Source organism: Balaenoptera physalus, assembly GCF_965194825.1.
Source record: "Balaenoptera physalus genome assembly, contig: SUPER_1_unloc_18, whole genome shotgun sequence".
Lineage (NCBI taxonomy): Eukaryota > Metazoa > Chordata > Mammalia > Artiodactyla > Balaenopteridae > Balaenoptera > Balaenoptera physalus.
Genome location: NW_028126581.1, coordinates 472,937 through 545,025, shown reverse-complemented (window position 1 = coordinate 545,025; position 72,089 = coordinate 472,937). Strand labels below are relative to the sequence as shown.

At 41.3% G+C, this 72,089-nt stretch overlaps 1 long non-coding RNA gene and 1 pseudogene across 2 annotated transcripts; both read left to right on the top strand.

The window, feature by feature from the left end:
* The first annotated feature begins 17,670 nt into the window (after positions 1-17,670).
* On the top strand, positions 17,671-60,572 carry LOC309650461 (annotated as a pseudogene). Its single transcript has 3 exons — positions 17,671-18,215; positions 25,184-25,548; positions 59,623-60,572. The product of its transcript is annotated as an uncharacterized misc_RNA (transcript).
* A 181-nt stretch (positions 60,573-60,753) lies between these two features.
* Positions 60,754-64,258, top strand: LOC309650453. The gene is made up of 2 exons (XR_014257579.1): positions 60,754-61,317; positions 64,091-64,258. It is a non-coding gene; the product is annotated as an uncharacterized lncRNA (long non-coding RNA).
* The last annotated feature ends 7,831 nt before the right edge of the window (positions 64,259-72,089 follow it).

Sequence of the window (72,089 nt, the reverse complement as noted above, 5' to 3'; positions counted from 1 at the left end):
CTAATTTGTTATTTTCTTCTTTATTTATTTATTTAGTCTTATTTCTATTTATTTATGTAGTCTTCTTATCTGTAGCAGAACACATTATTTATTCTAAACCACAAATATGTTTTCGTTTCTTTAATAAATCTAATTATTAAGCTTTAAAATTAAGTTAACTTTCTAAACTAAATATGTTGTATCATAGTGAGTATTAATTTTTCTATGACAGCTGAAATGTTACATTTATTCAGAAAATGTTGTATTCAGTTTTCTTTTCATTTGCTCCTACTTCTCATTGATTCACAGTGGTAAACATCACTTCATCCATGGATCTGACTTTTCTCTGATTTCTCATGGTCATTCTCACTAATTCGTCTTGCCTCCTGAAATATTTAGCAATCCCATTATTCCACAGAAGCAAAAACCTTCCTTGGGCCTTTTTCCTCAGAAGATTGATTATTCCCACATTTTAAATGGGAGATTGCAATAAGTTAGGAGAAAATGCCACAAGGGTCTCTCATTTTTTTTTCACATCTTGTATCAGCCTCTGCTTGCACTCTCTGTTCAAAGATTTTTGTACAACACATTGATGGAAGATGCCAGTTGTTTCTCTCCTTGGGGAAAAGACAGATTAATTACCTGACAAATAAAATAAAGAGAGTGTCTTGCTCTGTTCAAATGCTGGACAGGATTGCTTGCATCCTAATTTAAATGTTTCAGGTGACTGAAGCTTAAGATTCCTAAGCTTTAATCCATACTTGCACCATGCACAGCACCCAACAGGAGTGCTTTACATAACCCCATGAGACACTTGTGTGCAAGTGGAACAGATAAAAATATAAAACTATTGCTGTCTTTTTGTGCCATAAAAATGATTTTTTGTCTCATTTAAAATATTTTTTTCTAAAATCCAAAAACGTGTCAGGCTAAAATATTGTTATTTCAAATATGGTAAAATCGAAGACCCTTCAAATTTCTTTCCAGTTTTGTTGATGATGGAATGTTGTCAGAGATATGACTTCATTAAACACAATAGGTAAGATTCCTTCATAGGCCTGATTGGGGAATATGAAAATAATCCCCAGAAAAATCTGGACATTTTCTAGTTCTCAAATATTGGTTAAGATGGTAGAAAGGGCCCTTCATTGTCCTATATGTTAATGCAGATCAATTGTGAGAGGTGGGAATAAAACAAGCAGCCTAAATATCCTTTATGTTTGTTGTACTACTAGTAGAAAGAGGAAGGGTCAACATGTCACCATGGTTGATATAGCAAATAAGCTGCTTGAAACTACACAGAAATGTATCTGCTTGTGTTTTCTGTGCAGTTACCCTCTCTTTTGGTGTGCCCTGATACCTCCCTCAACTTATGTACCAACTCCAGCAGCATTAAGCAGAAATCCAAAGAAATCTATTCTTTGGAATTATGAGGAAGGGAAGAGTCGAAAATTTTATAGCATACTCTGTACAAGGATACACGTCACCATTCTTATCTATGTCATGCCATTCATGGAGGGTCAGTAGGTTCAGGGGATTCTGGAAGCACCAAGTTCTGTGGGGTTAATCACAGCTGCGTTCATGGGCAGTAAAAGAGAAGGGCCTTATCTTGGTCACTTTCTCAATGCTAGTAGCTACAAAAAGAAGAGGACAGCAGACATCTTAGGGAGAAGAGCCAACATTAAATGAAATGTCCTAATTACTCTAGGCAACTTCTCATGATGGACTCACATAGCTCCTCAAATCCCTACATACTTGCACAAGGGATAGTGTAATATTACTGGAGTGTCTGACTGCAGATTAACATTATTTTTGTTGAAAAAAATAAAAATAGGTTCAAGTGATAGGGTCTGAAAAGGGTTCACAGTGCGAGGGAAGCTATTGTAACAATGTGGACAGAACTCTTTGGATGGATTCATCATGTTTTGTTTTGTTTTTTTGCTGCTTCAGAATCTGTAGTAGAGATTGGTGTGTTCCATGATGCATTCCCGTTTCTTATAAGTTTTACATGGAATACCCCATTAGGAAGAAGTGCACGTAAGGAAGATTAGTGAATCAAACTCCTCTGCCCTCTGTCAGCAGTGGGTGCAAAGGGATTTAGACCAAGTGCTTTCATCCTTTTATGTGCAAAGTTTTCACTATATGAATGATGTTTTGTTTGTTTGCAGGTCAGGAGCCTTGGTCTCAATATCCCTGTTTAAAGTGTTATCACGTGTCTGCCAGAAAGAATTGCTGATGATACTGGAAAAAATTGAGAGTTATCCTTAACAATTAAGGGTTTTGTAACAACATGGATGGACCTAGAGATTGTTATACTGAGTGAAGCAACTCAGACACACAAAGACAGATATCATATGATACTGCTTATATGAGGAATCTAAAAAAAAAAAGGTACAAATGAACTTATTTACACAACAGAAATAGAGTCATGGATATAGAAAACAAACTTATGGTTACCAGGGGATAAGTGGGGAAGGGATAAATTGGGAGATTGGGACTGACATATACACACTACTATATATAAAATAGATAAGTATTGATAAAGACCTGCTTTATAGCACAGGGAACTCTACTCAATGGTCTGTACTGGCATATACAGAAAAAGAATCTTAAAAAAAAACAAGGGTTTGGGGATTATATAATAAATATAAATGTACAAACCTTTAACATGAAAGGAAAAGTCAGTTAACTCTGTGGTCCCTGTTATGGTGTAAACAATTTGTACCTCTAATTTTAAAATTTTGAAACCTAGCTCCCATGTTGATGGTATTAGGAGGAGGAGTTTTTGGGAGGTGATTAGGTCATGAGGCCAGAGACCTCAAACATGGGCTTAGTGACCTAATAAATGTAGCACACAGAATATCTTATGCCCATTCCATGATTTCATTGCCGAGCGAGAAGACCCATATTATGAACCAGAAATTGGTCGCTCGCCACACACTAAGTCAGCTGGCAAATTGTTCTTTTTTTAAAAAATTAATTAGAAAATTAATTAATTAATTTTTGGGCTGTGTTGGGTCTTTGTTGCAGTGTGCGGGCTTCTCATTGGGTGGCTTCTCTTGTTGCGGAGCACAGGCTCTAGGCGTACGGGTTTCAGTGGTTGTGGCTCACGGGCTCAGTAGTTGTGGCCTGTGGGCTCTAGAGCACAGGCTCAGTATTTGTGGTGCGTGGGCTTAGTTGTTCCATGGCATGTGGGATCTCCCCGGACCATGGCTCGAACTCTTGTCCCCTTTATTGGTAGGCAGATTCTTAACCACTGCACCACCAGGGAAGCCCCTGGTAATTTGTTCTTGAACTTTTCAGCCTCAGCAATTATGAGAAAACAAAAATATTCTGTTGTTTATAAAATACCAAGTCTCTCATATTTTGTTTTAGCAGTCAAAGAGCTGGCTGAGGAGAAATATCTGTGAGCTTGAAGAAACATCAAGAGAAACCTTTAAATCTCAAAAGAAAAGAGAAAATGGGCAGGAAAGAAATCAACAGAACAGAGTAATCAATAATTGTGGAACAATGAAAAATGCTGCGACCTATACATAATGGGTATAGCAGGAGGAGAATAAAGATAACAAAGAACAGAAAATATTTTCTAAAAATGACTGAGAATCTCCCCAAATGAATGTCTGACACTAAATCCACAACATCCAAACTTAGAGGAACATCCGAATAGTAAAGAAAACTGACCAATATCTCTCAGGAACATCAGTGCAAAAATCCTCAACAAAATATTACCAAATCGAATCCAACAATATTTTGAGAGAATTTTATATCATGAATGAGAGGGAATAATCCCAGGTATGCAAGCCTGGTTCAACATTCTAAAATCAAATAATTATAGCCATCATATCAACACCCTAAAGACAATCATTAGCATATCAATAGATTCAGAAGCCCTTTGAAAAAATCTAACACCCATTCTTCATAAAAACTCTCAGTTAAAGAAATAGACTGGAGCTTTCTCAAGTTGATAACAAAGATTTACAGGAAACTTTTATCTTACATCATGATTAATGGTCAAAAACATGAAGCTTTTCCACTAAGTTCAGGTAAAAGCAAGGATGTCCTCTTTCATGGCTCCTTTTCCATATTTTACTTCAAGTCCTTGCTAATGCAATAAGGCACAAAAATAAATAAAACAAATACAGATTGGGTAGAAAAAAATGAAAGCAACCTAAATAAAATGTGGACCAATATACTTTATGGACACCTCACCAAAGAAAATAGACACTATGCATATAAGTATACAGAAGAATAATCCAGATTACATGCTGCCATGAAAAAGCAAATTAAAAATACAATTACATACCACCATGTAACACTTAGAATGGCTAAAATGTGAACAATGACAAGAACAAATTCTGTAGGAGATGTGGAACAATAGGAAATGTCATTTGTTATTGGTGGAAATGAAAAATAATACAGCTACTTTGGTAGTCTGATTGACACTTGCTATAATATTGAACATTCCCTTACTGTACAATCCGGCAAGTGTTCTCATGGATATTTACTGAAAGTAGTTTAAAACATACTTCCAGACGAAAACCTGCATATGGATATTTATAGCACCTAATTCAATATTGCCAAAATGTGAATGAAACTAAGGTGTCCTCCAGTAGGTGAATGAAATGATATAGTATTAATATATTCTGGGAATGGGATAATATTGAGCACTAAAAAAGTAAACTATCAAGCCATAAAAATAGATGGGGATTCTTATTTTCTTTTGAAATATAGGTGATTTTCTTTATCTTGTAATTTAAATTTTATTGGAGTATAGTTGATTTACAATGTTGTGTTCATTTCAGCTGCACAGCAAGTGATTCAGTTACACATATGCATATATTCATTCTTTTTCAGATTCTTTTCTGATAAAGGTATTCTCAGAATATTGAGTAGAGTTCCCTGTGCTATACAGTAGGTCCTTGTTGCTTATCTATGTTATATATAGTAGTATTCGTATGTTTACCCCAAGTTCCTGATTTATCCCTACCCCCCACCTTTCCCCTTTGGTAACCATAAGTTTGTTTTCCAAGTCTGTGAGTCTGCCTCTGTTTTGCAAGTTAGTTCATTTGTATCAATTTCTAGGTTCCACCTAGAAGTGATATCATACAATATTTGTCTTACTCTGTCTGACTTACTTCACTTAGTACAATCATCTCTAGGTCCATCCAAGTGACTGCAATTGGCATTATTTTCTTCTATTTTATGGCTGAGTCATATTCCATTGTATATATGTATCACATATTCTTTACCTATATTCATATGTTGATGGACATTTTGGTTGCTTCCATGTCTTCGCTATTGTAAAGAGTGTTGCAGTGAACATTGGGGAAGATGTGTCTTTTCGATTTATGCTTTCCTCCAGATATGCGCACAGGAGTGAACTTGCTGGATCATCTGGTAGCTCTATTTTATTTTATTTCATTTCATTTCATTTCAATTTCAATTTTTTTGGAGAAGAGTTGATTTACAATGTTGTGTTACTTTCTGCTGTGCAGCACAGTGAAGCAGTTATACATATATCCAATCCTTTTTGGATTCCTTTCCCATACAGGTCATTACAGAGTATTGAGTAGAGTTCCCTGTGCTATACAGTAAGCCCTTATTTGTTTTCTCTTTTATATATAGTGGTGTGTATATGTCAATCCCAATTTCCAGTTTATCCCTGCCGCCTCCCCTCACTCTGGTAACCTCCATTCTGTGCTCCATAGTGGCTATTACCAATTGACATTGCCACTGATAGCGTAGTATTGGTGGCACAGTGGTTAAGAATCTGCCTGCCATTTCAGGGGTCACAGGTTCGAGCCCTGGCCCGGGAAGACCTCACATGTCACAGAACAAGTAAGCCCGTGCACCACAACTACTGAGTCTGCACTCTAGAGCCCACGAGCCACAACTACTGAAGCCTGTGTGCCTAGAGCCTGTGCTCCACAAGAGAAGCCACCGAAAAGAGAAGGCTTTGTACCACAACGATGAGTAGCCCCCGCTTGCTGCAGCTAGAGAAAAGCCACATGCAGCAATGAAGACCCAATGCAGATTAAAAAAAATAATAATAAGTAGTAGGTTTCTCTTTTTCCCACACCATCTGAAGCATTTCGTGTTTGTAGACATTGTGATGATGGCTATTCTGAGTGGTTCCAGGTGATACTTCTTTGTACATCTGATTTGCATTTGTCTAACATAAAGCAATGGTGAGCATCTTCATATGTGCTTTTCTTTTTGAACAGTGTGAGTAAAATTTACCCCTTGAAAAAGGGTTATTGAAAGGTTGCCTTGTTTTGAAGTCTATTTCGATTACCTACCCTAAGACATTTTTTGAGGGCTGTTGTCATTTACAGCTCCCCAGGCATTTTGAATATGAAGTGCCTATAAGGTCCAGTTTTTAGAGTTGTTGTTATGGGAAACAGAAGGCGGCAGGATTTCTACTGTCCCTGTCTGGTTGCTGACACAACCTTAGATGTAGGGAAAGTCCTATTCCTGGGTTTTAAATTAGAGTGGAATGTGCCTGACCAAACATGTAAGGGCTTCTGTCCCATTCCTTCTTCCCCCTTACCCTTCATCCCCCGAACAAATACAAACCCCTGCAAAATCACCTGTTGAGGGTGCTGTCTTGCAGAGTGGGATGACCCTAACGAAGAAGTCTGGAGGTCGGAACCCAAACACCAGGATATGTTGAGACCAGGTGATTTTCCAAGTGTCATCCAGCCCAGAGAGTCCACCATCCTTTGGGTGTCAGAGGGTTGATTTAGTAGTATGAGGGCACACTTAGATCTGGAGATTGTGATCCCATGCAGAGGGGACCAGGTACTACATGTTCAAGGGGGGTGAATTAGCTGGCATATCCTCCCGAGGTCCTCAGGCCCACAACAGTCCAGTCTTGGGACCAAATTGGGTCTGTGTCCAGGGATGTGACACTAGCACGTTCACCGCGACTAAACGAATTTAGTGATCATTTTTCATTTCTGTAATTTAATTTTAAATTTATAATGGAGTATAGTTGATTTACCATATTGTGTTCATTTTTGACATACACCAACATGATGCATTTATACAGAGATGACTATATATTCTTTTTAGAATTATTTTCCCATTGAGGTTACTAAAGGGTGTTGAGAAGAGTTCCAAGTGCTCTACAGCGGGTCCATGTTGATTACAAGTTTTCTCTCTGTAAATATGTATATACTAACTCCAACCTCATGATTTATGCCTCCAACACACCTTTCCAGTTTGGTAACCATAAGTTTGTGTTCTAAGTCTGGGACTCTGTTTCTGTGTTGTAAGATAGTACCTTTCTATCAATTTTTAGATTCCCCTGATAAGTAATATCATATGATATTTTTCATTGTCTGATTTATGACACTTAGTATGAATGTATCTAGGTCCTTCCGAGTGGCTGCAAATGGCCTTATTTCATTCATTTCATGGCTGAGTAATATTCCATTGTACATATCTACCATAATTTCTTTATCCATTCTTCCTTCCAAGGACTTTTAGGTAGCTTCCAAGTAGAGGCTCTTGTAAACAGGGCTGCATAAATTTTGGAATGCCTGGGTCCTGTCAATTTACGTTTTTTCCAAGATACAGGCCCAGGAGTGGTATCGCCATATGCTCTGAAGCTCTGGTTTTTAGATTTTTAAGGAATCACCACCCACTTCTCCAGAGTGGCTGTTAGCAATTTACATTCCCACCATCAGCTTGTCAGGGTTCCCTTTTCTGCACACCCTGTCCTGCATTTCAGGTTTTACACTTTGTGAGGTTGGCCATTCTGACTGGTGCGAAGTGATATCTCTTTGTAGTATTAATTTACATTGCCCACCTGTTCTGTTGGTCAAAAATGGAGTAAGAGTTTTTCCTGAATATATTAAGGAATAACGCATACGGCCTTTTTGGCAAACTGCATCATTGGCGATGTTCAGCAGCTTTGCATGTGCTTTAATGGCGAGTGCAAACTACCTCTTGAAATTCCTTTCCTGCAATTCTGCCTTGCTTACAAGGCCTTTAGGAATACTTGGCTGAAGAAATGGCTCCATTAGAGGTGTCAATTACAACCCTGCATGTTTGTGAATTGCAGTGCCCCTGAGCACCGGTTTTCAACTTGTTGTTTAGGGAAGCAGACACAAAGGGGCTGGATTTCTACAGACCCATTCCGGTTACTGGGGCACCTGAAGGCTAGGGAAATTCTTCTTCCAGATTAGGAAACTAGAGTGGCATATGCCTGTCCAAACATCTAAGGCTCGTGTCTCATTCCATCCCCCCATTCCCCTTCTTCACCGGAAAATTCCAAGCCGTGAAAAACTGGCTGTTGAGTGTGCTGCCTTCCCAAAGTGGGGAGACTCTAAGGAAAGGAGCTGGGGAACCCGAATACCAGGAGAAGTGGAGATGGGGTGACTTTTCCAAACTCTTCCCGATCAGACGGTGTACCATCCTCTGGATGTCCCATGAATGTTTTAGCTGTAGGAAGGGTCCCCTGCATCTGGAGATATGGGACCCATGGAATGGGGGCCAGGCAGTATTACTCTAAAAGTGTTGCATTTGCTGTCCCATCCTCACGAAGCCTCTTAGACCAACGAGTGTAGAGCCTTAGGTCCCATCCAGCTCTGTGTCTAGATGTGGTCAGTCCAGGTTGCATCACAGCCCTTGAACAAATTTTGTAAGAATTTCTCTCTCTCTCACTGTCTTTTTTTTTGTTCTTGTTATTTAATTTTATAATGGGGTATAGCTGATTTTCAATACTGTGTTTCTTCCTACTCTGCATCTATCCACTTGATTCACTTAAAGAGAGACATCAATAAATTGTTTTACAGATTCTTACCAGTCTTATATATCCTTTTCCGGTGACAACAGTGTGCTGAGTCCAGCTCGTTGAGCTATACAGTAGGTCCTGTCGAATACCTATTTTGTTTATGGAACTGTATCTATGCTAATTTCAACCTCCTGGTTTATGCATCACCCCACCCCACCTTTCTTCTTTAGCAGCCATAAGTGTGTTTTCTAAATGTGTGACTGTTTCTGTTTTGTAATTGAGTTCATGTGTAGCCATTTTTAGATACTATCTATAAGTGATACCTTATGGTAAGTCTCCTTTTATGTCTGACTTAGGTCACTTAGAATGATCATACCTCAGTCTCCACGAGTTGCTGCAATTGGCCTTATTTCATTGATTTAATTGCAGAGTAATGTTCCATTGTACAGAAGTACCACATCTTCGTTATCCATTTATTGCTTCCAAGGACATGTAAGTTGTACCCAAATCGAGGCATTTCTAAACAGAGCAGCACTAAACGTATGGGGTGCCTGTGTCCTGTCGATTTTTGGTTTTCCCAAGATATGCGGCAAAGAGTGGAAGAGATGTATGCTCTGTAGCTCTGTATTTTAGACGTTTTAGGGAACACCATAGACTTCTCCAGAGTGGCCGTTGGCTATTTACATCCCCGTCATCAGTGAAACAAAGCTCCCTCTTCTCCATGGCCTGTCCAGCATTTTTGCTGTCTACACTTTTCCAGGATGGCCTTTTGATGAATGCGAAGTGATACTTCTTTGTAGTATGGATTTGCATTGCCCGCTTGTTTGATTGGCCAAAAAGGGCGTATGCGTTTTTTTCTGAATATATTTATTTTTATAATGGGGTTTAGCTGATTTTCACTGCTGTGTTTATGCCACTTTACACCCACTTGATTCATTTACAGAGAGAAGTCAATACATAGGTTTTAAGATTCTTACTAGTCAGATATATTCTTGTGCGATGAATAGGGGGAGTTGAGTCCAGTTCACTGAGCAAGGAGTAGGTCTTGTCTATTACACATTTGGTTTATGGAACGGTATCTGTGCTAATTTCAAACCCTTGTTTTATGCATCACCCCACCTCACCTTTCCCGTTAAGCAGCCATAGTGTGTTTTCTAAATGTGTGACTCTCTTCTGTTTTGTAATACAGTTAATGTGTAGCGATTTTTACATGCCCTCTATAAGTGATATCTTATGATGTGTCTTTTTCTGTGTGACTTATTTCACTTAGAATCATCGTACTTAAATCCACTCATCATGCTGCTACTAGCCTTATGACATTGATTTCATGGCTGAGTGATATTCCATTGTACATAAGTAGCACAACTTGTTTATTACATTTTTCTCTTTCCTGGGATATTTAAGGTGTACCGAAGTGGAGGTTCTTGTAAACAAAGCAGCCCTAAACTTTGGGGTGCCTGTGTCTTGTTGATATTTAGCTTTCCCTATTTATACGCCCATGAGTGGAAGTGCCCTATGCTCTCTAGCTGTGTTTTTTAGATGTTTTGGGAAACACCATACACTTCTCCAGAGTGGCCGTTGGCAATTAACATCCCGCCCATCAGCGTAACAAGGCTCCCATTTCTCCCTGGCCTGTCCTGCATTTCTCGTTTTTACACTTTTTTAGGATGGCCATTTTGACCGCTGGGAAGTGAGACTTCTTTGTAGCGCTGATTTGCATTTCCTGCTTGCTTGGTTGGCCCAAAAGCACGTATGCGTTTTTTTCTGAATATATTCGGGAAAAAACGCATACGCCCTTTTTGGCTAAGGGCATCATTGTCAACGTTTTGCCGCTTTTCATGTGCTTTTAAAGCGATTCGAATCTACCTCCTGAAATCTGTTTCCTGCAATTCTGCCTTACTTTCAAATCCTCTTCGTTGCCTTCCTTCAATATATTTTTGGATGATAGTTATCATTTATAACTCTGCAGGTTTGTGAATTACAGTGCCCCTGAGCTCCATTTTTCAACTCGCTTTTTTGGGAGCTGGCTGCAAAACCACAGGATTGCTTCAGGCCCTATTCTTGTTCTGGGGGCAGACTGAGCCTGTGGTTAATTCTTCTTCCTGATGGCAAATTAGAGTGACCTGTGCCTGTCCGAAGAGCTAGAGCTAGTCTCTCATTGGTTGTCCCTCTTCCCATTCATCCTCAGGACAAATTGCAAACTGTACGAAAGAGGAGGTTAAAGGTGCTGATTCTCCAAGTGGGGAGATTGTTAGGAAAGCGGCTGGAATGGCGAACCCGAGCACCAGGAGATGAGAAATGAGGTGCGTTTTAGAAACCTTTCCCGATCACACGGTGTCCCATCCTCTGGGTTTCCCATGCATGTTTTCGATGTAGAAAGATTCCCTTGAACCTGGAGATTTGGGACCCATGGAATGGGTCCCACGCAGTATTACTTTAAAGGGTCTGCATTTGCTCACCCAACCTCACCAAACCTCGCAGCCCCAAGAGTGTCCAGCCTTATGTCTCATTCAGTTGAGGGTCTAGATATGGTCAATCCAGGTTGCATCACAGTCCCTGAAAGAATTTTGTAAGAATTTCTCTGACTTTCACTGTCTTTGTATTTTTTTTGTAATTTATTTTTATAATGGGGATTAGCTGATTTTCACTGCTGTGTTTATGGCACTTTACACCCGCTTGATTCACTTACAGAGAGATATCAATACATAAGGTTTCAGATGCTTACTAGTCAGATATATACTTGTGCAGTGAATAGGGGGTGTTGAGTCCAGTTCACTGAGCAAGGAGTAGGTCTTGTCTATTACGTATTGGGTTTATGGAACGGTATCTGAGCTAATTTCAAACCCTTGTTTTATGCATCACCCCACCTACCTTTCCCGTTAAGCAGCCATAGTATGTTTTCTAAATGTGTGATTCTGTTCTGTTTTGTGATTCAGTCCATGAGTAGCGATTTTTACATTCCCTCTATAAGTGATATCTTATGATAATTGTCTTTTTCTGTGTGACTTATTTCACTTAGACTCATCGTACCTAAATCCACTGATCATGCTGCTGCTAGCCTTATGACATTGATTTCATGGCTGAGTGACATTCCATTGTACATAAGTACCACAACTTCTTTATCCATTTTTCTCTTTCCTGGGATATTTAAAGTGTACCGAAGTGGAGGTTCTTGTAAACAGAGCAGCCGTAAACATTGTGGTGCCTGTGTCTTGTTGATTTTTAGCTTTCCCTATTTATACGCCCATGAGTGGAAGTGCCCTATGCTCTCTAGCTGTGTTTTTCAGATGTTTTGGGAAACACCATACACTTCTCCAGAGTGGCCGTTGGCAATTTACATCCCGCCCATCAGCGTAACAAGGCTCCCATTTCGCCCTGGCCTGTCCTGCACTTCTGGGTTTTACACTTTTTTAGGATGGCCCTTTTGACCGCTGGGAAGTGAGACTTCTTTGTAGTGCTGATTTCCATTTCCCGCTTGCTTGGTTGGCCAAAAAGGGCGTATGCGTTTTTTCCTGAATATATTCAGGAAAAAACGCATACGCCCTTTTTGGCCAAGTGCATCATTGTGAACGTTTTGCCGCTTTTCAGGTGCTTTAAAGGCGATTCGAATCTACCTCCTGAAATCTGTTTCCTGCAATTCTGCCTTACTTTCAAATCCTCTTCGTTTCCTTCCCTCAATATATTTTTGGACGATAGTTATCATTTATAACTCTGCAGGTTTGTGAATTGCAGTGCCCCTGAGCTCCATTATTCAACTCGCTTTTGGCGAACTGGCTGCAAAAACGGAGGATTGCTTCAGGCCCTATTTTGGTTCCGTGGAGCAGGCTGAGCCTGTGGTTAATTCTTCTTCCTGATGGGAAATTAGAATGACAAGTGCCTGTCCGAAGAGCTAGAGCTAGTCTCTCATTGGTTGCCCCTCTTCCCATTCATCCTCAGGACAAATTGCAACCTGTACGAAACAGGAGCTTAAAGGTGCTGATTCTCCAACTGGGGAGATTGTTAGGAAAGCAGCTGGAATGGCGAACCCGAGCACCAGGAGATAAGAAATGAGGTGCTTTTGAGAAAGCTTTCCCGATCACATGGTGTACCATTCTCTGGGTTTCCTATGCATGTTTTCGATGTAGGAAGATTCCCTTGAACCCGGAGATTTGGGACGCATGGAATGGGTACCACGCAGTATTACTTTAAAGGGTCTGCATTTGCTCACCCAACCTCACCAAACCTCGCAGCCCCAAGAGTGTCCAGCCTTATGTCTCATTCAGCTGTGAACCTCGATATGGTCAATCCAGTTTGCATCACAGCCCCTGAAAGAATTTTGTAAGAATTTCTCTCTCTTTCACTGTCGTTGTTTCTTTCTTTGTAATTTATTTTTATAATGGGGATTAGCTGATTTTCACTGCTATGTTTATGGCACTTTACACCCACTGGATTCACTTACAGAGAGATATCAATATATAGGTTTTCAGATGCTTACTAGTCAGATATATTCTTGTGTGGTGAATATGGGGTGGTGAGTCCAGTTCACTGAGCAAGGAGTAGGTCTTGTCTATTACACATTTGGTTTATGGAACGGTATCTGTGCTAATCTCAAACCCTTGCTTTATGCATCACCCCACCTCACCTTTCCCGTTAAGCAGCCATAGTGTGTTTTCTAATTGTGTGACTCTGTTCTGTTTTGTAACTCAGTTCATGAGTAGCGATTTTTACATTCCCTCTATAAGTGATATCTTATGATAAGTGTCTTTTTCTGTGTGACTTATTTCACTTAGAATCATCGTACCTAAATCCACTGATCATGCTGCTGCTAGCCTTATGACATTGATTTCATGGCTGAGTGATATTCCATTGTACATAAGTACCTCAACTTCTTTATCCATTTTTCTCTTTCCTGGGATATTTAAGTTGTACCGAAGTGGAGGTTCTTGTAAACAGAGCAGCCGTAAACATTGTGGTGCCTGTGTCTTGTTGATTTTTAGCTTTCCCTATTTATACGCCCATGAGTGGAAGTGCCCTATGCTCTCTAGCTGTGTTTTGTAGATGTTTTGGGAAACACCATACACTTCTCCAGAGTGACCGTTGGCAATTTACATCCCGCCCATCAGCGTAACAAGGCTCCTATTTCTCCCTCGCCTGTCCTGCACTTCTGGGTTTTACACTTTTTTAAGATGGCCCTTTTGACCGCTGGGAAGTGAGACTTCTTTGTAGGGCTGATTTGCATTTCCCGCTTGCTTCCTTGGCCAAAAGGGCCTTTGCGTTTTTTCCTGAATATGTTCAGGAAAAAACGCATACGCCCTTTTTGGCCAAGTGCATCATTGTCAACGTTTTGCCGCTTTTCATGTGCTTTAAAGGACATTCGAATCTACCTCCTGAAATCTGTTTCCTGCAATTCTGCCTTACTTTCAGATCCTCTTTGTTGCCTTCCCTCAATATATTTTTGTACGATAGTTATCATTTGTAACTCTGCAGGTTTGTGCATTGTAGTGTCACTGAGCTTCATTTTTCAACTCGCTTTTTTGGGAGCTGGCTGCAAAACCGCAGGATTGCTTCAGGCCCTATTCTGGTTCGGGGAAGCAGGCTGAGCCTATGGTTAATTCTTCTTCCTGATGAGAAATTAGAGTGAGCAGTGCCTGTCCGAATAGCTAGAGCTAGTCTCTCATTGGTTCCCCCTCTTCCCATTCATCCTCAGGACAAATTGCAACCTGTAGGAAACAGGAACTTAAAGGTGGTGATACTCCAAGTGCGGAGATTGTTAGGAAAGTGGCTGGAATGGCGAACCAGAGCACCAGGAGATGAGAAATGAGGTGCGTTTTAGAAACCTTTCCCGATCACACGGTGTACCATCCTCTGGGTTTCCTATACATGTTTTTGCTGCAAGAAGATTCCCTTGAACCTGGAGATTTTGGGCCCATGGAATGATTACCACGCAGTATTACTTTAACGGGTCTGCATTTGCGCACCCAACCTCACCAAACCTCGCAACCCGACGAGTGTCCAGCCTTATGTCTCATTCAGCTGTGGGTCTAGATATGGTCAATCCAGGTTGCATCACAGCCCCCGAACGAATTTTGTAAGTATGTCTCTCTCTTTCACTGTCTTTATTTTTTTGGAATTTATTTTTATAATGGGGTTTATCTGATTTTCAATGCTGTGTTTATGCTGCTTTACACCCACTTGCTTCTCTTACTTAGAGATTTCAGTACATAGGTTTTAAGATTCTTACTAGTCAGATATATTCTTGTGCAGTGAATAGAGGGTGTTGAGTCCAGTTCATTGAGCAAGGAATAGGTCTTCTCTATCACATATTTGGTTTATGGAACGGTATCTGTGCTAATTTCATACCCTTGTTTTATGCATCACCCCACCTCAGCTTTCCCATTAAGCAGCCCTAGTGTGTTTTCTAAATGTGTGAGTTTGTTCCGTTTTGTAATTCAGTTTATCTGTAGCGATTTTTACATTTCCTCTATAAGTGATATCTTTTGAAAGGTGTTTTTTTCCTTTTGACTTATTTCACTTAGAATCTTCGTGCCTAAATCCACTCATCACGCTGCTACTAGCCTTATGACATTGATTTCATGGCTGAGTGATATTCCATTGTACATAAGTACCGCAACTTCTATATCCATTTTTCTCTTTCCTGGGATATCTAAGGTGTACCGAAGTGGAGGTTCTTGTAAGCAGAGCAGCCCTATACTTTGGGGTGCCTGTGTCTTGTTGATTTTTAGTTTTCCCAATTTATACGCCCATGAGTGGAAGTGCCATATGCTCTCTAGCTGTGTTTTTTAGATCTTTTAGGAAAGCCCATACTCTTCTCCAGAGTGGCCGTTGGCAATTTCCAACCCACCCATCAGCCTAACAAGGCTCCCTTTTCTACTTGGCCTGTCCTGCATTTCTGGTTTTTACACTTTTTTAGGATGGCCCTTCTGACCGTTGTGAAGTGAGACTTCTTTGTAGTGCTGATTTGCATTTCCTGCTTGCTTGAGTGGCCTAAAAGGGCCAGGAGGGAGAAGGGAAGGAGTTTCAAGGAGAAGGACAGAGAGCAGGAGAAGGAGGGGGTGAGGGAGAGAGAGGGGGGAGTGGGATAGAGGGATAGAGGGAAGGAGGGAAAGACAAAGATATCTCTCCCTCACTCCCTCTATCCGTCTCTCCCTCCCTCTATCCCTCTCCCTCGCTCCCTCTCCTCCCTCTCCCTGTCCCTCCAGCTCTCCCTCTCCCTCCGTCTCTCCATCTCCCTTACTCCCTCCCAGAGATGGAGAGATGTAGGGACAGGCAGAGACAAGGGAGAGGGAGAGAGGGAGAGAGAGAGGGGAGAGAATTAGAGAGGGAGAGAGAGAGAGGTCTCTTCCTTCCTCTCTTTCCCTCTCTCCTCCTTCTCTCCCTCTCTGCCTCTTCCCTCTCCCTCTCCCTCTCTCCCCCCTCCCTCTCCCCGTCTCTCTGGTCTCTGCCTCTCCCTCCATCTCTCCCTCTCTGGGAGCGAGTGAGGGAGCGGGAGAGACGGAGGGAGAGGGAGAGACAGAGGGAGAGGGAGAGACAGAGGGAGGGAGAGGGAGAGGGAGGGAGAGAGGAAGGGAAAATGCGAGGGAGGGAGAGGGAAGGAGGGCAAGACATCTCTCCCTCTCCCTCTCCTTCCACCTGCCTCTCTCCCTCTCCCTCCCTTCCTCTTCCTTTCCTAGAGGGAGGGAGGGAGAGGGAGAGACAGAGGAAGAGGAGAGGGAGGGAGCAAAGGAGAGGGGGAGTCGGAGAAGGAGGTAGGGAGAGGGAGAAGGACAGAGGGTGCCTGCTTCCCTCTCTGTCTCCCTCCCTCCCTCCCTCTCCGTGTCCCTCTCTCCCCTCCTCTCCCTCTCCCTCTGTCTCTCCTTCTCTGGGAGGGAGAGAGGGAGAGGAAGAGGGAGGGAGAGTGAGAAGGAGGGAAAGTGATGGAGGGAGGGAGAGGGAGAGAGGGAGGGAGAGAGGGATAGAGGGACGGAGGGAGAGATGTCTTTCCCTCCGTCCCTCTATCACTCTCTCCCTCTACCCCCCTTTCTCTCCCTCTCCCCCTCCCTCTCCTGCTCTCTGTCCCTCTCCCTCCACCTCCTTCCCTCTCCAGAGAGGGAAGGAGGTGGAGGGAGAGGGAGAAGGAGGGAGGGAGGGAGAGGGAAAGAGGTAGAGGCAGAGCGGAACAGGGAAACAAGGACAGGGAAACAGGCACAGGGAGAGGGAGGGAGAGAGGGAGAGAGGAGAGGGAAGAGGGAGATGAAAGAAGGAGAGGAAAGAGGTAGAGGGAGAGAGGGAGAGGGAAGAGGGAAAGGGAGAGGGAGCGAGGGAGGGGAAAGAGAGAGAGGGAGAGGGAGAGAGGGAGGGAGAGAGGGAGAGACAGATGGAGAGAAAGAGAGGGAGAGGGAAAGAGGGAGAGGGAAGAGGGAGAGGGAAGAGGGAAAGGGAGAGGGAGCGAGGGAGGGGAAAGAGAGAGAGGGAGAGGGAGAGAGGGAGGGAGAGAGGGAGAGACAGATGGAGAGAAAGAGAGGGAAAGAGGGAGAGGGAGAGTGGAACAGGGAAAGAGGGAGAGGGAGAGAGGGAGGGATAGAGGGAGGAGAGGAAGCAGGGAGAAAAGAGAGAAAGAACACACCATCTACACTTCTGTCAAATGACACCGGGGATCCTTACACAACCAGGAGAAAATAACACAGGGAGGCTCTTTCTCAGCTGGAACTGGAACTGCAGACGGGGCCAAACACCACCAGGCTGGCCACAAATGTCCAGCCGCTGCTCCAGCCCCGTCAGCTGTGAGTCCGGTCACCAGGGCTCTGAGTGTCTGCTCCAGGGAGCTGGGGTTCACCCTCTCACCCGGGAGGCTGGGCCAAGACAGCAGGGCCCCGGGCTGGAACATAGGTGGGAAAGCATCCCCACAGGATAGCTTGTGTAAGCAGATTCAGCTGCCAGATTCTAGAGGCCCGGGACCACCCTGTGGCTCGTGAAACCCAGGAGCCACGAGGGTCTTGCATCGTGATTCCTGTCCATTGGACTGTAAAGTTTATGTAGGGAATCTTGGAAACAGTGGTAACAAGGCTGAATTGGAACGAGCTTTAGGCTATTATGGACCACTCTGAAGTGTGTGGGGTGCTAAAAACCCTCCTGGCTTCGCTCTTGTTGAATGTGAAGATCCCCGAGATGCAGCTGATGCTGTCCGAGAACTAGATGGGAGAACACTATGTGGCTGCCGAGTAAGAGTGGACCTGTCGAATGGGGAAAAGAGAAGTCGAAATCGTGACGCCTCCTTCTTGGGGTCGTCGCCCTCGAGATGATTATCGGAGGAGGAGTCCTCCACCTCCCACACATCTCCAAGATGGAGAGCCTTCTCCGTCAGCCAGAGCAGGTCCCTTTCTAGATATAGGAGAAGAGAGAGATCCCTGTCCCAAGAGAGAAATCACAAGCCATCCCGATCTTTCTCTAGGTCTCCTAGCCGATCTAGGTCAAATGAAAGGGAAATGGAAGACCACTTTGCAAGAGGAGTGGTGTACAGGCAATAACTTCATTTGGCAGGAGTATGTACAGAATATTCAAGTTTTGTTTGAGACTTCCGAAGCTTGGTGCACTTTTTAAATGTTTTAGTTGTTCACACTTGTTTGTCTCTTGGGACAGTGACACATAAAGGTGTCATTCTCTATGGTTTGAAATGGATCCTATGAGGCATGTAATATGAAGAATTGTTACCTTACAATGTTCCCTTAAGCAAAATTGAATTTGCTTTGAATTTTTGGTCTTGCCTAGACTGATAATGAAACTCTAACTCCTGCCCACCTAAAGTGTGATGTTTACTATTATGGAAACAACACTGGCAAACATTGAAAAGACTTTCTGTAGCTGGGATATGGTATGCAGCTGTAGTTAAGCAAGCAGTCTTTAAAAGGTGCTGTGAACCCAAGCCAGCAGGTAAAAATGAAAGCCGCACCCTTACCCTAGATTAGAGGTTTAAAAATTCCACTAGTCTTCACACTGGACAAGAGGTTGTCCAGGGAGTTTAAAATCTAAGAAGTTTAAAGGAAGTTAGTTTACCTTTGAGTTAGGTCATACGTCCCCTCTGTGTTTGCTGTACATGAATACATAGCTCTTTGTAATATTCTTTGGAAATTTGAGATTATCAAGATACCAATGTCCTGCCAGATTAAGAGTATATTGTAGAGCTGAACTTTGAGTTACTGTGCAATTTTTTTTTTTCATGCTGTCATTTGTAATATGTTTTGTGAGAATCCTTGGGATTAAAGTTTTGGTTGCAAAAGAAAAAAAGAAAAGAAAAGAATCCGCCTGCCAATGCAGGGGACACAGGTTCAAGCCCTGGTCCGGGAAGATCCCAGGTGCTGCAGATCAACTAAGCCCGTGGGCCACAACTACTGAGCCTGCACTCTAGATCCTGGGAGCCAGAACTACTGAGCCCCCGTGCCACAACTACAGAAGCCCACACGCAACGACGACCCAACGCAGCAAGAAAAAAAAGACGATACTGGCCAGGTGATCAAGGGTAAAATCGTTTGTCATAAGTCCCGTTGATGGTGTGTATCCTTGATGTGACCTGAGGAAAATGGCATTTTTATCTCTGTCTGGGTCTTCCGCCCCAAACCCCATAACTCCAGACCAACCATAAGAAAACATCCGAAAACAAACAGACAAACAAATTGAGGGACAAAATACCTGACCAGTCCTCCTCAAAACTTTCAAGGTATCAAAACCCAGCGACGTCTGAGAAATGTCACAGCCCAGAGGAGACTGGGACAGAAAAAGGATGTTAGGGGAACACTAGGGAAATGCTAATAAAGTTTGGACTTTAGTTAATAACAATGTATCCATCTTGGTTCCTTAGTTGGATAAACATGTCGTACTAAGGTACTAACGAGTTGGAAATAGGGGTACTGGGTCAGGGTCCACGGCACTCTGTACACTCTGTACAGATCTTTGCAACTTTTTTGTAACTCTAAGCTCTAAAATTAAGCGAGTACTGAACAGAGCTAAGAATGTTATTTCCCTGATTTGAACATGCCTGAGTTTCTTTTCATGGTCACATTTTTGCTATCTGGATGTGTCTTGGCATCAGTAGCAAAGGAGAGTTGCCAGCCCCTGGGAAGATGTGGGTGGTTTGCAGGTGGCTTGCTCTGGAGCTGAAGACCACGGTGGGAAGTCTGCAGCCTCGGGCTGCACTTAGAACCATGGGAGGGGATGGGCCAGCTCAGTTAGGGATGGAACCTATAAATAAAACTTTTTTCTTTTCCGTTATGGCTTATCACAGGATACTGAATATAGTTCCCTGTGCTAGACAGTAGGACGTTGTAGTTTATCCATCCTATATTTAATAGTTTGCATCTGCTAACCCCAAACTCCCAATCCAACCCTCCCTCACTGTTTCTCCCCCTTGGCAACCACAAGTCTGTTCTCTATGTCTGTGAGTCTGTTTTTGTTTTGTGGACGAGTTCATTTGTGTCGTATTTTAGATTTCACATATAAGTGAGATCATATGATATTTGTCTTTCTCTTCTGACTTACTTCACTTAGTATGATCATCTCTAGGTCCATCCACGTTGCTGCAAATAGCATTATTTCATTCTTTTTATGGCTGAATAATATTCCATTGTATATATGTACCACATCTTCTTTATCCATTCATCCATCAGTGGACATTTAGGTAGCTTCCATGTCTTGGCTACTGTAAATAGTGCTGCAATGAACATTGGGGTGCGTGTATCTTTTCTTTCTTTCTTCCTTCTTTCTTCCTCTCTTCTTTTCTTTCTCTCTCTCTCTTTCTCTCTTTCTTCCTTTTTTTCTCTCTCTCTTTCTCTCTTTCTTTCTTTTTTCTTTCTTCTTTTATTGTCACACGGCATGTGAGATCTTAGTTCCCTGACCAGAAATGGAACCCATGCCCCCTGCACTGAAAGCGCGGAGTCTTAACCACTGGGCAACCAGGGAAATCCCAGGGGTGTATGTATAGTTTTGAATTAGAGTTTTCTCCGGATCTATGCCCAGGAGTGGAATTGTGGGACCCTATGGCAGCTGTATCTGTTCCTGCACGCCTCACATCAACCACCTGCACTCCAATCCTTGCTCTCAACGTCATCTTCGGGGAACCCAACCTGCGACAGGGACCTTGACAAGAAGAAATGGCTCAGGGAAAAGCTACCTGCACAGGGAGGAGATAGAGGCCATCGCCCCTGGGGTGCGGCGGGGACAGTGGGCACAGAAATTTGTCATTTCACCCACCCCCGATACTCATCTCAGCCCTCCTGGCTGCCCCACTCTAGGTCACCTCGGGATACAGAGGTGACCCGGTTAGAGTCCCTGCCTGTGCAGGAATCTGGGGGCACCAGCGGGTCTGAATAATATTAGTGCAGGGTATCCCCCATGGCACTGGGTTTATTCGGAGCGGGTCATCCTCTGCTGAGGGCCTCTCCTGGTCACTGTGTGGGGTTTAGCAGCATCCCTGGCCGCACCCATTTGATTCCAGGGTCCCCTCCCCCCCAGTTGTGACAACCACAGATTTTCCACACACATCACGGAAGAACTGGGTGAGGCGGGGGCAGGATGGCTCTGGGCGAGGACAGCTGTGTTGAAGCAACCAGCCTGGCCCAGGGCAAGGTCTGCCCCAATCCCGTCAGCGCCTGAATTTAGAACTGCCCCTTTCCTCTCCCACCTCCCTTGCCCTGCAGTGGTCTCCGAGACATCATCCCCAAGTAATAAATCACACCTTCTCAGTTTACTGTTTGCTGCCCTCGCTAGAACGTGAGCTCTTTGAGGACAGGGATGCTGTTATGTCCCCAGCACCTAGAATAGTGTCTGCTCTGTAGTAGATGCTTCATAAATACTTGCTGAATAAAGGAGTTGAATACAGGGATAAGTGGATGAATGAATGAAGGTTACAATGGAAGGAGGGGGGAGATTCCCTTTCTGGCTCTCGGGGGTTGGGAGATCAAGTGAAAGATCTGTCCTAAATAGGCTGACCAGCCTTCTGGGGTCCCCTGGGACTGAGGGTTTCCCCAGAATTCCAGCGCTCAAACCTGAGCAGTCCTGGGCAAACTGGGGGCGGGTGTTGGTCACCCTATCTAAACACAGTAACAATTCCAGCTGCAATAGCAATGGCCAATGACCTCTACGGTCTTATTGACCATGCACAGTTCTCTACCTGGCAGGGAAGGGTGGGCCGGGATTGGAATTCTGGTGATCCAGGGCGGGTGAGGGCACACCCCGGGCTTGTGGAGTGGAGTCCAGGAAGGTTCTGGAGGAAGTGACAGTGACACAGGAGGGAGGGAGGAGTCTAAGGAAGAACGTCCCACATGACAACATGTGCCAATGGCCCTGGGCCCAAGGTCACACCTGACCAGGGCTTGCTTTTTTTTATTTTCTAATTTACTTTTTCCCACATGGATATGCAATTGTCCTAATGCCATTTATTGAAAACTCCTTAATTTCCCTACTTTCTATCATATCAAGTTCTCATATATCTGTTTCTGGACCTTTATTCTATACCATAGAGCTATACGTCCCATCCTTGCACCACTAGGGCTGTTTCATCACTATAACTTTATTTATCCATTTTTTTTGGCCGTGCCGTGCGGCATGTGGGATCTTATTTCCCTGACCAGTGATCGAACCCGCGTCCCCTGCAGTGGAAGCTCGGAGTCTTAATCACTGGACCTCCAGGGAAGTCCCCAGGGCTTGCTTTGACATCCATGGAATGGTGGCAGGTGGGCACAGGGAGCAGCTGTCTGTGAGCCATCCTGTGTAGAAATGCAGGGTGGAGGGGAGGACAGGTGGAGCTGGAGGGGGAGAAGCGGAGGAGGGAGGGAGGAAGGGAGGGAGGCCGGGTGAGAGACAGACAGAGAGTTTCCTGAGACAATAGCTCTGGCCGTGTCCTAGGGCATGAAAGCTGAAAATAGCTCCTAGTGCCGGGAGCCTTGGAGCCGGAGCCTGGGAGCCACGGTGACTGGCTCTCCTCCCTGGTGTGTGTGTGTTGCAGCGGGGGGGTGGGGGGGTTGGCTCTGGGCTTCTCAGGCTGGGAATGGGGTGCACAGAGCAGGGACGGAGCAGGGACCCTTCTCTCTGGGACCTCGTGGGCCATCCTCAGCTCACAAAGCTGAGCCACTCCTGGCCCTACGAGTGGGGGGCTTATCCTCCCTGTCCCCTGGATCATACCCCCTCACACACAACTTCCCCATGTGTGTTCCCAGCAACCAAGAGAATCTGTTTTTAAAAGATTTGGGGGAGGGGGGTAACCATACAAACAAGAGCAGAATGGATACTTTTTCAGAATATGAATGGCTCTGTGTAAGCCCACCCCCAGGGTAACCACAGTCCTGACCTCTAACACTCTTGACGAGTCAGCCTTGGTCTGGGCTTGCGGACCCACGGAAGCTTCCTCATCCCCTCCTTCAGATCCCGACTCTCCCTCGGCGTCTTTGTGAGAAGCACCCGGGGAAGTGGGACTGCTAGGCTGTACTGCTGCTAGAACTCCACCTGGGCTCCACCAGGCTCCAGCCCCCTGCCCTGTCCACCTAACTGATCCTGAGGCACCTCAACTGGTAGGAGCAGCGTCACCTTCCCTCCTGGGACTTGTGACACTTAAGGGAGACCCCGAAAGACAAGCCTTTGGCTCCCTGGCTGGCAAAGAGCAGGTACTCAATTGTCATAAGTGTCCGTATCAGTGAGGGTTCTCCAGACAAACAGAATCCATACGGGGTGTGTGTGTATATACACACACACGTACATATGTACAAGCATACAAAAATATACAGCTGTGTACATATGCAGTATGCGTACACACATATACACATATAGTATATACAATAAACACATACATATATACACACATAAAATGCAGTTTGTATATATACAGTATGTATACACACATATACACATAATATATACAATACACACATACATATACACTATACATACACACATATAAAATGCATAGTTTGTATATATACAGTATGTACACATACGTATAACATATGCAATATACACACCTAGGTACATATATATCATACATATATACACACATACAAAGATATTTAGGTGTGCATATAGACAGTATACATACATACACATATAATATATGCAATACATACACGTACATACATATAGACACACATATACACCTACATATAAAAGCATATAGCATAAAAATATATATGTACTGTATATAGAAATTCATCGTATATATACATACATATATCATATATATAAGATATATACACATACATATATACAATGTATACACACACACACACCTATATGTAAATATGCGCATGGACATACACATATAAATTCATACGCAAGTGTGTATATAATAGTATATTCATATATACATATAATACCTAGAAACATATACACATGCAGGTATACAACAGATATACACACCTATATATAAATATACACTGTATACATACATACATACAGTGTACATACACTGTCTATATACACACACCCATAAATCAATATATGGGTGTGTGTATATATACAGCATGTTCACATTTATAATATGTATACTATATATATATATACACATACATACATGTATACAATATATACACACAAATATATAGGCTTGTATGTATACTGTATATAGTACTTACACATATACTACAAACGCACGCACATATAAACATATGTGTATACATATATATAATATGTATACACACATATACAAATTAATAGGCTTGTATATATTCAGTATTTTTACATATATAGTTTTGTTTTAAGGAGTTGACTCATGTGACCGTGAGGCAGGCAAGTCAGGGCAGGACTCTGGGCTGGAGACACAGGGAAGAGCTGATGTGCCAAGGCCATTGGAGGAACAGTTCCCTCTTTCTACGGAACCTCATTTTTCTCTCCAGTCCTTCAACTGATGGACGAGGCCCACCCACGCCACGGCATTGACAATCTCCTTTATGCAAAGTGGTCCAATTTCAGTGTTCATCTCTTCTGAAAAATACCTTCCTGGCCACATCTGGAATAATGTTTGTGGTTGCCGGGGCCCCACGCAGTGCGCACATGAGATTAACCATCCCCGTGGCGATGACACTTTATTTTCTCCCTTGACCATTGTCACTACTATTCCAATTAAAATGGCAGCGCCATGAGGGCAGGGCATTTCCTTTTTTGCCAGTACTGAGCGTCCAGGTCTGGTGCCTAGCATAGGCTAAATACACAGCATTTTTGTGAACAGAAGCCAGGATTCCGGCTGCCATATTTAATGAGGAATTATAGTCTTATTATTGGGGGGGAGGTGTCACGGTACGTCAAGGGCGGGAGTCGAACCCGCCACCCCAGGCCCCGAGGGGTCTCCCCGGGTCTCCACTTCGGGCCGGTGGGTGTGGCCGGGGGCAGCTGAAGACGTGCGTGCGTGCTTGCGTGCGTACGTGCGTGCGTGCGTTCGTACGTGCGTGCGTGCGTGCGAGGGGGCGGGTCCACGGGGCGGGAGGCGCTCGCTGCGAGTGAGTGGTTCAGCTGGCCCCCGGCTCATTGTGCTTGCCTCACGCCGGCCCCAGTTGGCAGCAGCGCTGGAGGCCCCGGGCCTGTGACCACAAAGAGGGAGCCGGGGGCCGGACGGGAGCAGGCCGCCGGCGGCGGCGGCGGCGGCGGCGGCGGCGGCGGCGCGGCGGCGGCGCCGGCTGAGGCCCAGGCCAGGCTCCCTCCCCTCAGCCTCCCGCCCGCCCGCCTGTCCCGCCCCCGCCGGCGGCGCCCCGCCCCTCCCCCAACCGCCAGACTAGCCTGGTGCGGGGGCCGCGCGCGAAAACGTGGGGGAGAAGCTGAGGCTGGAGTCGCCCGTGGTGGCCGAGCCCGCCGTCTACCCATGGCTGCTGCTGGTCTACGTGAGTGCCGCCCGTCCCCTCTTCCTGGACCTCCACCTCTCTTCCCCCAGGGCGCGCGCTGAGCCCACCGAGAAACGGAGCGACTCGAGTCGCCAGACCCTCTTTGGAGCCCCCCTTCCCGCCCTGCCTGCTTCTCCGCGGCCGTTTCCAGCCCCCGTGCGCAGGGTGGGCAGAGGGGAGCCGGGGCCGGCCGGGGGCACAGACTCGGCCGCGGGGACCCCGCGCTTCCGAGGGTCGCCCGAGCCGGTCTGCCGTTGGCCCTGTAGGGCTGGGGACCCCGGTCCCCCCCCACCGGCCTGAACTGCTGGCGGGCTTGCCCTTCCGTACTTTATGATCTGACACGTCGGGTTTCTTTTTCCTGGCCAGCTTTACCATTACCTGCCCAGCTTTCCCAGCATCCCCTGATAATGTGTTAGATATTCAAGTTTTAGGGCCCGGTCCCAGCCCTATGGAATCAGCAACTCTGGTGGGGCTCAGTGATCTCTGTTACAACAGACCCTCCAGATGATTTTTATTCACCTTAAAGTTTGAAAATATCTGCATTGTCAGCTGGCCAAAGCATCCACCAGCAGGTGAAGGGGAGTGGCGCCTGGAAAAGATAGGGACTAGCCAAGGTAAGTACAGTAGCATTTGCCATGGTAGTAATGGAGAATGCCTTTTCTCCACTGGTTGGCACAGACTAGTAGTATCTGGGAGCAGTGGCAGGGTTATTTCGGATGCTTTACATTGCAATGTAGAGTGACCGCTGTCCTGGTTTGCCAGGGACTTCCCCTGTGTGAGCACTTAAAATCTCATCCTGGCAAACCCCTTAGCCTTGGGTTTGAAAAACTTAGGGAATAACATGAAATTTAGGGGAAACATGATCTAGGTTTTGGGCAAGTCACAAGTGCTAATTAAAGCTAAGCAAGTATGGACAACATCTAGCCTCCTTTACCCCTTTGCGGGGAGGTAAATCTTGATTGGGTGAGAGGACTTATTGTTAAGAGATCTTTGTAGAAACATCCCCTTCTGCTTAGTCCGCTGGTTCTCGGTTCTGGCTAGACATTGGCATCGTCTGAGGAGAGTTAAAATGATTGTATTGGTCTAGCATGACCAACCGTCGGTGTGAGGGTTTTTAAAAAGTGCTTCAGAGGATTCTAATGTGCAGCCAAATTTAGGTGCCACTGCTTAAGCTTTTGAACCGCTGCTACGTATTTTCACCTCATCTTGCTGTGAGAATATCCAACTGTAGTTGAGGTTTGTTTTTTTTCTTTTTCTTTTTTTAACTGTCTTATTATAAGATTTACTGTCTTAAATAAGATTGAATGTACAGAAACTCCTGCTAGTCCATCTGGTATAGCTGGATACCCGGAGTAATATCGTTAAGATATGTACCATTTAAGTATTGTGACTGGCCTTTTAAAAATTAACATATGCATTAAATTAGTATTGATAGTATAGATCTCTTTCGAAGTTGTCATGTTGGGGAGCTATACCTCTAATCTGCTGCCATTGCTAAATATCTGGACACCTCTTATTAGGAATTGCTTTAAAAAATCTTTAGGGATTAAAACCAAGATTGCTGTATTATTTGTACTGGGACCACAAAAACCTCACGAAGTTCCCCTGCTGTACCTTCTACCCCCATCTCTAACCCTTGGCAACTTCTAATCTGTTCTCCATCTCCACAGTTTTGTTATTTTAAGAATAATATGTAAACATAATCATGAATTACTTAATCTTCGGAGATTGGCTTTTAAAAAATTTTCCCTCGGCATCATTCCCTTGAAGTTCATTTCAATTTTTGCATATATTAATAATTTGTTCCTTGTTGTTGCTCGGTAGTATTCTATCATAAGATTTTATCACAATTTGTTTCAACATTCACCCATTGAAAGACATTTGGGTAGTTGCCAGTTTTCGGCTATTAGAAATAAAACTGCTATGAACATTTATGTGTAAGTTTCTGTGGGAACTTCATTAAGTTTTTGTTTCTTTTGGATAAATGCTCAAGAGTACAATTACTGCATTGTAGGGTGAATCTACTTTTAGGATTAAAAGAGACTGTCAAGCTGTTTCTCAGAGTGGCTAAACCATTTTATTTTCCCACCAGTGATGTGATATAATTTTTCTACGTACTCGCTAGCATTTGATGTTGTCACTATACTTTAATTTTAGTTATTCTCTGATATCTCATTATGGTCTTAATTTGCATTTCCCTGACGGCTAACGATGTTGAACATCTTTTCATGTGCTTCTTTGCCATGTGTATATTCTCTTCCATGAAATGTCTGTTCCTGTCTTCTGACTATTTTCTAGTTGGATTTTTTTAAGTTGTTTGGAGAGTTCTTTGTATATTATAGATACAAGTCATTTGTCTCCTATGGGGTTTTCAAATATGTTTTCCCACTGTGTAATTTGAGTTTTCATCCACTTAAAAGGATCTTCTATGAAGCATTTTTAACTTATTTTGATGAGATCCAATTTATCAGTTTTTGCTTTTATTGATCATACTTTCGGTGTCAAGTCTAAGAATTATTCACCTAGTTCTAGATGCCAAAGATTTTCTCCTATTTTTTTTTTCTAAAACTGTCCTGCTTTTACATTTAAGATTATGATCCACTTTGATTTAATTTTTGTGTAAGATGTGTAAGGTTTAGGTTAAGGTTCATTGTTTGTTTGTTTGTTTTTGTCGAGGGATGTCCAACTGTTTCAGTACCATTTTTTGAAAAGTCTATTCTTCCCTGATAGCTTTTGCACTGCTGTCAAAACCAAGTTAAATGTATTTGTGTCGGTCTATTTCTGGGTTCTCTGTTCCATTCCATTGATCTGTGTATCTACCCTCCATCATTATGGCGAAATCTTGAAATTGGGTAGATTAATTCCTCCCATTTTAATCTTCCTTTACAAATTGTTTTAGCTATTCTTCAGCCTCTTCCTACCATATAAATCTTAGAATAAGCTTGTCTATATCCACAAAAACCTTGAGGGCATTTTAAGAGTAATTGTGTTAAGCCTGTTAACTTGGGGAGAATTGACATCTTTATTATGTTGTGTTTTCTAATCCATGAACAAGGTATGTCTCCCTATTTGTTTGGGACTTTTAAAATTTTCTTCATCAGCATTTTGTAATTTTCAGTATAGAGGTCCTATAAATGTCTTATTGGGCTTCTATTTAAGTATTTATTTAGGTCAGTTGTAAATGGCATCACATATTTTTATTTAAGCTTCTACACATTTGTTATTAATATGTAATTTGATAAAATTGTGTGGATCTTGTACTCTAAAACATTTACAAACGAATATTATTTCTCAAGCTTTTTGTGGATTCCTTGGTATTTTCTCCATTTAGATTATCATCTCATCTTCAGATATAGACAGTTTTAGTTTTCCTTATTCAATATAATAGGATATATTACTATTCAACATTCAGTAGGATATATTCCTTCCTATTCAACATAGTAGGAATAGTTCTTTCATCTTTTAAATAAACTTTTTAAAAATTTAACTGTTAAATTTATCTATTTATTTATTTTTGCTTTATTTTCTTACTAGAACCTCCAGTAATATATTTAATAAAAGTGGTGAGAGCAGATATCGGTGCCTTGTTTCTGATCTTACAGAGAAAGCGTTCAGTCTTTCACAGTTAAATATAATGTCGGTATAGGTTGTTTGTAGATCATCTTTATGAGTTTCAGTATGTTCCTTTTCTATTCCTAGTTTGCTTGGAGTTTTTTTTCTTCTTTTTTTAAAATCATGAATGGGATTGGATTTTATCAAATGCTTTCTCTGCATTAATGATTAGGATCACATGACTTTTCCCCCTTAATCTGTTGGATATGGTAGATTACATTGTTTGATTTTCAAATATTTAACCAACTTTGCATAACTGGAATAAATAACGCTTGGTCATGGTATATTATTCTTTTTATATATTTCTGGATTTAATTTGCTAATATTTGGCTGAGGATTTTTACAGCCAATTTCATAAAAAATACTGGGCTGTAGTTTTCTTCTTTCTATACTGTCCCAGTCTGGTTTTGGTATCAAGGTAATACTGGCTTCATAAAATTAATTAGGAACTGTTCCCTCTACTTCCGTTTCTTATCAAGTCATGTAAAATTGGTGTTAATGCTTTAAGTCTTGGGTAAAAGTGAAACATCTAAGCCTGAATATTTCTTTTGGGAGTTTTTAAATGAAAAATCAGTGTTTCTCATAGTTACAGGAAAATTGAGATTGTCTCTTTCATCTTGGCTGAGTTTTGGTAATTTTGGGTGTAGACGCATTGGTCCATTTCATCCACAGTTTTGAATTTATAGTGTAGACTTGTTCATAATAACGTGTCCCTTATTAACCTGCAGGATATGTCATGGTATCCCTGGTTGCATTTCTGATATCTGTGATTTGTGCCATCTCTCTTTTTATCTTTATCAGTCTTGCTACATCTTTCTTGATTAGATTGTTTATTTTGAAGAACCAGCCTTTTGTTTCATTGATTTCCTCCCCCCCCCCCATTTTCCTGTTTTTAGTTTCATGGATTTTTGTTTCATCTTTATTATTTCCTTCTTTCTGCTTGTTTAGTGTTTTTTCCTCTTCCGTTTTTACTATTTTAATATAGAAAATTAGACTATTTCTTTGAAATATTTTCTTTCCCAATTTAGTGCTATAAACTTGCCTTTCAGCATTGCTTTCACTTCATTCCACAAACGTTGATCTGTTATATCTCCATTTTCTTTTATTCTATGCATTTAAAATTTTTTCCTTGACTTTTTACCCATGAGTTATTTGGAATTGTGATGTTTAGTTTTCATGTGATTGAAGATTTTCCTGTTGTCTTTCTGTTATTGATTTCTAGTCTGGTTCCATTATGGCTAGAGAACATACTCTCTCTGATTTTAATTCTTTTAAATCTGCTAATGTTTTTTTATCACCCAGTGTATGGTATATGAGTGAATGTTCCATGGACACTTGAATATGTATTCTGCTTTTATTGAGTGTGTTCTTTAAATGTCAGTTATATCCTGTTGATTGATGATGTTTTCAGTTCTTCCATACCCTTGCTGATTTTTCTCTCTGGGAGTTCTATAAATTGCTGTGTTGAAGTCTCAAATAATAATTGTGGATTTGAAATTTTCTCCTTTTACCTTTTTCAGTGTTTGCTTCATGTGTTTTGAAGTTCTGTTGTTTGGTGCACACGCATTTAGTATCACTAGGTCATCTAGGTGGATTATTCCTGTTATCTTTATGTAATGACCCTCTTTGCCCCTAATAATTTCCTTTGCTCTGAAATCTACTTTATCTGATATTAATATAGCCATTTCTGCTTTTTCTGATGAATGTTCACATGATATACCTTTTTCATCCTTTTACTCTGAACTACCAATATCATGATGTTTAAAGTAAGCTTCTTATAGACAGTATATAGTTGGATCATGCTTGTGATTTTTTCATCTACTCTTCCAATGTCTGTCTTTGACTTGGCTATTTAGATCATTTACAGTTAATGTAACGATTGCTATGTTAAAGATGAGGTCTAGCATTTTATTTTTTTTATGTTTATTTTTTATTTTATTTTTTTCACACACACACACACTGTATTTTATTTTTACAAGAGATAAATAGACTGACAACAAGCATTCTACATGGATGACCACAACAAAAGCAACAATGATTGCAATTACCAAACATGAAACACACTCATGCTATGTCATAATATTGACATTCAGTCCAGTAATCCTCCACTGTAACAGCTCCTTTACTTTGCAGTGAAAATTGATTTGTATATTCTTTGCCTCTGAGTCCTTGTGAGATTTTTTTTTAATTCAGACGGAAAGTCACAAAAATTATACTCATCCTCATCAGTTCACTCAGTCCCATGTAATTAAATTTTTTTTCATCTTGATCTTTTGTTAGCACTTTTATGAGTTCATCAGTTTTTCATTAGAGTTCTGAAAATGCTTATTCATTCAGTTCAGTAGTACAGTCAGTTACCAGAAACCTGTACTTGTCAGAGTCTTTTCCATGAATTTCTTGAAGATGAAACCCTTTTATAGGAACATATTTGCCAAAGCATCAGAGTACACCCAGAACTGTCTGTAAATGAGAAAAGACTTAAAAATGACCACAGTTAAAGATTTGATGAAAGTTCATAATAATGCAGTTGACAAGAAAATTAGTTATTTCTGAGATATACATTTTAAAGTAATAACTAGGATTATTACTTATAACATTATACCAGAACATATAAGATTTTTAGAAATTTCATGTAATGTCTGAAACATTTATATTAACATATTTCCATACATATTTCAATACAAATACAAATATAAGATTTTTAGAAATTTCATGTAATGTCTGAAACATTTATATTAACATATTTCCATACAAATAACCCAATGAAAGTTTAGTATTAGTTGTTTTGTTTGTTTGTTTTTTTATACTGCAGGTTCTTATTAGGCATCAATTTTATACACATCAGTGTATACATGTCAATCCCAATCGCCCAATTCAGCACACCACCATCCCCACCCCACCGCAGTTTACCATTTTATTTTTTGTTTTGTCTTTTACCTCAGTTTCTCAATCCTGTGTTTCTCTTATTTTGCCTTCTTGTGGGTTACTTAAACATTTTTTAATAAGTCCATTTTAATCTAATTTATTTATAATCGTTTGTGGATACTGTTTGTATAGTTTTCTTAGTGGTTGCTTTTGGCATTACACTATACATATGTAACTTATCATAGCCTACTGGAATCAGTGGTTTATTACTTCAAGTGAAGTTTCAAAATTTTACTTCCATTTAGGTCTCTTAATAGTCCCCAGTTTTAAAGTATGATTTTCTGTAGTATTTCCTTTATATACATTGAGAACCACATCAGATGGTGTCATAATTTTTGCTTTGACCATCAGAGGGAATTTAAGAAACTCATGAGGCTAATGATAGTCTCTTATATTTATCCCACTTGTTTTCACCCATTCCATTGTTCCCCTTTTCTTTCTGAAGTTGCCAGTCTTCTGTTATTTTTTTTTATGTTTGCATAACAGTAGGTGATATCTGGGCTTTCCAGTGCCATTGGATATGAGTTTCAGGAAACACTGAGCCTGGCTCACTTAATGCTACTGAGTTGGAGGGTTTGTATACGTTGGGCCTGTTGGCACAGCAGATGCTAGCAGATTAGACTAATGCTGATGGGACTAGTGCCACAGGAGGATGCATTCCCATTCAGGCTATGCTGCTGCTACAGTAGATCAAATCCCCCTCTACCCCAAGTGTGGGGCAGTGACCTGCTGCTGTCACTGCTTCTTTATTAGGCTGCTTTCGCCTCAGGTGTGTGGTGGGATCCCTTGGAAGCTGCTGCTGCTGTCAATCACAGGGTTAAATTCATTTTAGAAATACTTAAATATAAATATATAGCCTGGCTCTTGTAGGACCTCTGTATTTGTTTTTTTATTGCTTTCATACGAATTACCACAAATTGAGTGACTCAAAACATCGTAAATTTATTACCTTACAAGTCTGACATTGGTCTCAATTGAGTAAAGTAAAAGTGTTGGCAGGATCGACAGATGAATGGATAAAGCTGTGGCACATATATACAATGGAATATTACTCAGCCATAAAAAGAAATGAAATTGAGTTATTTGTAGTGAGGGGGATTGACCTAGAGACTGTCATACAGAGTGAAGTAAGTCAGAAAGAGAAAAACAAATACCGTATGCTAACACATATATATGGAATCTAAAAAAAAAAGAAAAAAATGGTTATGAAGAACCTAGGGGCAGGACAGGAATAAAGACTCAGCCATAGAGAATGGACTTGAGGACACAGGGAGGGGGAAGGGTAATCTGGGATGAAGTGAGAGAGTGGCATGGACATATATATACTACCAAATGTAAAATAAATAGCTAGTGGGAAGCAGCCACAAAGCACAGGGAGTGGAATCCTGCAGTGTTTGCTGATGGGTCATTTTGGAAGAGCTGACTTTCAGTCTGAAGCTCTGCCTGTTTGCATCTGAAGAATCTGCATTTAAGGAGAGGGTGTATGAGGAAGGGGGTGTATGAGGGACAAAGGTGTCCTGGGTGCAGATGAGCCAGGACCTGACCAGCTGCCTTTTGGGTCCTCTGGTCCCATCTCTTGGTCTGTGCCTCATCTGCATCATCACTGTCCCCGCTGGCACCCCTGGGGTGTTGTTGTCTGAGTGAGATTTCCCTGGTGCCCCTGCTCTCCTCCCCTCCTCCTGCTGGTTGGGGAGGGAACTGCTTGTTGTGTGGTCTGTACTCCTGAGGCACGAAGGACCCTGTAGCATGGACCTGCAGAGTGTGGGATGTGGTCCCAAGAGCATGGGGCCCACATAGGACACAACATCGGGGCATGACCAGTATTAGGGCTGCCTCATCACTGACAGGGAATGTTGTCCAGATCGTGCTCGGGAGGGTGTGGTGGGTGGCCTGGGACCCTAGAGGCCCCATTCCTATCCTGGAGCTTGGAGAGTGCATCCCCATGGGCTCCAGATTCACCCCATATCTCAGCCATATCCCTCTGTCCTGTCTTTGAACTCAGGAAAACGAGTTCTCTTGTCCACAACATAGGCCTGGTCCTGTTGGTATTAGGATTCTTTAAGTTAGGCATCCTGGGATAGCTCTTTTTAGGCCTGAGAAGGAACAACTCAGGAGTGTACAACAATTTCAGATGAAACTAATATTCAATGACTATCTCTAACTACTCGGTTGTTGACTTCTATTAGTCATTATTCTCCTGGTTTTAGCTCTGATGTGGGGATTACAGAGGAGTCAACATTTAAATCTTCATAATCTGTGTATTTGTAGCTTCAGTATCATTACTGACCCATAGTTTTTTATGGTTTGGGAAGAGTTATTGATTTCATGTGTCATGTAAAGGATTCACAATGATGATAGGGCAATTAAGATTACAATAATGGCTAGTAAATTGTTCACATTTTCTCTACCTGTGCATCTATTGTATGCAAGTGAGTTAGTTTAGATGTCAATATTAGTGAAATGATATAGAGGACTAGAGAACTTATTTTAAAAATCACTATTAATGTGTGATGATGAAAATGTAAAAGTTCTTCCATAATCGGTGATGTTGTATCTTGAGAGCCTAGATGAAAGTGATATGCCTTAGTAATATACAGGATTTTAGCCTATGATTTAACTTTGACAAAGCTACATCACTTTTTACTTTTATCTCATTTATTGAGAAAGACATAATTGTTATGGTGTTGGCTTGAAACTGGTTGAAAAGGACTTGAGTCCTTCCTTATTTCACATTTACATAGGTAGGATCTTGAAACATAGGATATGGTGGAGGGCATTCGTGTAACCATTCTAGGTTAGGAGTAGCAATTTCCACTGCTAAGACTTCTTGTTTAGATGCAAATGCTTTTCAAAGTATGAAGATTATTAGCATTACTGCTGCTACGGAGATGAATGAGCCTAAAGATAAAATATTTCATGTTGTGTGTGCCTCAGGGTACTCAGACTAACGTAGTGACATCCCTGAGAGGCCAAGAAAGTGCTGCAGGAAGTCATATTTACTACTACAAATATACTTGTGAAGTGAATTTTTGCTCATGCTGAGTTAACTGTATAACCTGAGAATAGTGGGAATCAGTGTAGGAAGCCTCCTATAATAGTGAAGACTGCTCCCATGGACATTAGGTCACGGAAGTGTGCTACTACATAGTATGTATCCTGGAGGACAATGTCTGGGGATGAGTTGGCTAAGATGATTCCTGTCAAACCACCTACTGTAAAAAGAAAAACTAAAGCCTAAAACTCATAGTATAGTGGGAGGTCATATAATATTACCTCCGTGAACAGTTGCTAACCAGGGACTTCCCTGGTGACGCAGTGGTTATGAATTCGCCTGCCAATGCAGGGGACATGGGTTCGAGCCCTCGTCTGGGAAGATTCCGCATGGCGCGGAGCAAAAAGCCCATGCACCACAACTACTGAGCTGCCCTCTAGAGCCTGCAAGCCACAACTACTGAAGCCCACGCGCCTAGAGGCCGTGCTCTGCAACAAGAGAAGCCACTGCAATGAAAAGGCCGTGCACCGCAACCAGAGAAAGCCCACGTGCAGCAACCAAGACCCAACGCAGCCAAAAAAAAAAAGAAACGAGAAAGAAAACTTAAATAAAGAGTTGCTAATCAGCTAGATACTTTTACTCCTGTAGGGATAGAAGTAATTACGGTAGCTGATGCAAAGTATGCTCCTGAGTCGACAGCTATCCCTATGGTAAACATATGATGGGCCCACAAGAGAAATCCTAAAAAGCCAGTGGACGTGACTCATACTAGTCCCAAATAGCTGAAAGGCACTTTTTGTCCTAAATAGTATGTAATGATATGTGAGATTATAACAAAGCCTGGTAGGCCATGAATACAGACTTCAGGGTGACCAAAGAGTCAGAATAGGTGTTGGTATAGGATTCAGTCTCCTCCTGCAGGGTCAAAGAAAGTAGTGTTTAGATTTCTGTCTCTTAACAATATGGCAATTCTGGCTGCTCAGACTGAGAGTGGTAATTATAGTAATATGGCTATAGTTGGGAAAGATTAAACAAATACTGGTGTTTGGTATTGGGATATGACTGATAGTTTTGTATTAAAGACTATAGTAATAAAAGTAATAGCACCAAGAATTGAAGAGACACCTGCTAAATGTAAGGAGAAAATGGTTAGATCGACAGAGGCTCCTTCATGGGCCAGATTGCAGGCTAGAGCTGAATATAGGGTTCCACTTGTACCAGAACCAGCTTCTACTATTGGTGATATGAGTAAGAGTAAGAATGATGGGGGAAGTAGTCAAAAGTTTATATGATGTACTGGGGGAAATGCTACCTCAGGTGCCCCAGTTATTAGTGGCCCAAGTCAGTTTTCAAATCCTGAAATCATAATGGGTACAACTATAAAGAAAATTATTACAAGTGCAGGGACTGTTATGACTACCTTACAGATTTGGGCATCTCCAAGTAGCGCTCCAGGTTAGCATAGGTCAGCCAGGATTAATATACTTAAGGCGCTGCCTGCTACTCCAGCTCAAGCACCAAATAGTAAAGATAAAATGCCGATATCTTTGTGATTTGTTGAAAATAATCAGCAGTGTATGAACAGAGGTAAAATGACTGAGCTAGCATTCGACTGTAAATCTAAAGACAGAGATTGAGCCCTCTTTCTGGCAAACCCTGTGGTGAATCAACAGATTGAATTGTAACTTGAGAGAAGCAGCTTCAATTCTGCCGGTGATTTTCCTGCCTTTTTTTTTCTTCTTTTTTCTTTCTCAAAGGGAGGAGAAGTAGATTGAAGCCAGTTGACTAGAGGATTTGCCTGTTAACTAAAATTTCCTGGGGTTAAAACTCATCAATCTCGTAAGGATTTGGCTTAATTACAGTGTTTGCTTTGCATTCAATTGATATAGGAGAAAGTCCTGCAGTCCTTATTTTTAGAAATTAAGTAAATTGTACTTGTTTAGGGTTTTGAAAGCTCTTGGTCTAAGCTAACCTAAATTCCTATTCCAGCACTGATAGGATGGGTGTTATGGGTAGTAATCGTGTGGCTATTATGATGAGTAATGATAGGAAAGTTATTTGTTTTGTATGTTCAAATTGTTGTACTTTTGTGTTGTTTAATGAAGGGAATATAGTTAGTGATGTGGGTTATGTTAGCTGCAAGTAGAAGTATATGCTGAGGACTGCTGTGATGGCTATTAGTGTTGGTAGAATGATGTTATCATTTTTGTTATCGCTTGGATAATTATTCATTTGGGTCAAAACCCTGATAATGGTGGGCGACCTCCTAATGACACTATAATGCTGAGGATAAGGATCCTGATGGGAGGTGTTTTATCTCATGTGTGTGATAATGATACCCTTGTAGTACATGATCTGGGTATAAATAGGAAGAAGATAGTGTTGTTATGATATAAATTAGTATGTTTAGGATTGTTATACTTGGAATATACATTATAATAGCTGTTATTCATCCTATATGGGCAACTGATGAGGAGGCTGTAATTTTTTCCAGGTGAGTATGGCTAAGTCTGCCTCAGCGTCCAACTATGATTTATAATATCACTATGATTAACAGTATGTTTAGGTTGATGGATGGTGACATGTGGTATAAAACTGATAGGGGTGCAATTTTGTCATGTTGATAGCATCAGGCCTGCTGTTCATGGAATGCCTTGAGTTACTTCGGGCACTCAGAAGTGAAATGGGGAATGTCCTACTTTTGTGACAAGGACGATTGTCATGATAGTGGATGCTGCTGGATTAAAGATTTTTGTAATCCATTGTGTTCTTTGACCAGAGTATATTAGATTAATGATAATAGCCATTATAAGTAGTATTGATGTGGTGGATTGTTTTAGAAAATATTTGTTGGATGCTTCTGTAGCTTATGGGTTCATGTTTTTTATTAGAATGGGGATACCATTAACCAGTGTGAGCTTGTTACTACAATTATATTTCCTGAAATAATGGTCAGTAGAATGATAGTAAAAAACAATGAGAGTTTATTAGTACAGGAAGGATATACAACAATATTTTGGGGGTATGGGCCTTGAAGCTTTCTTAGAGAACCTTACTATATAGCATTGTGGTGTAATGTGGTAGCATGGAGAATGTAAAATTCTTAGAAATAAGTTCAATTCCAGGAATAAGCGCATTTAAACCTCTATCATTTACTTTATCAAAGTAACTCTTTAGTCAAACATATTTCTTAAGTTTGCTGTGGGTTGCCTGGTATGATGACAGGTAGTGAAAACTCTCATATACATAGGGCTAATGTTAGTAGTAAAAAGATTTTTTATAAGAGATGTATACGTTGATCATATCAAAATTGTGGGTAGGATGCTCGAATTCATCGAAAGGAGATTGTTAGATGTGTTTTAATGATGACTTGGGCTGTATATAATTCTGGCACGTAGGGATTGTCGAATGCTCCTAAAAATAGAATGTTGTGGAAATGTTTATTATAAGGAAATTGACATATTCTCTAGGAAGGACGGGGTGAATGGGCCTGCTACATTTTCTACATTGAAGACATAGACAGGTTTTGATTCTACTTCTGTTAAATCAAGTGGGGCTTCATTGGATTTCTGCTACTGCGGAGATAATCAAATTCTGGGTAGGGGTCAGGAGAAAATTAGTCATAGGTGTTCTTGTGTAATAATTACTGTTGAAAGTGTAAATGATCCATTTAGCATTAGGACTGAGAATAGAATAACTGCCAGCAAGACTTCATATGAGATTGTCTGTGCTACTGTCCGTAGAGCTCCAGTGAGTGAGTATTTTGAATCTGAAGCTCAACCAGATCAGAGGATGGAATAAATGGCTAGGCTTGATATGGCTAATATAAATAGTATGCCTACATTTATATCAATTAGTGGATAAGATATGGGAAGAGGAATTCATGTTGTGAGAGCCAGGGTTAAGGCTAGCATTGGGGCAATAATATATAAATTGATGATGTTGATGGTCATGGTGGTTCTTTAATAAATAATTTGAATGTCTCAGTAATGGGTTGTAATAATCCATAGGGGCTGATGACTTTTGGCCCTTTCTGGATTTGTATATAGCCTAGGATTCTCCATTTAGTTAATATGAGGAATGCTATGGTGAATTAAATTGGGTACTTTGTGAAAGAATGTTGATTATAAATATATTCTTAGGAAGAGAACTTGAACCACTGCAGATAAATGTTTCAGTTTTACCTAATTACCGGGCTCTGCCACCGTAACAAACCCTGTTCTACAGTAGGGTATGTATAAATTAACTGAATGTAGATTATATCATCATTTAGTTTGAAGACATTTTGTAAAGTAAGCCGTATTGCTCTTGTCCTTTCATACTGGAAGAAATCTGCAATAGACAGAAACCAACCAGGATGACTCCAGTCTGAACTCAGATCACGTGAGACTTTAATCGTTGAACAAACAGACAATTAATAGCAGTTATACCATTGAAATGTCGTGATCCAGCATCAAGGTCATAAAACATATTGCTGATATGAACTCCAGAATACAATTACTCTGTTATCCCTAGTAAAACTTGTTCCGTTGATCAGTGGTTTAGAAGAACAGGTGATAAAGCATTTTGACTAGCTGGTCTAGATTTTAATCACTCAGAGGCAGTTTTATTCTCCAAAAAATAAATGGCGCACGGGCTCAAGGCACACCGGCTTCAGTACTTGTGGCACGCAGGCTCAGTAGTTGTGGCCCACTGGCTTAGTTGCTCCGTGGCACGTGGGAAATTCCCAGACCGGGGATCGAACAGGGTCCCCTGCATTGGCAGGCGAAATCCTAACCACTGCATCACCAGGGAAGTCCCAGAATCGCAGTCTCCCTTTTAATATACCTTAAGCCCAAAGAATCCATGGAAAATTGTTACAGAAAATAAGACAAAAAAATATTGTAAGGACTATAACAGAAGCATATAATACACAGTTCATATAGACACATCCCAAGCAGTTACAAAGTATATTAAAAGGGAGGCTGCGATTTTAAAAGAATAAGATAAATTATACCCACAAACTCCCAGTCTTTCCTGAAACATTGCAATCTGAAACCCTATTGTAGGAAGCAGAAGATTCCAGGAGACATTCTACAAATGAAGGACTCTAAACCCTGTGGTTGGAAAAGGAATTCTGGAAGGAAGGTATCCTCACCCAAGGAGAGCAGGTTCCTATACTTCTCTAACATCACACCCCTGTAGAATTCCCATTGATCTTGGTCCAGGCATTGTCACTCCTCTTGAGAGAAATCTATGGCCACATCCTGGAATGGCAGCAGTCCCTGAAATTAAAAGTACACATGCCATGTGGCCATGGGAAGAGTTCATAATGTGACCCAAGAAGAAAACAGCAAGTTAAGAGAACTGGTTTTAATTATAGAAGACTGTCTTCAATTATCCACTAATATATATATATTTACAAAGTAACTTTCTCTACCTTATTTGTAACTACAAGAAAAGAGTATGGCATGTGATCCACAAAACCAGTGTAGAGACTATACTTATCTGGAAAAGAAATGATAGAATGATGGTTTCAACACAGGCATATGCATTTTTGAGTGTTTTATTTATATCAAACTGGATAAAATGTGTGTATTTCTCAGACAGAAAAGACATGTCGAGGTAGAAATGTACCTTTCAACTATTCATGGGTACACAAGTACACTGGGGAGATTTTAAAAGTGCAGATCGTGATTCAGTAGGTCTGGTGGGCCTGAGTTCTGTTTTTTCCTCAAGCTCATTTTTAACTAGTGATGCCACAGTCTCTGATTCATTAACCACAGTTGGGAATAGCAGAGACATAATTAGAAAGGTAAAAATTCATATTTAACTTTGAACTTAAAGTGTTTTATGGATTTTACACCTTTAATAGAATAGTAAGCACAGCAGCAACAATCATTTGTGAATATTTACTATAGACTGTGTATCTTTCTTTCTTGTGTAGGATTCCAGGAAAAAGGCCTGGGCTGCGGCCACAGTGGGCCGGCCCCCCAGGCCGGGCCGCCCCTCCAGGACCCCCAGAAGGGCTCCTGGAGGCTCCAGGCGGCTTCTCCCCCGGCGCCACCCTCCCTCCCGGAAGGCCTGGGGGCAGAGCGGTCCCACCTCCTCGCCCAGAACGGATCCCGCGTTTCCGCAGAGCTGGAACTCCCGGCTCGGGGTCTCTTCCCTCCGCCGTCACTGAAGTGCCCCGGAGCCCGAAGGGAGGGCGGCCTCACTGAGGCTGCCGGCTCTGGAGGGGCCCCGGCGGCCAAAGCCGCGACAGTCCTGGGGATCGCGGGCCGGGTAAGTGGGCGCCAACCCTCCTCCTGGTCTGGTGCCCGGGCGTCAGTGCAAGACCAGCTTCTGAGGGGCAGGGGTTCGCTGCCACCCGCCGCTGCTGTGCAGAAAGAGCAGCCCCCAGCGTTCTGGTCCCGGGGAACTTCGGTCCCTCCTCTCGCCCCTGCCCTCGGCCTGGCTCGCGGGGCCTGGTGGGCGTGGGGAGTGGGTCGGCCTGAGCGTCCTGAGGGGAAACGGGGAAAGGGAGGCGCAGGGTCCGGTGGGAGCGTCAGCGCCCCTCCTCCTGACTGCGGGGAAAGCAGCTGAAAACGCATCCCCAGGCTCGGAGGTCCCTTGTTCAGCCGAGTCTCTCTGCGCTCCTTCCTCCCTGAGCTAAAGTACTGGGGGGAGGGGACAGGGGAGGGGAATGGCGCAGGTAATGGGGAACATCAAAAGGTGATTGTTAACTAAGGAAAACCAGCTCTCCCAAGGTGAGGAATGTAGCGCTTTTCTTTGTATGGGAAGATGCAAGCGTCTGGGCTCACTGAAATCATTCCTTTGATATGCACCTCAGCTCGCTGGGGCCAGCATTCTGTATTTGCATATCCTGAGTTCCTCAGGGCCTGCTGGCTCACACTGGAGGGCTGCAAGTGCTGATGTCTGTGACATCCTTTTTTTACTGATATGGCAAGAAATATTCCATTTCTTACAGGCTTGAGGGGCAGAGAGTGAAAAAGAGTAGGAGAATCTCACTCAGCATGTAATTTGGCATATATATATATATATATATATATATATATATATATATATATATATATATATATAATATTTATATTTAACTGTGCTAATAGAGACTCTCAATTCCAATCAATTTGTACTACTGCCCTCTATGTATTAATTTCATCAGTATCATATAAAAAATGCCTATAAAGTTGACATAATCCATTTAAACAGGATAATTATTTTTAAAGGAAACATAATAGAAATATAACAACAAAACCCTTACCACCAAAGGCTGTGTGTGGAACAACCTAAATATATGTTCCATTGTTAAAATATTGAAAGATGTATTCAGTAGAAATATCAACAAAATGAAAAATAATAAGGGCAGCGGAATGCTGAAATATTGTATCTTTATCATTAAAGTGGCAGAAAATCATTTATTAGTAGGCAGTGAGGGCAGAGGATGCCTGATTTTTATATCTTTTTCATATTTGTGCAGTTGTTTCAGCAAGTAACTTAAAGAAAAGATGGAAAAACAAGGAGGTTTGTGCCTGAGATCATGTTGATGTGAAACCAGGGATGGCCACCTTGTGCCAGGTGCGTGAAGTTTACCTGGCCAGGTAGACCGCAGAGCTCCTGAGAAGCCAGGGTTGGAATTCTTCTGCTGGTTGCCCCTTAGCTTCTGTGACTTGATTGATTTTGAGTCATGTTGGGGGATAGACCTGATCACAGGAAATGGGTGGAAATAGAGTGATTTGGGGAGCAGCTAACGACATTCATCACAGCTCATGGCCTGATTGAATTTTAAAAAACAGGAAAACAAATGCTTCTTATGGAATCAGAGAATGTGAGGGGTGGACAATCCCAGAAAATGAGAAACACCCATCCCATTTTCCAGATGAGAAAACAGAGGCCCAGCAAGGTGAAATCCCTCACCCAAGTTGCACCTCTCTCTCCTCCCCACTACATGGTTCATGAAAGTAGGACTCTTCCTGTCTTGATCACTGCTGAACTCCAAACAGGGCCAGGCATCTAGCAGCTGCTTCAAAAATTTTGGTTGGGCTTCCCTGGTGGTGCGGTGGTTGAGAATCTGCCTGCCAATGCAGGGGACGCGGGTTCGAGCCCTGGTCTGGGAAGATCCCACATGCCGCAGAGCAACTCGGCCTGTGAGCCACAATTACTGAGCCTGCGTGTCTGGAGCCTGTGCTTGGCAACGAGAGGCCACGATAGTGAGAGGCCCGTGCACCGCGATGAAGAGTGGCCCCCGCTTGCCACAACTAGAGAAAGCCCTCGCACAGAAACGAAGACCCAACACAGCCATACATACATACATACATACATAAATAAAAAGAATGTAAGCAGACAAGAATAGCATTAAAAAAAAAATTTGGTTGACTGGATGAACAACGCTATTTCTTTCTTTCTCACTCTTATTCAGGACTGTGCCAAGAACTCCCCAGGTTGCAATGTAATTCGATAAATGTAAATATTAATTGAGTTTTGGTGTGATGAGGGCTTAGGCTTTGAAGGTTACAGATTTGGTTCAGATCCTGGTTCTGCCACTCAATAGCTGTTTGGCTTTGGGAAAATTACTAAACCTCTCTGAGCTTACTTCCTCCTTTGTAAAGTGGGGATAAAACTATCTGAGCCAGCAGAGCACCTGCATCAGGGATGTGCACTAAGTATTGGTCTTTCTCACTCTCCCACTCCTTCCCTCTGTTCTTCCCCAAGAAGATGTATAGAAGGATATAGTAGTTTTAAAAAAAATTAATTTAATTATTTTTGGCTGCGTTTGGTCTTCGTTGCTGCGTGTGGGCTTTCTCTAGTTGCAGGGAGCGGGGGTTATTGTTTGTTGCGGTGCGTGGGCTTCTCATTGCGGTGGATTCTCTTGTTGCGCTTGTTGTGGAGCACCAGCTTTAGGCGCGCAGCCTTCAGTAGTTGTGGCCTCCAGGCTCAGTAGTTGTGGCGCATGGGCTTAGCTGCTCCGCAGCATTTGGGATCTTCCCTGACCAGGACTCGAGCCCAGGTCCCCTGCCTTGGCAGGCAGATTCTTAACCACTGCGCCACCAGGGAAGTCCGATACGGTACTTTTTAAAAAGGGGTTTTAATTTATTTCAGAAAATATACATTTTTCTTGTAGAAAAGTTTATTCCCCTATAGAAACATAAACACGCAAACCACTCCAAATGCTGTATTCTATGGGTTAGATATTATCAGTCACATTTTATAAGTAATTGGGCAAATGCCAAAGCACTAGCTACTGGGGAGTAAGAAGACTCAAATCTGGGGTGCCCCCCACCCCAATTTCAAGAGCATGGTGTGTTTTTCAAATCCATGTTTCATCTGGTCTTTGTTTCTCATCCATATTCTGTGTCTGCCTTTCACCAGAAGGCTCAGATCCTCCGCTTTCACACCCTCCCGGCTGGCTGTGCCCCAGCTCCCGCCCTGGAACCTCTGAATGCCTGGGTGTGCCTGCTCCCCCTGTGCATCACCAGCTTTGCCAGGGAGCTGCTGTATCGTGCACTGCTTGCTGTGCCCAGAGTACCTGGACCCTTCTGGTACATGAAGTACACCCTCATCACCATGTGTGCACGCCCATCCCCTTACCTTATATCCTGCCTCTAAGCCAGGGTTGGGGGTGACTACAGTGTGCATTCAGCTGTGTGTGAGGTGCTGGGATCAAAGTGAAGTTCCCAACTTTTGAAGTTGCTGGCTTGAGGGGCACACAGGGATTTAAAATCAGGTCACCTGACTTAAAGGGGGAACTGATTGATTTAAAGCCAAGGCAGCTGACTTAAAGCCTGCGTCCCTCAGCTGCAGGACGAGACCAGCTTTGGCGGTACACGGGTTCGCTCCAAGGCAGGACTGATTTTCAGGAAGAGCTTCCAGTAGTGCCTTAGTGCAGGGGGACTTGGTCTGTGGTCTTGCCCCTGCCCTCAGAGGGGGGCCACCTGCTCTTCTGGAGAATCAGGGAGGGGGAAGTGCAGAGTCCCAGCTGGAGTTGCGTCACCCTTGTCTGATGGCAAGGAAAGGGGGGCAGGGCTGTGTGGTGTCCTGGGGCTGGACTCACCAGGTCGACTCAGCCTCTCAGCCCCCTAACCTCCCCTCACACACCCCACAAGAGTTTTCAGTAATATGTAATTGCGCCTTAGGTTCTCGGTCTTCAAACTCATACCCAGGCTCCCAGATCCCTTGATTCAGCCTATTCCTCTGTGCTCTTTCTTCTGTTACATACAGTCCGAGAGGGAGGGGCTGGGGGATGGGACTGGAGGGATCCCGGCAGCACTGGCCTCAGCTGACTAAAGAGATCCGGGGCCTGCGCTATCACACATGTGCGAGGACCCTTAAGGCGGAATCGAGGGGGCCAGTTAGAGGCAGTGCTTGCTGCCTCAAGTGAGTATGGATCACCATCGGGTGGGGAGCATGCTGACCCCTGAGAAGTACTGTTAGGAGGATGTGTTCCTCCCTCGGCTTCAAGGACGTGGGTGGGCTTCAGGGCTCCAGTTCCTCTCCAGGCCTCCAGGTCCGACTGCACCACAGCGGGCTTGCAGACCTGTCTTCCTGTCCCAGAACTTGCCAGGCTCCAGGAAGAATCCAGACTGCAGAAATGGTGCCTGAGCACTCCAGCGTAAGAAGTGCTGTCCCTGGGGACCCAACAGTGGAGGGAGGAAGGGTGAAGGGACTGGGGGTTAGGGTAGGGAGGGGTGGCTGCCCTGGGAGACATTGAGAGAAATATCGCCCCCCACACCCCTGCCCCTGCAACTGACGCATTGATGCCATAGGATCTCAGGGCCTTTTAGTCAGAGATGCCTCTGCTTCTTTACTCCTGTGTTCAAAACTATGCAAAACCAACTCTTCATCCTCTTGCTGCCTTGCCAGGACTTTTAAAGCACTGTTCTTTTGAAGCACTCGTTCCCTAAACTGCAGTTTGGAGCTGTCCCAGCTATTTAAAAGTGTTCTCCTTAAACTGAGACTAAATCCTACTCTTTTGGAAAAATGTCCTTAACTTCATTGGAGATCATCTTTTCTGCCCATTCCTTCCTTCTACTGCCCTCTTAAGAACCCCTGTGCTCAAAGAGCTTGGTGATTTATTTTTTGCTTGATGTCTAAAAGAAACCTTCCCCATGCACCCCAAAAAGCTTTCCTGGATCATAGGTGTTTCAAAACCATGACAGTGTTTTGCAGTTAGTATACACTGTGTAGATTGCCTAGCAATCCCTCCAAGAGCCAGAGGTGAGCAACACTTTTGCTTATTTGATGGGATGTCCTTCAAGTTTAGGAAGGTACCATTCTTATGACCCAGGAGATAAGACAGAGCCCTGGATGGCTGTGGCTGTGATTAGATAACTTCTGATGATTTTATTTCCCTTACTGAGCTGCTGCTTCTAGGTCAATTTCATTTCATTACCTGTCCATTTTTAAAGAAAGACTGACAAAGTCACTGGAATAGGTCAGGAGTCTGAGCTCAGGGTTGGTCAAAGGTACTCACAGGGAGGAAGGTGGATAAAAATAGGTGGGTAAATAGGAGGGTTGGCAAGTACAGCCAGGACACCCGTGTTCATCGTGCATACTAATAAAGGCCAGAATCTCCTCATTTATCTCTGGTGGGAAGTTCTGATGGTTTCACAGGATCAAACTCAAATCATATTCAAACTAGGGGATTTCCTTGAGCATAAAAGGAAGTATCCATCCCTAGCAGGAGTCGCTGCAGAGGAATAAAGACGTAGATGTAGAGAATGGACTTAAGGACACAGGGAGGGGTAAGGGTAAGCTGGGATGAAGTGAGGGAGTGGCATGGACATATATACACTACCAAAGGTGAAATAGATAGCTATTGGGAAGCAGCTGCATATAGCACAGGGAGATCAGCTCAGTGCTTTGTGACCACCTAGAGGGGTGGGTTAGGGAAGGTGGGAGGGAGACACAAGAGGGAGAGGATATGGGAATATATGTATACGAATAGTTGATTCACTTTGTTATACAGCAGAAGCTAACACAACAAGGTAAAGTAATTATACTCCAAGAAATATGTTAACAATAGCAACAACAAAAAAACCCAAATCTAAGTCAATCAAGCCAACGGAGACATTGTATGTGTTTACAGTTCAAGAAATCCACAAGAGAATCCTTTATTCTGTAGGCAATGAATGGTCCATTCGAAAAGAAAAAAACTTTCTAAAATGTTGTTTTTCCATTTATTGTTCAGAACATCCTTTTTATACCTCTGCATTTCTTACTATTCAAAGCCAAGTCACGTGAGTTACAGGGAAGCAGCTGATTGATTTAAAGTTGGGTCATGTGATTTAAAATCCAGTGGCAGTTGTTTGATTTAAATCCCAGTTAAATGACATGAGGAAGGGGTGCTAGAAACTGCTTTTTCATCTCTGGCTCAGAATATCATATTTACCTTGGTTCTTCTTATGATTTAGAAAACTTGTGCTGTCTCTCCTTGGAATCATCAGGAGAAAAATACAGTATTTCAGGTTCATTCTTGATACCAACTTCTCACAGTTAAGGTGTATTGACTAAAAGATCTTCCTTCTTCAAGAGATTCCAAACTTCTGTAAGACACTTCATTGTAATTGGAGAAAAAAGAAGAATGAAATCAGGCCAGCAGCTGCAGGAGACCAAGGCAGCCCCCATGACTAGGGAAGGAGAAGGAAGGGCTGAGAGTTGCCTTTAGAGCAGACAACCTCCAGAGGGCGCTGAAGCACGGGCAGAGCCCACCTGCCACTCCCAGTTTGGCACTCCAGGGTCAGATTTGGGTTTGGAGATGGGGTTGCTGTAACCCCAAGGAGGTGAGCAGAGAGGAGGAGTTGATTACCTCTGATTGTCCTCTGACTCTCTGATTTGATTATCCTCTGACTCTCTGGCCCAAATTGCCTGACGTCACAGGGGGGGGACAGAGTTTTGCTTTCAGCAGCTGATGGGACCCTTCCAGGCTGGTCCGGTCGCCCAGTGGCCCGACAGCCTGACAGGCTGACTGCGGTATGATCGCCCTTCTTTTCTCCAGAATCTGTACATCAGGAGGTGCATGGGTGTGGGAGCCCATTCACCGCCACCCCCCACCCCCAGGGGGGATGGCACCTTCCCTGGCTGTACCCTATGATCACCAGGTGCTTGAAATGAATGCAAGATTTTTGACTTGAAGGAAAAGCTCACGTAACCACTTCTGCCTCATAATGTGTGGGATTTACTATAATGGAAGGACATTATAAAGAACAGGTAGAAAACTCACCTGTTGGTCTCCATGTAGGAGTTAATTTTGCATGAATCCCTCCTACATGAGTAGATAGCAGAGGTTTATTTTTGTTCCCGTGTGTGTAGTTGTGTCAGAGGATGTAGGTATGGTGATTTGAAGCCGTCAAAGAAATATTCTCAGAACTCTCAAGACTTCTCTTGATTGGAACCGAAAGAGACCTGGAAAAGGAGGAAAAGAAAAGGAGGAGGGAGAACGAATGACTGTTTCTCAGTAAATTCACCTTCCTGGTTGATTGTTCTGTCTTCTCATTTCTTTTAACTTCCATGTATGTCTAGTGGTATAATGTAGAAAGGCTGATTTTTATGCTTTAAAAGATTTTACATCACAAAGAAACTAGAAGTGGCTAACAGAACTTATTCAAATCAATTTTACCTAGAGACTTTGATATTAAATTTGTATACTAAAATGGGTTTATCCAAATTTTCTCTTTCTTTTTGAGTGAATATTTGTAACATATTTTTGTAGATAATAATTTATCCTAGATATACAAAATTGTGAGAATGGGTACCATTTTTTACCACTTAAATGATTTCTTTTAAATGAATAGATTGTACACTTTAAATGCCAATGTTGTGTCTTACATGTTGTGTTTTAATTCCTGATTTCCAAAACTTGTGTTTATTTAATTGATTTCTATCTAATAATCTGTCTCCCCTTTATTGTTTCTTACTTTATATTTTATTGATCTATAGTTAATTTACATTATTATATTAGTTTCAGAGGTACAACAGTGATTCATAAATGTTTAGCTTCTTCTCCATTTATAGTTATTATAAAAGAGTGGCTATATTCCCCATGCTATACAGTACACCACTGTAGATTATTGATTTTATACATAGTGGATTGTACCTCAAAATCTCCTACCACTATTTTGCTCCTCCACCCTATCTCTCCCTGCTGGTAACCACTAGTCTGTTTTTTAATCTGTGAGTCTGTTTTTTGGTTGTTGTTGTTGTATTCAATTTTTCAGATGCCATGTGTAAGTGATAACATACCATGCTTGTTTTCTCATAACATACCATGCTTGTTTTCTCTGCAGCTTATTTTACTAAGCATAATACCCTCCAAGTCCATCCATGTTATTGCAAATGGCAAAATTTTATTTTTTGCTGAAGTCATCATAAAAAATCTTTTTTATCCACTAAGCTATTGATGAACACTTAGTTTGACTCTATATCTTGGCTATGGCAAATAACACTGTTTTGAACATTGGGGTGCAGTTATTTTTTTGAAATAGTGTTTTTGTTTTCTTCTGATATACCCAAGAGTGAAACTGCTGGATATTATGGTAGTTCTATTTTTAGTTTTTTGTGGAACCTCCATTCTGCTTTCCACAGTAGCTGCACTAATTCACATTCACATCAAGAGTGTACAAGAGTTTCCCTTTCTCCACATCCTCACTAACCTTTGTTATTTGTGATCTTTTTGATGACAGCCATTCTGACAAGACTGAGGTGATATATCTCATAGTTTTGATTTGCATTTTACTGCCGATTAGCTATGTTTAGCATCTTTGTGAGTTCTGGCTGTCTATCTGTATATTTTCCTTGGAAAAGTGTCTATTTAGGTCTTCTCATTTTTTAAAAAAAAAGATTTTGGGTGTTTTTTTGATATTGAGTTGTATGTGCTCTTTCTGTAGTTTAGCTATGAACCCTTGCTTAGTCATCTTTTTGGTGTTAACCTCTTATCATGTGCAAATATTTTCTCTCCTTCAGCAGGTTGTCTTTTCATTTTGTCTTTGGTTTCCTTTGCTGTGCAAAATCTTTTAAGTTTAGTGAAGTCCCATTTGTTTATTTTTGCTTTTGTTTCATTTGCCTTAGTAGATTGAACCTAAAACTGTTGCTATCATTTATGTTGAAGAATGTTCTATATTTTCCTTTAGGGGTTTTATGGTTTCTGGTCCTACATTTAGGTGTCTATTCAGTTTTGCATTTATTTTATATATGGTGTTCTAAAATAATCTAATTTTATTCTTTTCCATGTAGCTGACCAGTTTTCCTAGTACCACTTATTGAAGAGACAGTTTTTTCTCCATATTGCCTGCTTTGTCATAAATCAATTAAATATAAGTGTGTGGGCTTATTTATGGGATCGCTGTTCTCTTCCAGTGATCTTTGTGTCTGTTTTTGCTCTGGTACGATTCTCTCTGATTACTGTCACTTTGCAGTATAGTCTGAAGTCAAGGTGCGTGATGCCTCCAGCTCTGTTCTTTCTCAAGATTGTTTGGCTATTTGGGGCCTTTGTGTTTCTATACAAATTTTAAAATTACTTTTTCAAGTTCTGTGCAAATGCTTTGGTATTCTGATAGGGATTGCATTAAATCTGTAGACTGTCTTTGGTAGTATGGTTATTTTAAGAGTATTAATTCTTCCAGTCCATGCACATGCTATGTTTTTCCATCTTTTTGTGTTGCCTTCAACTTCTTTCACCAATGGCTGATAGATTTCTGAGCACGTCTTTTTTTTTATAGTGATTTCTTTAATTTATTTATTACTTATTTATTATTTATATTTTGGCTGTGTTGGGTCTTCGTTTCTGTGCGAGGGCTTTCTCCAGCCGCGGCAAGCGGGGGCCACTCTTCATCGCGATGCGTGGGCCTCTCACTATTGCGGCCTCTCCTGTTGCGGAGCACAGGCTCCAGACGCGCAGGCTCAGTAGTTGTGGCTCACGGGCCCAGCTGTTCCGCGGAATGTGGGATCTTCCCAGACCAGGGCTCGAACCCGTGTCCCCTGCATTGGCAGGCAGACTCTTAACCACTGCGCCACCAGGGAAGCCCTGAGCACATGTCTTTTACCTGCTTAGGTGTGTTTATTCCTAGGTATCTTATTCTTTTTTTAAAGAAATTCACGTTCTTTTATTTATTTATTTATTTATTTATTTATTTATTTATTTATGACTGTGTTGAGTCTTCGTTTCTGTGCGAGGGCTTTCTCTAGTTGCGGCAAATGGGGACCACTCTTCATTGTGGTGCGCGGGCCTCTCACCATCGCTGCCTCCCTTGTTGCGGAGCACAGGCTCCAGACGCGCAGGCTCAGTAATTGTGGCTCACGGGCCCAGTTGCTCCATGGCATGTGGGATCTTCCCAGACCAGGGCTCGAACCCGTGTCCCCTGCATTGGCAGGCAGATTCTCAACCACTGCGCCACCAGGGAAGCCCTCTTATTCTTTTCGATGTGATTGCATATGGTATAGTTTTCTTAATTTTTCTTTCTGACAACTTTGGGTTTTGTTTTTTCTTCTTTTTCTAATTCCTTCAGGTGTAGTGTTAGGTTGTTTATTTGATATTTTTCTTGTTTCCTAAGAATAAGCTTGTATCACTGTAACTTCCCCCGTGAACTGCGTTGGCTGTGTCCCATAGATTTTGGATCATTGTGTGTTCATTTTCATTTGTCTTGGGTATTTTTAGAATCCCTCTTTAATTTCTTCAGTGTTCCTTTCTTCCCCGTTTATTCCCTTCATCTGTGACGTGAGGACTATCTTTAATATTATGTTTGGATTTCTTTCAGTTTTGTGTGAGTGTGTATGTGTGTGATTATTTAAGTTGCTGAGCTCTTAATTTCACATGGACACTACCAACCATGCATTGTTACCCTCCTCCCCCACAGTTACTGAATTTGACCTTATATTTTACATCTACTTGTTTTGTGTGTCCCTTAACTTCTTATTGTGAATATAGATGGTTTTATTTCTGTTTTCTTTCATCCTTCCTATTAGCTGTGTACATGGTTGATTTACTACCTCTGTTGAATATTTGCCTTAAGCAATGAGGTTTTTCCTTTAGTAAATTTCCTTTCCTAATTTTTATGTTTCAGTCGTGGCCTTTTCTTTTTCACTTAGAAAAGCCCCCTTAAGATTTCTCATAAAGCTGGTTTGGCGATGCTGAGCTCTTTTAGTTTTGCTTCTCTGTAAAACTTTAGATCTCTCCATCAAGTCTGAAGGAGAGCCTTGCTGGGTAGAGTATTTTTGGTTATGGGCTTTTCCCTTCCATGACTTTAAATATACCGTGCCACTCCCTTCTGGCATGCAGAGGTTATCCTGAAATGTCAGCTGATAACTTTATGCAAGTTCCCATGTTTGTAACTTGTTGCTTTTCCTTTGCTCCTTTTAATAGTGTCTTTTTATCTTTATTTTTTTTGCCATTTTAATTACAGTGAGTCTTGGTGTGGTCCTCTTTGGGTTGATCCTGTTTTGGCCTTACTGTGTTTACTGGCCTTGGATGTCTGTTTTCTTTCCCAGGTTATGGAAGGTTTCAGCTCGTATGTCTTCAGGTAGATTCTACACTGCTTTCTCTTCCCTTTTGCTTCTGGGACCTGTATAATGCAAATATTAGTACACTTGATGTTGTTTCACAAGTCTGTTCAACTTTCCTCTTTTCATTTTAATCTATTGTTTTACCGTTCATCTTCAGTGATTGCCAGTACTCTGTCCTTCAGTTTTCTGATTCATTCCTCTGTATCATTTAGTCTACAGTAGTTTCCTTTTAGTGTATTTTTCATTTCAGTTATTGCATTCGTCATCTCTGTTTTGTTGTTCTTTAATGGTCTAACTCTTTTTAAAAAAACTTCTAACTTCTTGCTCTGGTCGTCCATTCTTCTCCTGAGTTCTCTGATCATCTTTACCGTCATTACCTTGAACTCTTTCTTGAGCAGATTGGCTATCTCCACTTCACTTAGATCTTCTTCTGAGTTCTTATCTTGTTCCTTCATTTGGATCGTGTTTCTGTGTCACCTCATTTTTCTTAACTTGCTGTTTTTATTGCTATGTATGTAGTAGGTTCGTTACATTTCCTGACCTTGGAGAAGTGGCCTTTTGTAGGAGAGGTCCTATGTGTCCCAGCAACCCAGTGTCCCCTGGTCACTAGAACTATATGTTCTAGGTGTACCCCCTATGTGGGCTGCTTGGGCTCTTCTGTTGTGGTGGGCTGACTACTGTGGGTGGTCTGGTAGGCTTGGCTGCCCCCAGGCTGCTTGTTTGCCAGGCTCTGCCTTGTATGGAGGCTGTCTGTGCTGCTTGGTGAGACTAAATCATAAGGCAGCTGGCTGCACAACTCTGGGGGACACCAAATCTAGTGCTGGTTCACTTATGGGTAGAACTGCAGTCCATGTGATATCAGGGTTAGTGCCCAGTCACTGGTCCTGGGGCTATGCTGGCTACTGGGAGGAAGAGACAGGTCCTGAGTTCTGGCTGCAGGGCCCAGGAGTTGCAGAGTTGGTGTTGGATCACTGTTCCTGACACAGCTATCTGCAGGGTCTGGGGTGTCCCTAATCTTGTGTTGGCATTCTGATGGGCAGGGTCAGGACCCAGCTGAGTCCATGGCTGCTTCTGGCCTGCAAGTGAGTGTTCTGGTCACACAGGCTGCTGGGCTGTGGTATTCCTGGAGCTGGTGTGTGCCTGTTGGTGTATGAGGCTGATCCCAATGCTAGAGCAGGTTTGCTGTTGGGTAGGTCCAAGCTCCATCCAGTCCCTGTGCAGTTATCACCTGCCAATGGTGAGGCTGACTCCAAGTCCAGAGTAGACTCACTTGTCAGAGGGGCCAGGGACTCTGGGGCTGGTGCCTGTCCACTGAGGAGGCTGGTCCTGGGGCTTTTGGTGGCTGGGCCCATGTCCAGGGGCAGCTGTGCATTGAGAGGGTCTGAAGGCAGCCTGTTTGCCGGTGGGTGGCGCTATGCCCCTGCTCAGTTAGTTGCTTGGCCTGCAGCATCCTAGTACTTGTGTCTCTAGTTTGGTGGAAATGGGTAGGGGTAGGTCCTGAGGCTAAAAAGATAGAGAGAAGATTCTCAAATTATGCTTGCTGGTACCAGTGTCCACGAGGTAGAAGGAGCTCCCCCGAATGGCTGCTGCCAGTGTCTCTGTCCCTGAGGCTGTGCTGTAGTTGCCTCTTGCCTCTCTGGGAGACTCTCCAAGATCAGGAGGTAGGTGTGACCCGGGATCCTTTCAAATGACTGACTGCTTCTGTTCTGATTCTCGGATCATGTGGGATTTTGTGAGCATCTTTTAAGAGTGGAATCTCTATTTCCCACAACCCTCTGGCTCTCTGGAAAATAAGCACTACTGGTCTTCAAAGCCCAACTTTCTAGGAACTCTTCTTTCCAGAACAGGATCCCTGGGCTTGAGAGCCTGATGTTGGCTTCATATCCCTTGCTACCTGGGAGCACCTCTGCAATTGTAATTATTCTCCCATTTGTGGGCCACCCACCTGGTGGTATGGGTCTTGACTCTATTGAGATTTTGCCCTTCCTTCCTGTCTTGTCGAGGCGCCGTCCTTATGTCTTTAGCTGTAAAACATCTTTTACGGTAGGTCCCGGTCTTTTTCATCAATTGCTGTTCTGTAAACTGTTGTGACTTTGGTGTCCCCATGAGAGGCATCAAGCTCTGGGTCTTTGAATGCTACCATATTGGACAATCTGTCCACTTCTTTCTTAAATCACATTATTTAATTTTTCTTAGTATCTTATTTGATTAGCGACAGTTTGAAATTTATTATCACTCATGTTTACTTCGCCTGTTTAAAGAAATTGAATAGTGCATTCATTCAGTTTGAAATGAAGGTAGTGGCCGGTGAATTTCCATACCTCAAAAATCAAGGATAGGACAAAAGCCTTTTCGACCTGTGTTACCCTCAAACTCTGCACCCCACCCCAGCCTGGGGATTAACCTCTTGCACCCATGCTCACTTTCTGTTTTTGGACCGTTAACCATCATTGCATCTGTATGTGTGTTGACAAAGTGAACTCTAGTCTTTCCAGTTTTTGAGTTTTGTTTTTTGGTTTAGGGAAGAGTCCTAGTATGAATGTACATTTACTGGTCTGCTGGAGTTCATATATAAACCTGTCAAGCACATTACTAGAATTGGTATTGCTTGTATATACACTTTCATAAATTTTAGAGACAATGGTAGAACAGAAGTGAATTGTATTTCAAATCCCACAATATTTTCACACCATGAAAACCCTTCCCTGTTTAATATATTTGTGTGTAGTTTATCTTTATGCCCATACTATATTTCCCAGAGATGGGTAAGTGTTATGTTTCTTGCTAGCACATTTACCGTATTGTTCAAAGTCAGGCGTTTAGTGGTTTTAGCATGATCCTATTTCCATGAACTCGCAAATACAAGACCTTCTCTCACACTGTCTTTTACTCCCTGCTGTTTTATATTGCCCTCCTAATTCTCAGTCCTGGTCTTTCTTTATGTTCTTCATCAACCTGGATAGGTTATACTATTTTCTCCCTTATTCAAGACCAATAGAATAGAATAGAACACCCAGAAATAAACCCTGATATATGGCCATATGATTTTTGACACGTTGCCAAGGCTTTTCAAAGTAGAAAGGATAGTATTTTCAACAAATGGTGCTGAGAAGTCATGTTGTCAACATGCAAAAGTAGGAAGATGGACCCATACCTAACATCATATGCAAAAATTAATGAAAACGTATCAAGAAACTAACTATAAGACCTAATAAAATAAAAAGTCTTATTAGAAGATACAGGACAAGGGCTTTATGACATTGGATTTGGCAGTGTTTTCCTCAATATGAAACAACAGAACAACAAAGGTACAGCTAACAAAACAATTAAAAATGTGCAGTACATAATTTAAAAAAAATGTGTATCAAAGAAATGTAAACGGAATAAAATGGCAACCCACAAGATGGGAGAAAATATTTGAAAGCCATGTATCTGACAAGAGATTTCTATTCAGAATACACAGAGAATTCCTATACCTCAATAAAAAGCAAACACCCTGTTTCAAAAATGGATAAAAGACTTGAATAGATGGTTCTTCAGAAAGATGTACAAATGACTAAGCACTTGAATAGATGCTCCATATCACTAAATGCATGTTTATATATTTGTGTGCATGCATACACACACAAATACACAAGCAGAAAACAAGTACTGGTGAGGATGTGAGGGAGTTGGAACCATTGTGCTATGACAGTGGGCATGTAGAATGATACAGCTGCTTTGCAAAAGAGTATGGCAATTTTTCAGATATTGAAAAATAGAATTACTACATGATCCAAGAATTTTACTATGAGGTATACCCAAAGGAATTGAAATCAGGGTCTTAAAGAAATATTTGTACTCCAGTGTTTAGAGGAGTAATAATCACAGTAGCTAAAATATGAAAGCAACCTAAGTGTTCATCCACCAGTTCCTGGATAAGCAAAGTGTGGTATACCCATATAACACAATATTATTCATCCTTAAGAAGGAAAAGATCTAGGAATATGCTACAACATGGATGAATCTTGAGGAAATTGAGCTACCAAAAATGCCATTTTTTGTGACTTTAAGTGAGTCATAACAATACAACTACTTATTTCAATTATATGGGGTACTTAGTGTAGTCAAAACCATAGAAATTGGGAGGGTAATGATGCTTTTCAGGTGGTTATGGAACAAAAAGGAAAGTTATGTTGAAAGGATACAGAGTTACAGTTTTAAAACGTAGAAAAGAATTAGAAAGATAAATGGTGATGTTGATCGCCCAATAATATGAATGTATTTAATATCACTGAATGGTGCACTTTATAATAATTAACATGTTATATTTTATGTTATTTGATTTTACCAACATACACAATTGGGAAAGAATGTAATATCAGGAAAGGGAGTGGACCTGGGGTAGAGCAGAGAGTAATCAGAAGGGTGAGACCCTGCATATGTTGAAGAAGAAGAACTGAGAGTCTTCATTGGCCAGAAGAGACTTTATAAAAAAAAATTACTCTGAGGGTGTATTAAATAGATATCTATGGGTGTACTGCTATCTCCCATGGGTTATCTTAAAGAGTCTTTAATAAAGTCCATAAGGCTTGCTGAGGCTTTTTTAAAAACTGGATTCCCTAGGAGATATTTAGATGGTGGTACTTAAGTCTATGTCTAGGTTGACAGATTTTGCAGGGAAGACGAACTTGAGAACAGTGGAGGTCCTGAGAGTGTAAGTACATGGAAATTAGAAAAAAATAATAAAGGGAATTAGGAAAACTGTGGACTTCGAAGGTCATGTATTAGTGAGTCAGTCCTGAGGTTTCTAAGGATTTATATACACAGTTGCTATTTGGATTACTTGTTGATAAAGATAAGTGGAAAAACTAGAGTCGTTTCCAAGTGTAGGTAAGATATAATGAGAGGATGGAGGTAGAAAGTAGGGAGGCCCAGAGAGAAGTGGGAATGTCATATTGGGCCAAGATGGTGGTAATATCCAGCAGAACAGATGGTAGGGCAGACTATGGATTCATCTTTTTTATTTCGGCTCCCCACCTCATCCTTAATAATTCTTTGGGAATATTTCATGGCTCTGTGATGCAGGTACAGAATTCGAGTGAGGAGACTGCACCCTCAGTGTCCAGCTGTCTGAGTCCTCAGTGTGCTTCAAATGATGGAGAACTATTGCTTCTTTATGAGAAGAGTTAGTACCTCGTAGCTAAGCTTAAGCTGGAGCTTATGCAATATTGATTCCATTTTATATATACTGTTGGCATGGAGGTTCCTCCTCCTCTTTTCTTGACCATTATGAAATGAATCTATATTTCTCAATATTTGGGTATATCAGGTAAATACATTAAGTAAAGGAATCTTATATATTGCTCCCTGCATAGTTTGCTCTTTCTTGTTTCTCTTTTCTCTTTACTAAATTAGCACAGGGAGAGACCTTGAAATGTTCTAATCAGGAGAGATTAGAACATCATATTTCTAGAGAGGTTGGTTGGACAGAGCAGGGGTCCCAGTGAAAATCAAAGCTTCTGTTTCTACTTGGAAGTGTACCTGTATAGAGTAGAGGGCTCCAGGAAATATCCTAGAATATTCCAATGTCCCTGCAGGAGATCATTAAGAGAGGTAGGATCTGGTACCAGATCAGTGTACTATGCCATGTTTGTCAGTCATCTGATGTGAGATTCTCAGAGCCAATCCCATATGGTAGGGCTGAGTGCAGAGTGATGAAGAACCTGTGAAAGCCTTTGACTTCATGTTAAAGATGAAGCTCTGATTTCGGGGAGAATTTTCTTACCTGACTGAATGTCACCCTTCTGTGGTGATGAGATTCTGTGCTTTACCTCCGTTGATGACCACTGACTGAAAATCATTAGAGAGTCATGTCTAGAAAGCATTCTTTATTTAATTCCTTAAAGAAGAAAACATAGAAAATATTTTTATCCACTTTCAAATTGAGGATCAAGGGGAATGACATCAGTGAAAATGTCAGAGTAAGGAGCTCTGGCTTGTGTCCATCCCCAGAAACACTGACATACGTGGTGCAACCTGTCAAAATGATCTTATCAACACATGTAAGTTTTCTTTTCTTTTCGCCCTGTAGATTTATCTTTCATTGAAACTCTGCTTACTACAGGATGTGGAGAATAAACAGGGAAGTAGAAACTGTATTTCCTGATGAGAGAATCACTAAGTCACATTAGCTATTCTGAGCTACGTCTTACTCACCGTGACTGTAATTAAAACAAACAAACACTTTTTTTTTGATAAGTCAGTTCTGACATTTCCTCGTTAAAGACATGGTAACATGGTAACAGATACAGACTTAGACATTTGCCTGCCTCTGTCTTTCCGATTCTTGTGGTCTTAGGTTATAGGCCCAAAAGGTGCCCTGCCGCATCATCTGGTAGCTCAATTTTTACCTTTTCAAGCAGGTCCATTCAGTTTTCGTTAGTGCTGTTACCACTTTACATTCCACCAGCAGCTAGAAGGTACAGAGTTCTCTAAAAGCCCTTTAGCATTTATCGTTTGTAGACTTTGTGCTGATGGTCATTTGACTGGTGTGAGCTGAAACTTTTTGGAAGTTGGATTTGTATGTGGCTAATAATTCCTTATACTGAGTTTTAGGCATGTCCTTTTTTTTCTTTTCATTTTTTATTTAAAGAGTGACTACAACTTCCCTCTTCATATTGACTTCTTGAAACATTTGTCATGTGTTGAATTTTCTTACCTATTCCCGACACCAGGGCATTTTTTGAGGACAGGTGTCATTTACAGCCCTGCAGTCCTTGTGACTATTAAGCAACCATTAGCACTTGGTTTAAAGCTGCTGTTGTGGGGAACAGCCACAAGGCGGCAGCATTATTATGTTCTCAACTCTTGTTACTAGTGCAAAAGAGTCTTCCTGGAGGTAGTGTTCCAAGGCTGTCAATTAGAGAGGAATGTGCTGAGACAAGTCCCCAGAAGTTTATGTCTCTTTACTTCTGTTTGTTTTTTAAATTTAATTTCTATTTCTTATAGTACTAAATTTGATTAGAGTGTTGTGGTTTTCTGGCTGTACAGAATCTGCTCAATGATTCACACATATGTCTGTTCATCTTCAGATCCTGTTACCATGTATGTTGTTAGTGAATGTTGAGTAGACCTCCCTTGGTATTTGGTAGGTGTTTTGTCATTATATATTTTATATGTATTGGTGACTATATAATTCATATAGTTTATATACATTTAACATACATTAGTATATGTATGTTAGCCCCATAGTCCTAATTTATCCATCCTCCCACCTTTCATTTTGGCTAACCATTAGTTTGTTTTATAAGTCTGTGAGTGTCTTTTTCTGTGGAAATGTGTTCATTGGTAACAATCTTAAGATAACATGTATACGTGATATCATAGGATATTTGTCATTCCCTCTTGACTTACTTAACCTAATATGATTATTTCTAGGCTCATCTGTAGTCCTGAAAACAGCATTGTTCATTGTTTTCACGAAGCTACTATTCCGTTCTGTCCATATACCACATTTTCTTTGTCCATTCATCTGTTTATGGACCTTTTTTTTGCTTCCATGTCTTGGCTATTTCAGTATTGCTGCACTGCACATTTGCCAGTCTCCGTCTTTCCGATTCTGGTGGTCTTAGGTTATAGGCCCAAAAGGTGCCCTGCCGCATCATATGGTAGCTCAGTTTTTACCTTTTAAAGCAGCTCCGTTCAGTTTTTGTTAGTGCTGTTACCACTTTACATCCCACCAGCAGCTAGAAGGTACAGAGTTCTCTAAAACCCCTTCAGCATTTATAGTTTGTAGACTTTTTGCTGATGGTCATTTGACTGGTGTGAGCTGAAACCTTTTTGGACATTGGATTTGCATATGGCTAATAATTCCTTACACTAAGCTTTAGGCATGTCCTTTTTTTTCTTTTCCTTTTTTTTTAAAGAGTGACTACAACTTCCCTCTTCTTATTGAGTTCTTGAAAAATTTGTCATGTGTTGAATTTTCTTGCGTATTCCCTACCGCAGAGCATTTTTTGAGGGCAGGTGTCATTTACAGCCCTGCAGTCCTTCTGACTATTAAGGAAACATTAGCACTTGGTTTAAAGCTGCTGTTGTGGGAAACAGCCACAGGGCGGCAGCATCATTATGTTCTCAACTCTTGTTACTAGTGCAAAAGAGTCTTCCTGGAGGTAGTGTTCCAAGGTTGTGGATTAGAGTGGAATGTGCTGGGACAAGCCCCCAGAAGTTTATTTCTCCTTAGTTATGTTTGCTTTTTAAATTGAATTTCTATTTCTTATTGGAGTAAATTTGATTAGAGTGTTGTGATTGTCTGGCTGTACAGAATCAGCTCAATGATTCATACATATGTCTGTTCATGTTCGGATCCTGTTACCAGGTATGTTATTACAGAATGTTGAGTAGACCTCCCTTGGTATTTGGTAGGTGTTTTGTCATTATATATTTTATATATATTGGTGACTATATAATTCATATAGTTTATATGTTACAAGTTTATATACATTTAACATACATTAATATATCTATGTTAGCCCCATAGTCTTAAGTTATCCATCATCCCACCTTTCATTTGGCTAACCATTAGTTTGTTGTATAAGTCTGTGAGTGTCTGTTTCTGTGGAAATATGTTCATTGGTAGCAATCTTAGGATAACATGTACACATGATATCATAGGATATTTGTCATTCCCTTTTGACTTACTTAACCTAATATGATTATTTCTAGGCTCATCTGTAGTCCTGAAAACGGCATTGTTCATTTTTTTCCCGAGGCTACTATTCCATTCGGTATGTATACCTCTTCTTCTTTGTCCATTTATCTGTTGATGGACATTTTGTTTGCTTCCATGTCTTGGCTATTGTAAATACTGCTGCAGTACACGATTTTCCATCCTGTGTCGTTTTTTTTTTTTAAGATTTTTTTTTAAATTAATTAATTAATTTATTTATTTATTTTTGGCTGTGCTGGTTCCTTGTTTCTGTGCGAGGGCTTTCTCCAGTTGCGGCAAGTGGGGGCCACTCCTCATCACGGTGCGCGGGCCTCCCACCATAGCGGCCTATCCCGCTGCGGAGCACAGGCTCCAGACCCGCAGGCTCAGCAGCTGTGGCTCACGGCTCCAAATGCTCCACGGCATGCGGGATCCTCCCACACCAGGGATCGAACCCGTGGCCCCTGCATTGGCAGGCATACTCTCAACCACTGCGCCACCAGGGAATCCCCATCCCGTGTCTTTTTGATTCTGACTTTCACAGGTGAAAAGCCCAATAGTGGGACTTCCGGATCATATGGTGACTCAATTTTTACCTTTAAACGCGCTGCCATTCTGTTCCTATTATTGGCCGTTACCAGTTTACATCCCACTTAGACCGAGAGGTTTCGCTATTCTCCACAACTTCTTCAACATCTATTGTTTGTAGACTTTTGGCTGATGGTCATTCTGACTGGTGTGAGGTGATACCTTTGTGTAGATTGGATTTGCATGCGTCTCACATTTCCTGATGTTTTGCGTTTATCAATGTCCTTTTCACTTTTTTTTAAGATTGAGCGAAACTTACAACTTCTAACTGCCTTCTTGAAAGATTTGCTGCGTTTGGAATTTTTTGGCCATTCCCTTCCCCAGGACATTTTTTGAGGGCATGAGTCATTTACAGCCCTGCAGTCCTTGTGAATATTAGTGACCATTAGCAGTAGATTTAAAGCTGCTGTTTGAGGAAACGGCTTTAGGGTGGCAGCATTTCTACGTTGCCAACTCTGCTTGCTAGGGAAGCAGAACCTCGCTGCAAGTTGTGGTTTTAGGTTGCAGATTAGAGTGGAATGTGCCAGGACAAACCCCCATAAGTTTAACCTCCGTAATTCTTGTCTGTCTCTTTAAGTTGTAGTTTTTATCAGAGCAAATTTGATTGAAAAATGTCTTTTTTTCTAGGTGTACAGAATCTTGTTCATTTACACATATACCTATATCTATTGATCTTTGGGTCCTTTTCCATGTAGGTTGTTACAGAGTGTTGAGTAGACCACTCTTGGTATTCCATAGGTCTTTGGGGATTATATATTTTATATGTATTAGTATATGTGTGTTAACCCCAATATCCTAATTTATCCATTCCTCACACCTTTTCTTTGGCTTAACCATAAGTTTGTCTTCTCAATCTGAGATTGCCTTTCTCTATGGAGATATGTTCATTTTTATGAATTTTCAGATAACATAAGGGACATCATAGGGCATTTCTCTTTCGCATTCTGACTTACTTCACGTTGTGTGATTATCTCTAGGCTCATCTGTGGTGCTGCATATGCCATTCTTTTATTTTTTTCCGTGACGGATATTCCATTCTGTCCATATACCACTTCTTCTTTTTCCATTCATCTGTTTATGGACCTTTTTTTTGCTTCCATGTCTTGGCTCTTTCAGTATTTCTGCACTGCACATTTGCCTGACTCTGTCTTTCCGATTCTGGTGGTCTTAGGTTATAGGCCCAAAACGTGCCCTGCTGCATCATATGGTAGCTCAATTTTTACCTTTTAAAGCAGCTCCATTCAGTTTTCGTTAGTGCTGTTACCACTTTACATCCCACCAGCAGCTAGAAGGATGAGAGGTCTCTAAAACCCCTTCAGCATTTATAGTTTGTAGACTTTTTGCTGATGGTCATTTGACTGGTGTGAGCTGAAACCTTTTTGGACATTGGATTTGCATATGGCTAATAATTCCTTACACTAAGCTTTAGGCATGTCCTTTTTTTTCTTTTCCTTTTTTTTTAAAGAGTGACTACAACTTCCCTCTTCTTATTGAGTTCTTGAAAAATTTGTCATGTGTTGAATTTTCTTGCGTATTCCCTACCGCAGAGCATTTTTTGAGGGCAGGTGTCATTTACAGCCCTGCAGTCCTTCTGACTATTAAGGAAACATTAGCACTTGGTTTAAAGCTGCTGTTGTGGGAAACAGCCACAGGGCGGCAGCATCATTATGTTCTCAACTCTTGTTACTAGTGCAAAAGAGTCTTCCTGGAGGTAGTGTTCCAAGGTTGTGGATTAGAGTGGAATGTGCTGGGACAAGCCCCCAGAAGTTTATTTCTCCTTAGTTATGTTTGCTTTTTAAATTGAATTTCTATTTCTTATTGGAGTAAATTTGATTAGAGTGTTGTGATTGTCTGGCTGTACAGAATCAGCTCAATGATTCATACATATGTCTGTTCATGTTCGGATCCTGTTACCAGGTATGTTATTACAGAATGTTGAGTAGACCTCCCTTGGTATTTGGTAGGTGTTTTGTCATTATATATTTTATATATATTGGTGACTATATAATTCATATAGTTTATATGTTACAAGTTTATATACATTTAACATACATTAATATATCTATGTTAGCCCCATAGTCTTAAGTTATCCATCATCCCACCTTTCATTTGGCTAACCATTAGTTTGTTGTATAAGTCTGTGAGTGTCTGTTTCTGTGGAAATATGTTCATTGGTAGCAATCTTAGGATAACATGTACACATGATATCATAGGATATTTGTCATTCCCTTTTGACTTACTTAACCTAATATGATTATTTCTAGGCTCATCTGTAGTCCTGAAAACGGCATTGTTCATTTTTTTCCCGAGGCTACTATTCCATTCGGTATGTATACCTCTTCTTCTTTGTCCATTTATCTGTTGATGGACATTTTGTTTGCTTCCATGTCTTGGCTATTGTAAATACTGCTGCAGTACACGATTTTCCATCCTGTGTCGTTTTTTTTTTTTAAGATTTTTTTTTAAATTAATTAATTAATTTATTTATTTATTTTTGGCTGTGCTGGTTCCTTGTTTCTGTGCGAGGGCTTTCTCCAGTTGCGGCAAGTGGGGGCCACTCCTCATCACGGTGCGCGGGCCTCCCACCATAGCGGCCTATCCCGCTGCGGAGCACAGGCTCCAGACCCGCAGGCTCAGCAGCTGTGGCTCACGGCTCCAAATGCTCCACGGCATGCGGGATCCTCCCACACCAGGGATCGAACCCGTGGCCCCTGCATTGGCAGGCATACTCTCAACCACTGCGCCACCAGGGAATCCCCATCCCGTGTCTTTTTGATTCTGACTTTCACAGGTGAAAAGCCCAATAGTGGGACTTCCGGATCATATGGTGACTCAATTTTTACCTTTAAACGCGCTGCCATTCTGTTCCTATTATTGGCCGTTACCAGTTTACATCCCACTTAGACCGAGAGGTTTCGCTATTCTCCACAACTTCTTCAACATCTATTGTTTGTAGACTTTTGGCTGATGGTCATTCTGACTGGTGTGAGGTGATACCTTTGTGTAGATTGGATTTGCATGCGTCTCACATTTCCTGATGTTTTGCGTTTATCAATGTCCTTTTCACTTTTTTTTAAGATTGAGCGAAACTTACAACTTCTAACTGCCTTCTTGAAAGATTTGCTGCGTTTGGAATTTTTTGGCCATTCCCTTCCCCAGGACATTTTTTGAGGGCATGAGTCATTTACAGCCCTGCAGTCCTTGTGAATATTAGTGACCATTAGCAGTAGATTTAAAGCTGCTGTTTGAGGAAACGGCTTTAGGGTGGCAGCATTTCTACGTTGCCAACTCTGCTTGCTAGGGAAGCAGAACCTCGCTGCAAGTTGTGGTTTTAGGTTGCAGATTAGAGTGGAATGTGCCAGGACAAACCCCCATAAGTTTAACCTCCGTAATTCTTGTCTGTCTCTTTAAGTTGTAGTTTTTATCAGAGCAAATTTGATTGAAAAATGTCTTTTTTTCTAGGTGTACAGAATCTTGTTCATTTACACATATACCTATATCTATTGATCTTTGGGTCCTTTTCCATGTAGGTTGTTACAGAGTGTTGAGTAGACCACTCTTGGTATTCCATAGGTCTTTGGGGATTATATATTTTATATGTATTAGTATATGTGTGTTAACCCCAATATCCTAATTTATCCATTCCTCACACCTTTTCTTTGGCTTAACCATAAGTTTGTCTTCTCAATCTCAGATTGCCTTTCTCTATGGAGATATGTTCATTTTTATGAATTTTCAGATAACATAAGGGACATCATAGGGCATTTGTCTTTCGCATTCTGACTTACTTCACGTTGTGTGATTATCTCTAGGCTCATCTGTGGTGCTGCATATGCCATTCTTTTATTTTTTTCCGTGACGGATATTCCATTCTGTCCATATACCACTTCTTCTTTTTCCATTCATCTGTTTATGGACCTTTTTTTTGCTTCCATGTCTTGGCTCTTTCAGTATTTCTGCACTGCACATTTGCCTGACTCTGTCTTTCCGATTCTGGTGGTCTTAGGTTATAGGCCCAAAACGTGCCCTGCTGCATCATATGGTAGCTCAATTTTTACCTTTTAAAGCAGCTCCATTCAGTTTTCGTTAGTGCTGTTACCACTTTACATCCCACCAGCAGCTAGAAGGATGAGAGGTCTCTAAAACCCCTTCAGCATTTATAGTTTGTAGACTTTTTGCTGATGGTCATTTGACTGGTGTGAGCTGAAACCTTTTTCACGTTGCCTTTGCATGTGGCTAATAATTCCTTATACTGAGCTTTAGGCATCTCCTTTTTTTTCTTTTCCTTTTTTTTTAAAGAGTGATTACAACTTCCCTCTTCCTATTGACTTCTTGAAAAATTTGTCATGTGTTGAATTTTCTTGCCTATTCCCTATCCCAGGGCATTTTTTGAGGACAGGTGTCATTTACAGCCCTTCAGTCCTTGTGACTATTAAGCAACCATTAGCACTTGGTTTAAAGCTGCTGTTGTGGGATACAGCCACAAGGCAGCAGCATTATTACGTTCTCAGCTCTTGTTACTAGTGCAAAAGAATCTTCCTGGAGGTAGAGTTCCAAGGTTGTATATTAGAGTGGAATGTGCTGGGACAAGCCCCCAGAACTTTATGTCGCCTTACTTATGTTTGCTTTTTAAATTTAATTTCTATTTCTTCTCGGAGTAAATTTGATTAGAGTGTTGTGGTTTTCTGGCTGTACAGAATCTGCTCAATGATTCATACGTATGTCTGTTCATCTTCGGATTCTGTTACCTTGTATGTTATTACAGAATGTTGAGTAGACCTCCCTTGGTATTTGGTAGGTGTTTTGTCATTATATATTTTATATGTATTGGTGACTAAATAATTCATATAGTTTATATGTTATATGTTTATATACATTTAACATACATTACTATATCTATGTTATCCCCATAGTCCTTATTTATCCATCCTCCCACCTTTCATTTTGGCTAACACTTAGTTTGTTTTATAAGTCTGTGAGTGTCTTTTTCTGTGGAAATATGTTGATTGGTAGCAATCTTAGGATAACATGTATACATGATATCATAGGATATTTGTCATTCCCTCTTGACTTACTTAAGCTAATATGATTATTTCTAGGCTCATGTGTAGTCCTGAAAACGGCATTGTTCATTTTTTTCCCGAGGCTACTCTTCCATTCGGTATGTGTACAACTTCTTCTTTGTCCATTTATCTGTTGATGGACATTTTGTTTGCTTCCATGTTTTGGCTATTGTAAGTACTGCTGCAATACACGGTTTTCCATACCGTGCCTTTTTGATTCTGGCTTTCACAGGTGACAGGCCCAGATCATATGGTGACTCAATTTTTACCTTTAAACGCACTGCCGTCCTGTTCCTATTATTTGGCCATTACCAGTTTACATCCCACTTAGACCGAGAGGTTACGCTTTTCTCCACAACTGCTTCAGCACCTATTGTTTGTTGACATTTTTTTTCACACACACACAGTGTATTTTATTTTTACAAGAGATAAATAGACTGACACTAAGCATTGTACATGGATGACCACAACAAAAGCAACAATGATTGCAGTTACCAAACCTGAAAGACACTCATACTATGTCATAATATTGACATTCAGTCCAGTAATCCTCCACTGTAACAGCTCCTTTACTTTGCAGTGAAAATTGATTTGTATATTCTTTGCCTCTGAGTCCTTGTGGGATTTTTTTTTAAATTCAGACAGAAAGTCACAAAAATTATACTCATCCTCATCAGTTCACTCAGTCCCATGTAATTAATTTTTGTTTTCATCTTGATCTTTCGTTAGCACTTTTTTGAGTTCATCAGTTTTTCATTAGAGTTCTGAAAATGCTTATTCATTCAGTTTAGCAGTGCAGTCAGTTACCAGAAACTTGTACTTGTCAGAGTCTTTTACATGAATTTCTTAAAGATGAAACCCTTTAATAGGAACATATTTGCCAAAGCATCAGAGTACACCCAGAACTGTCTGTAAATGAGAAAAGACTTAAAAATGACCACAGTTAAAGATTTGATGAAAGTTCATAATAATGCAGTTGACAAGAAAATTAGTTATTTCTGAGATATACATTTTAAAGTAATAACTAGGATTATTACTTATAACATTATACCAGAACATATAAGATTTTTAGAAATTTCATGTAATGTCTGAAACATTTATATTAACATATTTCCATACATATTTCCATACAAATACAAATATAAGATTTTTAGAAATTTCATGTAATGTCTGAAACATTTATATTAACCTATTTCCATACAAATAACCCAATGAAAGTTTAGTATTAGTTGTTTTGTTTGTTTGTTTTTTTATACTGCAGGTTCTTATTAGGCATCAATTTTATACACATCAGTGTATACATGTCAATCCCAATCGCCCAATTCAGCACACCACCATCCCCACCCCACCGCAGTTTTCCCCCCTTGGTGTCCATATGTCCATTCTCTACATCTGTGTCTCAACTTCTGCCCTGCAAACCGGCTCATCTGTACCATTTTTCTGGGTTCCACATACATGCATTAATATACGATATTTGTTTTTCTCTTTGTGACTTACTTCACTCTGTATGACAGTCTCTAGATCCATCCACTTCTCAACAAATGACTCAATTTCGTTCCTTTTTATGGCTGAGTAATATTCCATTGTATATATGTACCACAACTTCTTTATCCATTCGTCTGTTGATGGGCATTTAGGTTGCTTCCATGACCTGGCTATTGTAAATAGTGCTGCAATGAACATTCGGGTGCATGTGTCTTTTTGAATTACGGTTTTCTCTGGGTATATGCTCAGTAGTGGGATTGCTGGGTCATATGGTAATTCTATTTTTAGTTTTTTAAGGAACCTCCATATTGTTCTCCATAGTGGCTGTATCAATTTACATTCCCACCAACAGTGCAAGAGGGTTCCCTTTTCTCCACACCCTCTCCAGCATTTGTTGTTTGTAGATTTTCTGATGATGCCCATTCTAACAGGAGTGAGGTGATACCTCATTGTAGTTTTGATTTGCATTTCTCTAATAATTAGCGATGTTGAGCATCTTTTCATGTGCTTCGTGGCCGTCTGTATGTCTTCTTTGGAGAAATGTCTACTTAGGTCTTCTGCCCATTTTTGGATTGGGGTGTTTGTTTCTTTAATATTGAGCTGAATGAGCTGTTTATATATTTTGGAGATTAATCCTTTGTCCGTTGATTCGTTTGCAAATATTTTCTCCCATTCCGAGGGTTGTCTTTTCGTCTTGTTTATGGTTTCCTTTGCTGTGCAAAAGCTTTGAGGTTTCATTAGGTCCCATTTGTTTATTTTTGTTTTTATTTCCATTACTCTAGGAGGTGGATCAAAAAAGATCTTGCTGTGATTTATGTCAAAGAGTGTTCTTCCTATGTTTTCCTCTAAGGGTTTTATAGTGTCCAGTCTTATATTTAGGTCTCTAATCCATTTTGAGTTTATTTTTGTGTATGGTGTTAGGGAGTATTCTAATTTCATTCTTTTGCATGTAGCTGTCCAGTTTTCCCAGCACCACTTATTGAAGAGACTGTCTTTTCTCCATTGTATATCTTTGCCTCCTTTGTCATAGATTAGTTGACCATAGGTGCGTGGGTTAATCTGTGGGCTTGCTATCTTGTTCCATTGATCTGTGTTTCTGTTTTTGTGCCAGTACCATATTGTCTTGATTACTGTAGCTTTGTAGTATAGTCTGAAGTCAGGGAGTCTGATTCCTCCAGCTCCATTTTTTTCCCTCAAGACTGCTTTGGCTATTCGGGGTCTTTTGTGACTCCATACAAATTTTAAGATGATTTGTTCTAGCTCCGTAAAAAATGCCATTGGTAATTTGATAGGGATTGCGTTGAATCTGTATATTGCTTTGGGTAGTATACTCATTATCACAATGTTGATTCTTCCAATCCAAGAACATGGTATATCTCTCCATCTGTTGGTATCATCTTTAATTTCTTTCATCAGTGTCTTATAGTTTTCTGCATACAGGTCTTTTGTCTCCCTAGGTAGGTTTACTCCTAGGTATTTTATTCTTTTTGTTGCAATGGTAAATGGGAGTGTTTCCATAATTTCTCTTTCAGATTTTTCATCATTAGTGTATAGGAATGCAAGAGATTTCTGTGCATTCATTTTGTATCCTGCAACTTTAGCATATTCATTCATTAGCTCTAGCAGTTTTCTGGTGGCAGTTTTAGGATTCTCTATGTATAGTATCATGTCATCCGCAAACAGTGACAGTTTTACCTCCTCTTTTCCAATTTGTATTCCTTTTATTTCTTTTTCTTCTCTGATTGCCGTGCATAGGACTTCCAGAACTATGTTGAATAATAGCGGTGAGAGTGGACATCCTTGTCTCGTTCCTGATCTTAGAGGAAATGCTTTCAGTTTTTCACCTTTGAGAATGATGTTTGCTGTGGGTTTGTCATATATGGCCTTTATTATGTTGAGGTAGGTTCCCTCTATGCCCACTTTCTGGAGAGTTTTTATCATAAATGGGTGTTGAATTTTGTCAAAAGCTTTTTCTGCATCTATTGAGATGATCATATGGTTTTTATTCTTCAATTTGTTAAGATGGTGTATCACATTGATTGATTTGCGTATATTGACGAATCCTTGCATCCCTGGGATAAATCCCACTTGATCGTGGTGTATGATCCTTTTAATGTGTTGTTGGATTCTGTTTGCTAGTGTTTTGTTGAGGATTTTTGCATCTATATTCATCAGTGATATTGGTCTGTAATTTTCTTTTTTTGTAGTGTCTTTGTCTGGTTTTGGTATCAGGGTGATGGTGGCCTCATAGAATGAGTTTGGGAGTGTTCCTTCCTCTGCAATTTTTGGAAGAGTTTGAGAAGGATAGGTCTTAGCTCTTCTCTAAATGTTTGATAGAATTCACCTGTGAAGCCATCTGGTCCTGGACTTTTGTTTGTTGGAAGATTCTTAATCACAGTTTCAATTTCATTACTTGTGATTGGTCTGTTCATATTTTCTGTTTCTTCCTGGTTCAGTCTTGGAAGGTTATACCTTTCTAAAAATGTGTCCATTTCTTCCAGGTTGTCCATTTTATTGGCGTAAAGTTGCTCGTAGTAGTCTCTTGGGATGCTTTGTATTTCTGCGGTGTCTGTTGTAACTTCTCCTTTTTCATTTCTGATTTTATTGATTTGAGTCCTCTCCCTCTTTTTCTTGATGAGTCTGGGCTAATGGCTTATCAATTTTGTTTATCTTCTCAAAGAACCAACTTTTAGTTTTATTGATCTTTGCTATTGTTTTCTTTGTTTCTATTTCATTTATTTCTGCTCTGATCTTTATGATTTCTTTCCTTCTGCTAACTTTGGGTTTTGTTTGTTCTTCTTTCTCTAGTTTCTTTAGGTGTAAGGTTAGATTGTTTACTTGAGATTTTTCTTGTTTCCTGAGATAGGCTTGTATAGCTATCAACTTCCCTCTTAGAACTGCTTTTGCTGCATCCCATAGGTTTTGGGTCGTCGTGTTTTCATTGTCATTTGTCTCTAGGTATTTTTTGATTTCCTCTCTGATTTCTTCAGTGATCTCTTGGTTATTTAGTAACGTATTGTTTAGCCTCCACGTGTTTGTCTGTTTTACGTTTTTTTCCCTGTAATTCATTTCTAATCTCATAGCGTTGTGGTCCGAAAAGATGCTTGATATGATTTCAATTTTCTTAAATTTACTGAGGCTTGATTTGTGACCCAAGATGTGATCTATCCTGGAGAATGTTCCGTGCGCACTTGAGAAGAACGTGTAATCTGCTGGTTTTGGATGGAATGTCCTATATATACCAGTTAAATCTAACTGGTCTGTTGTGTCATTTAAAGCTTCTGTTTCCTTATTCATTTTCATTTTGGATGATCTGTCCATTGGTGTAAGTGAGGTGTTAAAGTCCCCCACTATGATTGTGTTACTGTCGATCTCCTCTTTTATAGCTGTTAGCAGTTGCCTTATGTATTGAGGTGCTCCTATGTTGGGTGCATATATATTTATAATTGTTATATCTTCTTCTTGGATTGATCCCTTGATCGTTATGTAGTGTCCTTCCTTGTCTCTTGTAACATTCTTTATTTTAAAGTCTATTTTATCTGATATGAGTATAGCTACTCCAGCTTTCTTTTGATTTCCATTTGCATGGAATATCCTTTTCCATCGCCTCACTTTCAGTCTGTATGTGTCCCTAGGTCTAAAGTGGGTCTCTTGTAGATAGCATATATATGGGTCTTGTTTTTGTATCCATTCAGCCAGTCTATGTCTTTTGGTT